The sequence below is a fragment of the Manis pentadactyla genome, chromosome 9, assembly GCF_030020395.1.
Source record: "Manis pentadactyla isolate mManPen7 chromosome 9, mManPen7.hap1, whole genome shotgun sequence".
Classification (NCBI taxonomy): domain Eukaryota; kingdom Metazoa; phylum Chordata; class Mammalia; order Pholidota; family Manidae; genus Manis; species Manis pentadactyla.
In genome coordinates, this window is record NC_080027.1 from 7,277,629 (window position 1) to 7,347,349 (window position 69,721).

The following is a 69,721-nucleotide window of genomic DNA, read 5'->3' on the forward strand; positions in this document are numbered from 1 at the left end:
GCCCCAGCCTACATCATGAGCTGCAGAGAGATGGCCAGGCCTGATCCAGCAGAGTCCAGGGCAGGGGGACCGGGGCAGGGGGAGGGGGTCTCAGGGGCCTGAGCAGCACCCATGGGAAGGCAAGTCAGATCCATGCCGGACCACAGCAGGAGAGGAGGCCCAGGGCAGGGTGCTGTGGCTGCACGGGCAGCGTTAGACACTGCTGGGCTGCCAGGCTGAGCCTGTCCTGCCTGGGGCCCCCTGGAAGCCTTGCTCGCCGCCTGCACATCTCTGGTCTACATTGGTGGGGGCTGATGCCATACTGCGAGGCCAGTCCCGGCCGCTGGTGCCGCAGTGTGGCCTGCGAGGGCACCGAGTCCACACACGGCCAGCCTCTGTAGCACACAGGGCTCTGTCATCCCAGGAATGTCTTTGATCAGGAGTTTATGCAGAGGGGGAAGCAATCCCAGGGACTCTAATCCGTTCCCACAGTCCCCCTGCCTGCTGGCCCCAGCCTGAGCCACACTGCAGGCCAAGCAGACAATAGCCAGCGGACAGTGGGCGGGCAGCGCCGGGGCTGCGGGCCTGGAGGCCCATATCCGGGGGCACTGCCACCAGCACTCACTGGGGCACACGAGGAGTATGGGGGGAGAAATACATAGCTCTCTGCCGTAGGGGCTTCTGTGAGCCCTGCGCCTGTCAAAGAAAGCAGCACCCATTAATCCTTCCATTCATAGCGAACGGCCCTCTCCTCAAGGGCTGGTGGTCTACCGAGGAGGACCACCCCCGGTCTAGACCCTAGGCCCTCCAAGCATGTCAGGGCCACTGTCCTTCCCCTCCTTCAATCACAGGGTAACAGCTCAAGGTCACCAAGCGCATACCAGGCGCCAGGCGTTGTGCTAGGTGCCAGCTGTAGTTTCACCCTAAATCTTGCAACGACCTCATGGGGTTGGTAACAGGCAAGGGGCACACTGGTGAGCAGGCACCCCAGAACTGACATCCTCAGGCGTGATCACCCCCAAGAGAGCCAGCAGACTCTTCCACGGAGGTCCAAAGGGAGGGTCCGAGGCTTTGCTGGCCACGCGGGCTCCACCCAACTCCAGAACTGCACTGCCCAACAGCAGCAGCCACGTCTGCATGTCCCACTCGCCCAGTGGGCAGTAGACGGGACGTGGGCTAAGTGTGGTGGTTCCCCAGCCCCTGTGGTAGATGAGGAACTCAGGGCCCAAAGAGGTGAAATGCCTGGGCCAAGACTACACAGCCGGGAACTATCAAGCCAGGCCCGGGGGTGGCCGCGTGTCTCTCAGCCTGCCCTCCTGTCAGCTTGGCTGCTGGCAAGGAAAGGCGTGGTCTTGAGAAATAGATGTGCAAAAAATACACAAAGCCTCCATCCGGTGACTTCCACCCAAGACAGGCCAGTGTCTGCACTTGGGGCCCTGCCTTGCCAGGACGCCCAGGGTGAGGTCAGGCCACCCACGTCCAAGGCTTTAAGGCAGCCATCCCTATAGTCAGGGCAGCAACTTGGCTGGCTGGCCTGGAGAAGGGCAGCCAGGCACACGGGCAGTGGACATCTGCGGTGATCATGATCTTTGTTCAAAAGGAAAGCACACACGCACACACACAGCATATGTTTTGCAATAAAAGACCCAGGGGCTGGATCTCAGCTCTGCAGCTTGCAGCTGTGTGGCTTCACTACACGAGCCCCAATCTTCTCTGTAAAACATGGACAGTCGTGTCCAGGAGAACAGAACCGGGAGGAACAGGGTGTCTCCCCACCCAGTACCCTTAGTACTGTGGCACTGCCCAGAACAGAACCGGGTGTGTATGAGGTACACATAGTTCTTCGAAAGTATCATCACCTACCCCGGTCAGGATAACCACCCTCACCAACCCACACACTGCCAGGTGAGGACAGAGGCCCCCCAGTGCCAGCGGCGGTCCTCCGGGTGGGGGCCACGGCCGTACCTCCTTCCTCCTTGGTCTTCACACCAGCACCAGTGCTCCCTCCCAGTGCTGACAGCCCCCTGAGACCACCCCTCTCAGGTCTGGCTTGTGTGGAGTGACCCCATCCCCAGCTCCAGGACAGGTACTAATGGGCTCAGACCAACAGCACTCCCACCCCCACCTGGGGGTGGAGGGTCAAAGACGGCAGGGTCAGGGGTGAATGAGGAATCTAACAGTGCCAATGAAATGCACACAGACACCCTCCCGGGCCTCTGGAATGGGCTGCTCCCCTGCTCTTCAGGACTCGCAGGGACACGGGGCTGAGCACGGGGCCAGGCCTACGGGGGAGCAGGCAGAAGCTGCAGCTCTCCGGCCGAGCTGTGGATCAAGCCTCTCCTGAAGTGAGGGCCCCTTCTGTCCTAGAGCCACTCACTTCCCTTTACTGTTGAAGTCAGTTTGGTATGGGCTTCCTGTCATTTGGTTTTCAAAGATTCTTGACTGTAACAGTGTCTGAGTGTTTTCTGTCTTTCCTAGGTTTCATGTGCATCTCCAATGTAAACAGTGGGGGCTGAGCCCTGCAGGGTGGGCCTTGCTGGCAAACCCTCTCAGCCCCTGTACAGAGCCAGGGCAGCAGCCTTCTGGGGCCGGAGACCAGCGGAGTCCTGTGCCGTGACAGCAGCATCCTTCTGGGCTGTCGGTCCTACCTCACGGGATTAGCGGACACTTCAAGGTCATGAGGAAGGTAAAGGTGGCCACCAGAAGCCCTGCAGTAAATAAGACGTTTCATCCTTTCTTCCCAATCTTTGGTGGAGAAAACCAGTGGGGTGCATGTGAAATAAACAGAAAGGAAGGTGAGGCCTTCCTTTGGGACAGCGGCCGGGCTTCCCTTTGGCCTCCCTGGGGCCTCTGGGTGTAGCTCCAAAGTGGTGAGCTTGGATGGAGGACTCATCAATCTGCTTGTTCCCAATCACCAACGTTCCAGAATAAAAGGAAGCAACTGCAGCCTTCATGTGGAGTGGCTTTCTACTCCCCCAAGTGCTGAGTGAAGTCTTTCCCAGCAGCCATCACATTGGCTGCTATGGGCTGAACTGTGTCAAAATTCATATACTGAGGCCCTGAACCCCAGGACCTCAGAATGTGACTACATTTGGTGATGGGGTCTTTAAAGAGGCAATTAAGGTAAAATGACTGGCATCCTTATCAGAGAGCTCAGGACAGAGACATGCACAGAGGGACAGCCACGTGAGGCCAAAGGTAGAAGATGGCCACCTACTGCCAAGGAGACAGGCCGCAAGTGGGAACAGCCCCCCACACAGCTGGATCTCAGGCATCCAGCCCCCAGGACTGGGAGAGAGTAAATGCACGGTCTGAGGCCCCCCATCTATGGCACCTGTCACACAGCACGAGTTCATCAGTGAAGCGCCATGAAACGTGGGGAGCTTCCAACAGGAAGAAGGGAGCAGGCCGAAGCCCTGGGAAAATGATGAACCCACCAGGAAGGGACAGACTCTGACCCAGAGAGCTCCGACCCAGAGGCCAGCCTGCACAAAGGTTCACATCCTGGTGAACTAGGTGGATGGAATGGGATTGTATGGGGTAGGGGACAGCAAGTAGTCAACAATGGCCCTGAACAGCCAGGGCATCCGTCAGCTGAAGGAAGTGAAACCCGTGAGCAAAGCCACTCTGGGGTTGGTCAGTTCAGCCGCCGGAGGGGGTCACCAGGGCCAGGATCCTGCTCAGCTCTGCCTGCCCAGGCAGGGCTTCTTCCACAGCCAGGTTGCAAGTTGCCTGTAGTAATTCCAGGCATCACATCCCCATGAAACAACTTCTAGAAGAGGTGTCGTCTCCTGTCTCTTCCCAGAAGCCCCCAGGACATGTCTACTACCATCTAATCAGCCGGAAAAGGAACTACGCTTATCCCTGGACCAATCGCTGCCAGTGGCATCTCTGGGGACAGGGAGGGGTGACTGTTAGGTGGGCTGTCTGTGCTGCAACCAAGGAGGTCTGTCTGGGGCAACGAAGGGTTCCTGGAAACCGGGTCTGGTCCTCCAAGAAGGAGCAAGGCAGGTACAGGCCAAGTCCACTGGGGCGGCCCAGCCCTGCCTGACGAGGGGCTGCGGCTGCCTGCTGCTCACGCTGACACCTGGTGCATCATGGGAGAGACAGGCACTGAGGCGGAGCAGGCAGTGAGTCACTCTGGAGCAGAAACACAAGGGCAGCTGCTGACAGGCAGTCTCCCGAACATCGTGGCACCCCTCTCTCACAGTGACCATTTCTACACGTGTTAATGGAACACGTGGGTGGAGACGCATCCCGTGCTGCCCCATGCTGACAGGACGCAGCCTGCCTCTGCACCTAGATCCCAAATACCCTGGAGAAAGGAACGAATTGGTTGGCTGTGGCATTATAAATAGTCCCAGAAAGACCTGCTTTAAAACATGCTGTTTATTTTTTTGTCCAGTTGTTAAGATAATACATTATCAAAACAGGTAACTTAGAAAACACAAAATCCCCCAAGAAAAACAACACAAGTCCCTGCCCACCACCCAGGATAATGCTGCTGGCCTCTGCGGCTCTAGGGAGCAGCTGGGACAAAGGCACTGTGAGAGGCGGCGCACCCAGAACTCAGGTGGGGCGGCAGGTGCACAACACACACAGCAAACCCTGTGAGCAGTGCCCAGGCCCCAGCCGGAGTCCTGCCCTCCAACAAACAAAACCCGTTCCTCCCTCCCTCAGCATTTCTGAAAGGCACCAAATGAGGGGGGCATGCGCCCACCACCTGCCCGGCCGACTGCCCGATGGCTTGCAAACTGCCAGCCCGGGCACTACAGCACTTCTTGGAATGATTTTTAAAATGCACTCATGGAGCGGATTCCCGGTCACCCCTTTGCTGATCTCACTGTGGGCTGTTCCCTCTGCCAGGCGTGGCTGGGGACAGTCAGTGTGCCAAGAGGGACGTGAGCACCCCGAGGACGTGTTCCTGAGGGTGTGGACACATGCAGTCACGTATGACATGGCAGAGAAGCACCAACAGCCACGGACAGAACAACTGCCCCACTAAGCTGTGCCTCGCCGGGGAGATGTGGTGCCTTCGAAATGCAGCGGGAGACAAATCACGTTAGAGGGGAGAAAGCAGGCTCCTCACGGTCAAGCTCCAAAAGGTTCCACATATAAAATGTAGCCTATCATTCTGTCTTTAGCTAAAAGTGTTTCCCCTGGGCCACTGCTCCCCGCAGATGCTGCGATGCCCCACCCCCAGCTGGAGTCAGTGCCAAGCGCACGTCCAGGCTCCCTCGGCGCGCGGCAGCCTCTCCCTCTCAGCCAGATGCCCGCATCACTGGCCACAGCACACTGTCCCAGGCTCCACAGGTGGGGCTGGGCCCTCTGCACCGGAAGGCAGGAACCCCAGGTCTGCGGTGTGAGCACATGTCCCAGAGCAGGCAGCACCTGACAGTGACGAGACGCACGGGGGCCAGAGTCCTGTGTGCGGCCAGGTGCCCTGGCCTGGGCAGCCCCCAAGGTGCCTCATAGGTACAGTGGGACCTTACATGCTGATATAAGACACAGGAAGCACGCCGCACACCCCGGCACATCTGAAGGGCCGATAAATGCCACAGTACCTGCACTCCTCCCGGTAAGTGAGCTCATTAACCCCGTCGCTTCATTTTTCAAAATGCTGTGCCTCTGCGGGCTGTGCCCAGGCTCAGGGTAAGCCTGTCCAAAGCCAACCCTGGTCTGGAACCAGCCGGGCCTGCCCAGCTGGAGGGGACCAGAGCAAGCGGCCTTGCGCGGGCTCTGCCAGGGCCCCAGGCTGCAGAGCAGACAGTCCGACAAAGGACAGGCCCGTGGGGGCCCCGTGGGAGCACTGGGGCGATGAGGGCAGACCCCAGGGGAAGGAAGCCCTTTCACCGGCCGCACGGGAGCCGTCCCCTCACAACAATGAATACCCCATCACTGTTTTGCCTTTAATCATGCTTTTAAACACTTAACATATGGACATCTGTTCCTTGATGTCTCGTCTTTGTTCATCTGTCATCCTCAAAATGAAAGTCCAGAACCTTCCGCACTAATTCTAAAGTCCGGCTGAACATTTAGTAATGAACAAAGCTGAAAACACAAAAGAAAAAAGACGGTTTTTAAAAATCTCATGTATTTTCACTCACAAATCAGAACATGACTCCATCTCCAGCCACAGCTTTCTCGACACCGCCGACCCTCAAAGTCCTGACACCTGCTCTCTAGGCTTTCCTCAGCTCATGCACCAAGACACAGAACTGATTCGCCTCTCCTGCCTGCTCACAAGGCACTTGCAGCCCCAGGCCATTGTGCCGTGAGCCCCCAGGGCCTACACCCCGGCTCCGGTGGAGAAAGCAGGCCTGCCAAAAAGCAGCAGAGGACAAACCTGTTTGAATTTTCCTCTGATCTTGTCTAAGTCTTCATGAAGTTTATCATAAGTAGGGTCATCATAAGGAAATTTCTGAATCATCCCAATCAACGATTCTAAGACCTTCATCTTTTTGCTGTAAAGCACAGAAATAAAGACTTTTAGTCCTATGTACACAACAGGCTCAGCTTATGAAACAACCATGCCGATCACTTACTTAATAGCAACGGGCATGCTAAGCATGTCTGGGTTCAGAAGCTGGATGACTCACTTTCTCATTACACTAAATAATATTTATTTACCTAGCAACGTGCTCATGCCCACACCCAACGCCTCGCCATCAGGTGTACGGTGCTTCGATTTGCCCGGGTCCCAGCCAGACTGCAGGGGGTGAGGCAGCCCGTTACAAGGACACCGAGCACCGCTTCTCTTGGTCAGACACGGAAACAGATGCAACTAGACACAAGAGATGGTGCTGGGGCACAAGCGAGCCTGTGCTGGACCGGGGGGTCTCCAAGGGCCTAGAAACTCACGCTCACAGCCTGTGGGGGTTCAGTGGCAGGTAAACCAGCAAGCCCCCTCCCTCCAGAGGGCAGAAATACGCGTATGGTCTTTGAGCTCAGTCCTCTTTCCCAGGAAGACAGAGCACTGCTGGCAGGATGGCCCTGGGAAAAGCAGCCTTGGGTACGGCCACTCCCAGGTACTTGTCACTTGGCTCCTCTGAGCCGCGGGCTCTCCCTGTGACCTGGGGAGAGCACAGCAACCTCACAAGCTTCTAGGAGGATTGATAATCTACATAAAGCCCAGGATCTAGTACAAAGTAGGTACTCGATAAATGTTCATCTCCTCACTTCCACTGGACCCCGGAGGCCTGGGCTTTCCTGGGGAGGGGGACAACTCATATATGTGCACATCTGGGTAAATACAAAGATCCCGACAAGTGCCCTCCCCTAGACCACATATAGTACACATTTAATTAGTGGGAATTTTAAAGAACTTATCCTTAGGATGAATCAACAGCCATGCAAAGCGGCCAAGACCTACCTGTTAATATTTGTTGTTTTTAGGAACACATGTGAGTTAAGTGTGCCAACGGCAAGTCAGTTTACAAGAACTATGACGGCTACCCCTCTGAGAAAATACAAAACTGTCAAAGGTCACAGCAACTTAATTAAAGCAACAAAGGATTCGGTTTCCAGGGAGATGGAAGGCAGATACCAACATGTGGGAAATAGCTGGGTTCTAACGTAAGAATACCACCTATTTTCAACTCTGCAAGTAACAACTCATTCTTCTCTGGTCAGTGAAGCTACTCCAAGCACACCCAGCCCAGCACACTGTCAAGGCCAGTGCCTGTGAGGAGGGTGTGAACGGTTCAGAGCTGATGTTAACACAAGTGCCGACGCCGGAGCCCCGGAGCTCAGGCCTGGTCAAGTGACGGCCGGCATAAGGCTTCAGCAAGCTGCCAAGCGGGGAACACCAGCACGGCAGTGCTCCTCAAAAAGCTACCGTCCCCTGCCGCAAGGCCCCCACTTCAGGCGGGGGGGGTGCTCTCTGCCGTGTCTCTGGTGTGAAAAGCCCTTATGTACAAACTGCCTTTGCAGGCGGTAGGTGCTGCTTTCTTTACACCTTATTTGGGACACAAAGAAGCAGGGAACCCTCATCAGCCTTCTATCTTCTTTTAAAAACTATGCTGACATAAAATCCCAAACTTGTAAGCCACTACTGTAAGATACAGAACTTTGGGCTGTGTTCCACAGAGACCCTCAGGCACTGCCAGAGGGGTGGGGGTGGCAGCCAGCCCCAGGCCAACCAGCTGCTCCTCCTCCGAGACACACGGGTCACATGCTTTAAGAAGCTAAGAAAGTCCTGCCTGGGGCCCGGGCTGGCAGCCCGGGGTGCAGGCGGCCCACCCCAAGCTCAGCGCTCCTCCATGAGCCAGCAGACTGCGGGGCTGGGGAGAAGGGGGCTGACTACACTCCAGGAGCGGCCTCCCTCATCCTTAGACTGGAGCAGAGAGCCAAGCTCGGCTTCGACTGCCCCCAGTGGCCCCAGAGGCTGCCAAACACTATTCCAACCAGATCCCCAGTTACCCTGCCGCCCCCACAGTCCTCAGGAGTCCCCCCACGGTGCCCCTTGGCTAGCGTGTGAATCTGGTCAGCTCCCAGTGACTCATGTAAACAGAGTAGCCCAGTGACACAGACAAGTCAGACGATGCAGTCAGATCACCCATACACGGCTGCAAGCACCCTTCTTCTATTAAAATATGGAGGTTCAAATTCTAGAAATTCAAAATATATCAAACAGACAATGACTCACACAGACTGGGGGGTGCCACCTTCCCTCATTTGTCACCCACTGTCTTTGCAGCTCTTCCAGGCTAGGCAAAGCCACCAGGCAACAGAATGACACAGAGCCACCAGCCAAAGCTGAGTTCAGGCTCCCAGAGGTGGCAGGACGGCAGACCAGGTGTGCCTTTCTCTTAAGGGCTCATTTCCAGCTTGGGAATGAAGACAGAGGTGACAGGGCAGAGGCTTCAGTAGGCAGCACACAGTAAGAGCAGGTTTGAAAAGCTACAAATACAAATAATAGCTAACATCTACTTTAGTGCTTCCGAATACCAGACATAAATTGGCTAAATTAAATACATTTTCTCATTAACAGACCTAGTTAGCTACATTAAAAAACTGGTAACAACTGCAGTCACCATTTCTGAGCCATTCCAAGACTACCGTATACTGTTCATGAGCAGCTCAGGGGAAAGATGAACAAGAACAGGTATCTGGCAGGGCATCTAAAGGCCACTTAGGGTGCTAAGGCCTCTAGAGGACAGGCAGGGGATGGGGGAGCTCTCGAGAAGTAATAACCGGTGCTCATTAATACCAAACCCAAGCAGGCACTGTTAACTGTTTCCTGTACATCGCGTAACAACATTCAAGTGTGGCCTGGGCATTTTCTCAATTTTACCTATGAAAACACTGAGACATTAATGGCACAAGGTCCACAGGCAGCTATGGAATCAGCACCCCTGGTCCACACACAGAGAAAGAAAAAAGCCTCAGACATTACCTGTCTTTCTCCGTGGCACGGCTGTGCAGGAGACATCGCCACGCAAAAGCAAAGCCTCGGTAGCACCCGATCTGTGAATTTACCGAACAAATTAAGAGTGAAATTAATAAGCAACTAGTCATACTTGATCTAATTCTCAAACTCTCAAGACAAAAAAAGGTGGGGGCAGCAGGGCCGCTCACGCTGCTGCTCTGGGGGTGCCTGGTGGGCACCAGCCAGCAGGGGTCAGCTCAGGTCAAGAGTGGAAGGCAGACACCAACATGTGGGATACCAAGGTGGTCTGACTGACACCTCCCTAGTGCCCATGCCCTTGTGCAGTCGGCTCTGACTTTATCAGGGCGGCCTGGGTAGCAGCAGAATGCTGAGGAGGAGGCAGCTCATGACATCTGAACTTAGGCACTACAGACGACATCACTTCTGCCCTGCTGTCTCGAGTCACTCGCTCACAGCCCCAGGAAAGTCCACAAGGCAAGAGCAACACTGGGTGGGCACACCGTCTTAGACAAGGCTCATCTAGCCCTGGTCAAGCCTCAAATGACTGCGGCCCCGGCTGACATCTTGACTCCGACGTCATGAGGCCCAGAGCAACAGCCACACAGCTCAACTGCCCCTAGACTCCTGACCTCAGAATCTGCACGATTCATGCCCATAGGTTTTATGGCAATTTGTTTTACAGCAACACATTATCTAGTAGCATCATGACTGCCTCAAACTCTGCCATTCAGGGCCAGTTATTCTTGAGGGCCAATCTAGGACAAAGGGCACAAGAGAATGAAAATTACGGATTTTATGGAATTTTAATGCAAATGTAAAGGGAGTATTTTCCCATGATACAAGGCACCCATTCTTCTTAAGACATGAGGAGCATGGTGGCACCCTGATGTACACTGAGGTGACCAAGGACTCATTTTCTCATTCCAGCCTACACAATGCCATCATCTCTATTGCAACATTCTCTGCCCGTTCTGGTCTAAGAATATTTCTCCACCCACCTTCTACTAGTCTATTGCCAGTTTAAGAAGCCTGAAATTATGGCTCAATCATACTGATCGTCAAAATAAACTAAACACTATAAATGAAAAGGAAGGACTCATTTCTAACCAGGAGTGCCCGCTTACCTCGGATCCAATTTTAGCTCCATGGAATGTGCCGTACTGTCTTCCTTCAATGATCCCCAAACTGCTGCCTTCTTCATAGCCTTCCTGATAGCCTTCCCCATGAAACCTGAGACAGAGGAGAAGCAAACTGGATCAAACAAAACCAACAGTATTTTTCCTGGAAAAACTCTACTCTCCTATATTACCCAGACCCAGCAGGACAAGGTACCGTGTTAGTAGAAAAAGTACAGAATTTAAGTCGGAAAACCTAGGTGCCAATCCCAGCTCTTCCCCTTCCTACGTCTCTCCTCTGGCAAGTGGCTGTCCTCCTGAAGCCTAGTTTACCTCTTCTACAATGAGGAGGCGGAGATAAATTAGTGATTCGCAAACATGGTAGAATACCAGAAATACACAGGAACTATTTAAAGTTGCCAATTCAAGAGCCTTGCCCCCTGATGTCCAGCACATCTAGAGTTCGGTCCAGAAATGTACTTTTCAAAACCTCCTAGGTTGACTCTAGTCTTTGCAACCAGGTTAGCAAGCCCAAGTTCTGTGAGGCTGTAAGCCCTAATAATACGTCAATTACCTCAAAAACTGCAATATATGCAGGGCTCCCCATCACATCTCAATGAAACAGCAGAGAGAGATGCTGTCAGATCACCACAACATGTACCATGAATGCAGTGCCTGGAGGATAATAACGGCTCTGACGTTTTTGAGGGCTCAGCGGTGGAACTGGCACCATCTTAACCCCAGGCACCAAAGAGGAAAGGAGTCTGTGGGCACCCCCAGGGAGGCAGTGCATCGCCCCTATTTACGGGTTGTGGGACCCTGGGGAGTAACCCTGCCCCCTCATCTGCAAAACAGGGTGAGTGACAGGACCTACTTCACAAGTAGGGCTGAAGCAGATATTGGGGATACAACACAGCTCAGCCCTGGATTCACGGTAAGCTCTAAATAAACGTCAGCGATTGATTGTTAAATGGTCACTTTCTCAAATGACATCCGTTGGGTCTCTGAGCAAATCACAGCGCCGCACTGTCCCGGCGCGACGCGCTCCCAGGGGCTCGGGAGGGGGAGGGACGGCGCCGCACACATTTATCAGCAGGCCTGTGAATGCCGCCGTCTGTCCCACCGCCAAGGAACACGACCAGATGGCAAAGGTCTGTCCCGGCCGCGGACGGGGCTCCCGGGAGGCCGGCGGCCACCACGCCGAGCATCTGCTCGGGGCGGCCCGAGCGGGGCGGCGGGCCTGAGGGCGGGGGGTACGGGGCGCCCGCCCGGGGTGCAGATCTCCGCCCCACACGTGCCGCTGCCTTCGGGGCCACCAGCCGACCCCCGACGCCCTCGCCCGGCGCGACGCCAGACCCGAGCTGCCCCCGGGGCCCGCCCCGCCACCCACCTCTCATCCGCCATCAGGATGGCGTCGAACATGTCCTGCCCTCCGGCCATGGCAGCAGCCGGCCCGCACCTGCCCTCGGGGCTGGGACGCCGCCAGCCCGCGCGGCCGGGGCACCGCAGCGCCGCTTCCGAGGAGACCGGGTCCGCTTCCGGAGGAGCCGCGCGGGGCAGGCCGGGTAAGGACGGCGCGCGTAAGACCCAGCAGGCGCCGCGCGGGGCTGGTGCGCGTGCGCGGCGGCGGCGGGCGCCCCCTCTCCGCTGGCTCCGGGTCGGTGCCCCGGGACCGTGCCCCTGGCCGCGGAGTGCGGCTGCACCCCGTACAGAACCAGGCAGCTGGAGCCCAACCGCCACAGCCAGCTCGGGAAGAACCGGGAAGAAACTGGAGCCTCCGCGGCCCCGGGACAGCAGCCTGTGCCCGCGGCCTTCGGGGGGAAGGCCGAGAGGGGCGATCCCGGGTGCAGACAGGACCCCGAGAAGGGGGCCTCTGCCCGCGGCCCCCAGGACGCCGGCCCCTTTCAGAGCCGGTCTCAGACACCCCCAGGTCCCCCGAGCCGTGACCGAGCGGGGCAGGTGGCGGTGAAGCAGCCCGGGGGTTCGGAGGGTCGCTGGGAAGGCGGTGACAGGGGTGGGCGTCCGCTCTTGAAACTTACGAGTTACTTGAAAACAACTAAAAGTAAATGTCTCCGTGTATGGTTTTTTTTGCTGCTTTTGTCTTAAAAGCACACGCAGAGACTGCAGAATCAGTACAGAAGAGTTTGTAATTCAGAACAACCTGCGTCCCCACGCCCCCAGCCTTTCTATTAAATAGCTCCTGTTTTGGTCCTCCCACGTGTCATTTTCATGAGGGGCACTTTAGCAACACGATTTTTAAATGTACTGAAAACATTCAGTGACAACAGAACATAAGACGTGAAGTATTTCAGAAGCATTCCCATTAAAAATTAAGAGGAAAACAAGAATGCCTTTATCACGTGCCCGTTGAACATTCTTCGGGAGGGCCTAACCAAGTCACTAAACCGGAGGAGGAGCAGGAGTCACCAAAAAGACACGCCATCATTTGTCGTTGTGATGACTCATCTACAAACCCCAGAATATGCATTTAAGACACTCAGAATTTCTAATAGAGTTCAGCAAATAGCTACATATGTGGCAAATAGAAAAAATAAAAACGTTCGCTTTCTGTTACACTAACAATAATTCACAGTAGCCTGAGTAGGGATAATTGGAGAAATCCACTTTAGGACAGTCACAATAAATTCCTTAGAAATAACAAGATTTGAGCAAGACCTACATGAAAACAGTTACATCACCACCACCAGCCTGGATGAAAACAAATGCAGTATCAGAATTCATGTGATGGGGGGAAATGTGCCAAATATCTGAATGAAGGTCATCTGGATCCATAAGTTGAATGACTCAGACGTTTTTGAAAAAGAGAGTGACATGGAGAACTGGCTATACCAGATCTGAAAAGATAAAAGTCTCCAATAAAATATTGTAGCATGTTGGTTCAAGAATAGACAAATGAATGAATGAAATAGAGTAAATTGGCCCGGAAGGGGACTCTAGTAAACCTTTTCGCACGATAAAAAGAAGTACCACAAATAAATGGGAAAGAGAATATTAGCCATTATAATGGAAAAATATTAGAAAAGGTCTTAGAAAAGTCAAGTTCCATTTACATCTCACACCATTATCAATATAGTCGCAGATGAACTAAAGGCAAGTTTAAAAAAGAACACTTAAAAATCTAGATGAAACATTCAGGTAAGTAGGGAGATACATTTGCAGCACATGAAAAGCCATGGAGGAAATCACAAAGGGAAAACCAATATATTTTACTATGTGAAAATGCAAACTTGTGCATGCCAAAAGTAATAAACAAAAGTCAAAGAACAATCTGGGGATGTATTATATATACAAGGAGATGCATTTTTTTATCTTTCAAAATAGTAAAAAAAAAAATTTCTTCTTAGAATGAAAAGATACTATCATCACCTATGAATACATAAATTACCACTACCTTTTGGTCAGGCAGTTTAGAAAGACAGGAAGAGTGTTTTAAGTGTTTTTACCATTTGACCTAGTAATTTCACTTCTAGAACTTCAATCTCAAGGAAATAGTCAGAGAAAGGTGGCAGTGTTTTGTAGAATGATGTTCAGTGCAGTAAAAGCCAGAAAGAGGAAGCCACTTAGAATGACAAAATGATGGTGTGATGGCACCCATCTCATACCATAGTCACACTAAAGACTCTGAGGCAACAATCAGAAATAATATTTGAAACAAAAGTAATATGGAAAGTGCTTGTGATGTTTCAGGAAAAAGAAAAAAAACTATACTCCAATTCCAATTACATTAAATGAGTAACACTTCTCAAAAGAATGAAAATAAGTACACCAAAATGTTATTGGTAACTATATCTAGATTTTAGAATTATAGTAGTTTTTACATTTCCTCTTTAATATTTTTTCTGAGTATTCCATGTTTTCAGAATCTACATGAGTTACTTTTATAAGCATAAAAAAGCCAATAAAAATATTTTTGAAAGATGAAATTAAATAGGCTTGGTAATGTTCTTTAAATATATTTTCATCTTTAAGGTTTTTTTTCTTCATGAGCAAATGAAATAACAAGACATTTGAAATGTAGATAAAGGGGCAAAACAAACAACAAACCAATACCCACTTTCCCACCACCCTGGCCACTGATTAATTTTTTCTTATTTTGTTATATTTTTTCCTTTGAATTTTCACATGAAAATAATCTTCATATATGTACAATTTCATATCTTTTTCTACCCACTTCACATTATATTACAAGCATGCCCCAATAAGGAAATGGTTCTCTTATTATTACATATAAGCATATACCTTATCAGCTGAAAGAAAATAAAGTAAGCTATATCTTTTGGCATAGGAAAACAGATATGTAGGGAGAAAAGAAAGAGACGAGTTACAAGATAAAACCTGATGATATAATCAATCCACAAGAATCCACCATATTAATAAATAAAATACACTTTAAGAAGTAGAAATAGTTCCCATATACTTGTTCAAGTTCAAAGGAAACCAAGTTGCTATATCTGAAGTGAAAACAAAATTCATCAAAGTTTATTGAAAAGTGTTCACTTATCAGAATTTGGTTTTTAAAAATGTTCATATGTCTGCAGCAAAACACTTGGCAGCCTCCAAAACTAAGCAAACTATTTCCACGGGGAAACCAAACCTGATAGACCCAAAGTTGTTAACCTGGAAATACATCCATTTTATTAGGACAAAAAGGGTAAGTTAACAGCAAAATGTGTCATTTGTTCCTATCATGGTTAAAGAAGAAAACCACAAGCATGTTTACTGGCTGTGATCGATATTTAGAAATTATCTGGAGGATAGGGGTCCTAGCCTGCTGCAGATCAACTCTATCCACGTCCTATAGAGTCACCGTGCTCATCTCCGGTGATGGACTGATGAGACTATGAGTGATCTATCTATATTTTGTCCTTGATGTGTATTTGTGTTTGATTTTTATTTTTTAAATCATGAAGCAAAGATGCCTTAATAATCACAAAAGGAAAAAAAAAGGAAGCGATTTTAAAAAGGAAGTTATTAAATAACAATTCACAGGAAATAAGCCTTCCTCTTGTTTTATAGTCGTCCTAAATAAGTGAAAACACAATTGAGAAAGGAAGTTATTTTTCGGGCTTCAAATCCCGTTGACCCCTTGGGGCAGGGGCTGGAGAATCCAAGGGTTCAGCCTCGTGCAGCCTTCCTGGCTGATTGCCCTCTGCTCCTTCCTCAAAGGAGGTGCCCTGGGAGCCTGCGTGGAAGGGCTCCTTTCTACCTTCAGCCTCTGAGTCTGCGAATCCCCAGCAGCCACAGGGCAGGAGTCCTAGGGTGGGGTGGGGTCCAGTGCTGTGACTGGTGACCAACAGCCGAGCTCCTCTGGGCGTCTACGCCTTACAGAAAGGCCCTGGCGAGCAGGGGTCAGCCTCCGTCCTGCAGCAGGACCCCTGGCTGAATGGCATAGGCCTGGCACCTGGGGCAAGCCAAAGAACCCCAGCTCCTCAGCTCCGAACCGAGTCTTCTTTCTGCTCTGCCCTGGGATCCGCAGGCAGGAGAAAGGATGCCTATTTCCTTTCTTGCAAGGACAGTCCGGGCAGTAGGTCCCCACCAGCATTCCTTACACCCGGCTAATCTCAGGGCAGCCACATGCTATAGAGAAGCAGAAGATCTGAGGAAAATAGCACAAAGATCGGACAACAGTGCTTCCACTGGGCGCGGCTGGACGCCCGTGAGGAGACTTACTCTTCGCCCCGGACCTTTCAGCTCTCCGGCCAGCCAGGCGAGGCGGTAGTGCGGTGACCAGCCCACCCTGGCTGGCTGCTCGGGGGTTTGACCCAGCAAGGGCCGTTTCCCACGGACACAGAGTCCGGTACAAGCCCAGCAGTTGTTTCTCCAAACTGAGATCCTCACAGTAAATGAAGGTTTAAAAGAAAATAGGAGCTTTTGCGTATCACCAGATGCCAAGACCACAGAGCTTACTTTGCAGAATCAGTACAGAGAAGATGCTCAGTAAGTGGCTGTTGAGTGAATAAGTGAAAGAACACAGGCGGCAAGGGGCTGAAGAGGCCTCACCTGGGCCTTGGGAGGGAGGGCCAAGGCCACCATGACTACACTGGCCGTCATCTTTGACCACAGCCTGGGAGGTCATCTCACAGCGAGGATGACCAGGAAAGGGTTTCATTCCAGAGCTCAGAGCGCTTTTACCAAAACTGGACCCAGCCCCTCAGCGCCGGGTGTACTTCCGTGTGTGCGCTGCTGGGGACGCAGAGGTCCAGAACAAGCAGGCTGACCCAGGCCTGGCGTGGCTTCCCACTGTGGTGTGCGCAGAGCAGGCAGTCCTGTCCCGACGGCATAGTGGGTGAGGGCAGAGCCCAGCTCTGCTCTCTCCCCGCATACAGTCCCTGGGGGTGGGTGGGTAGGACTCACGGACACCCACTACAGAGGCTCTAGACGGCCCTCCACGTGGTTGACACCCCTTCCTTCCTTTGGAGGCACCTCTGCTCTGGGCTTCAGTGTCTGCCCTCCCTGGGCTATGGCCGCCTCTGGCCCTCCGATCCCTCCCAGGCTCTTCCCTGCCTGCATCCCCCATTGCTCCCCAGCCCGGGGGAGCTCCCCGCCGGGTGGAGGAGAAATTCCTGCTTTACATTTCCTCCCCTGTCCAGCTGGAGGCTGACACCCAAAGGCAAGGCTCCCTGACCCCTGGACCTGAGGGTGGGCACGCCTTCACAGTGTTCATTCCCTTCCGTTCTGGCGCACCAGCTCTTTCCGCACCTGAAAGTGGGCTCTGCAACTGGGTACTGGTGGGCATGGCCTCCTGGGGCTTTCGTGTGCTTATCTGTAACATGGGAGGAATACTGGAACCCACCTGGCAGAGCCGATGAGAGGATGAGTACCTGGCACACGGGACACATAATAAATATACTAATAAATGTTACAAATTAATAAACTCCCAATCAAGTCTTCATGTCAGATCGCAGAAAGGATGGAGCTTCCGTTTCCTTTGCACCTTCCCGGGGTCCAGCGCCAGAGGGTTCCGTTTGCTTCGTTGAGAGCATGGGGCCGGTGCCGGGAGAGCGCGCGGCCTTGGGAACGCGGTGGAGGCGCCGCTCAGGAGCCGGACCCACGCGGGGGCCTTTCGCGCACCCGCCACGCGGGGGCGCCATTGCGCTTCGGGCCACTCCGCAGCCTGGCTCGGGCATCCCCTTCCCGCTCTCCTTTCAGGGTGCCAGCACATTCTTCTCCCTTCTCCATTTCCCCACCCGGGCCATAATAATGGTGATAAGAACGCACTGTGAGTCAGACCCTTTCCTCGGGTTATCGTGTGTTAATTCTTAACACGAGTTGGACATGGATATTTTCAGTATTACAAGGTGGGTGGAGGGTGGCCGCCGAGGCTTGGGGGGCGAGTGGCCTCTAACGGACAAGTGTTAGAGCTGGTCCCCAGGGGGTCACCCCGGGCTGCAGACCTAGACCTCCCGGTGACACCTGCCCGGAGGGCCCTGGCCCACCGCCCCTGCTGGCTTAGAGCCCTCAGAGGTAGAGGTCAGGGCCGCAGCCCCAAGCCCAGGGAGCCTGGAGCCCCCAGAAGCTGAAAGTGGCAGGAAGGACGCTCCCCTGGAGCGTCTGGAGGGAGCAGGGCCCTGCCCACCTGGATTTTGGACTTCTGGCCTCCAGACCTGGGAGAAAATGAATGCCTGTGTGAGGCCTCCGGGTTTCTGATCATGTGTCAGGGTGGCCCTAGGAAACGAACCCAGCAGCCTGGAAAATGCCTGCTGATGTGCACAAAGCCGTGTCCAAGGAGTGTGCAGAGCTGGCGGGATGGCACCTCGAGCCTGTGATAGGCCAGGCTGCTGAGCACTTGCCCACCTGCCCTGGCGGGGTCCTGTGCAGAGTGAGGCGCAGCCGGCGCACCCAGGGCAGGCTGGGTTGAGGTAAGGGAGCAGGACCGGTGCAGGCGAGGACCGAAGAGCCTGCAGGGGGTGGTCACGGTGGAGTAGCCCTGAGAAGACCAGAGAAGGACGGAAGGTGGTGGGGAGAGGAGCAGGCGGAGGCGTGCCGGGGTCTGTGAGGAGACACACACATCCGGATGGGGCGGGGGAGATGGGCTTCACCTCTGGCCACAGAATTCGCCTTGGCAAAGGGAACGGCTCATGCACTGGTGGTGTGGGGTGATTAACACCCTTTGAAAGGGTGTGACCTAGACACCAAGGATGCCCCACTTTACAGGTGGGAAGGTGGAGGCTCTGAAAGGACCGGGGCTGCTGTGTCAGAGCTACCCCAGAAAGGGCCCCATAGCTGTCCATGAGACCCAACGCCGTGGAGACTGCACCCCAGCCACTCGGCCTGGTGGGCTCGTGCGTCTCCACTCTGGGCGCTGGAAGCCCGGGGTGGGCTTTCTCCTGAGGCCCCTCTCTTGGGCTGGCAGCTGGGTCTCCTCCGCACTCCTCGGTGGCCTTTTCTTCGTGTGCCCATCCCTGGTGTCTTTCCCTCTTCTGTAAGGACACTGTCAGGCTGGACTAGGGCCCACCCCAATTACCTCATTCGCCCTACTGGCCTCTGTAAACTGACCCCCTCTCCAAATAACAGTTACATTCTGAGCTGCTGGGTGTCAGGGCTTCAACATACGAACTTGGGGGACACAATTCAGCCGGCAGACCATTCTACACCAGGCATGGTGCACACATAATTCCACTCCCTTCTCCTAATAGTCCTGCAGTACAGACGTCAATCTCACCCTCTGTGTGAGGATGCAGGCTCAGAGAGGTGAGGTGACTTACTCAAGGGGAGACAGCAGGTTAACAGGGCCATTCATTCCCTGATCAGCCTGACCCCACAGCCCTTCCATCACACAGTTTCTGGGCTGTGCAACTTCGGATGAGTACCTTCCCCTCTCTGGTCCTGCACTCACTCCCTCATCTATAAGATGAGGAGCAGAGGATGCTGTGTCAGAGTGCGTCATTCACACTGCCCACGCAGGTCTCAAATTAACATTGTCACAGTGTGGGGGCATTGAAGAATGACGTGGCATCTTGATGGGTAAATGGTGGGGAGGCCAACTCTGGGGGCCTTGGGAGTGTCATCCGTCAGAGGATGTTTTAGAGTGGGGGACCCCTTGCTGTGGGTGTGGGAGGCACCTCCAGAAAGGCCTTGGTAGATGTTAACCATGATCTTAGGGCCGACACAGCGTTGGGTGACTCCTGCTGAATGCATGAACTGGGCACTTGTCCACGTGGGCCGGGCATTGTACCATGTTCTGTCCTTTGCCTCTCCCCACCCTCACCCATTTTACAGGTGAGGACATCGAGGCTCAGATAAGTTGATGATTTGCTCCAGAATGAACAGCTAGTAGTGGGGATCTGGTGAGCTCCATGCAATCTTTACACTCGCCATGCCACATCTGTGGCTTGGACGGCTTGAAGACCAAACGTGGTTTTTTTATGTGGTTAGAGAACAGCTGAGTTGCAAAAAACAGGGAAGAGGTCCTGTGTCTCCTCTGCCCAGCTTCCCTGATGGTTAGTTACATCTTAAGTAACTAGTGCCACATCAAACCAGGGAATTGATGTCGTATGTGCGTGTAGTTGTCATTGTTTCACATGTGTAGATTTTACCTAACTGCCAGGGCAGCCAAGAACCAACCCACTGAGGAGGACCCCCCTGCTACCCCTTACCCCCTCCTCCCCAACCCCTGGCGGCCACTAATTAGCATCATGCCTTTTAATGCACAATCTTTTGGCTAACTTCACATGCCCACTGCACTTGAGATGTAGGTCCACACTCCTGGCCATCCATTGGCATCCTTCTTTCCCGCCTCTTCCTTGCTAACAGAGCCCCCATTTGGTCAGGGTGCCAATGTACCTCACCCAGCACTCGCTTTCTCAGCCTGTCTTTGGCTGGGGTGGCCTGGTGACCAATTCGGGCTCATAGGAAGCAACCAGAATCTGCTGGAAAGCTCTGCAGCTTTATTTCTCTGGAAAGGCCAGTGTGGCAATGATTCCTTCTCCCTGGCTTGAGCACACACAGTGGAAGGTGTAGCAGCCACGCTGATGAGGCCATGTGTCTGGAGACACCATGAGAACAGAGAACACCGTCCCAGCACAAACTCGCCATCTCTGGGGTCGTTACTGGATGAAAAGAAACTGTGCATGTCTGGGCCGGTGGTTCTCAATCAGGTGGCAATTTCACCTCCCCAGGACATACTGGAGCCGTTTTCATTGCCACAAGGAGGGGGGCATGACCAGCATCTCGTGGGTAGAGGCCAGGGCAGCTGCCATTACCCTAGAATGCCCAGGACACCTGCCCCCAACAATTACGTGGCCCCAAATGTCAATACACTGAGTGTCCGTGAGACACACCGGGAGTCAGGCCACAGCCAGTTAGGGTGTTTTCTGCAACTGGAAGCACTCCCAGCAGTGGCTGCCCTGACCACTCACACTCCTGGCAGGGGTGGGGTGAGGATGCCGGGCAGGAAGCACAGCCGAGCCAGCGTCCACCTCCAGCGGTTGACCTAAATCTATCACTAAATCTATTATTTTAACCCACCTGAGTCTCAGCTTGGAGGGTGGGGACCACAGTCCGGGAGCTGCTGGTAGGAAGCGGGGAGTGCTGAGTACCAAGGGTCTCCCCCACCAACCCTCCCTCGTCCTCAAACAGGGGGGTTGGACAATGGAACACAACTTGCTTTAATGTAGAATACAAAACTCATGTACATACATAAATACAATTTGGGGTATAAATAAAGTTAAGAAAATAAAAAGATACATATCAAACAAAATAAATTACTCATAAATACCACGTTGGAAGCTAAGTGCTGGGAAAAGACCCCATCTCCCCGGCTGTTTTCACAAGTTACCGGCAAACTGGGGGCTTTCAAATCTCCCCTTTTCTGGCTTTGAAGGAAATGTGTGCTTCCCTGCGGAGGTGGTCCCAACGCACAGGGGGACTTTGTGACAGGGGAGATGGAAGCAGACTCAGAAGACGGCATCTGCTCTTTTGCGGTCAATATCCACAGCGCTTAAGGGGGGGAAGCCAGGCCCCCAACATGAGGTGGGAGAACTAGGAGGGGGGCAGACCTCTGGGGTTCCACCTCCAAGGGCCCTCGTGAAATCCACACCACCCGAGCAGATCGGAAACCGAAGTCCCCACGGTGCGGAAGGGCTGCTAGGATTGGAGCTGTTCACGTCTGGTCCCTCTAGCAGGTGGCCATGGGGGCAGTGCGGCTGCTCACCTGAGGGAAGCCGTTCTGAGCCCGGCAAGGGCTAGAGGGAGCCAGTGAGCTGCCCGACCTGCCCAGGGCATACTGTCAAGTAATCCGGCCAGCAGGAGCAGAATCAGGCCCAGCAGGGCATTCTCAATCCCTCCCCAGGCTGCAGGGGCCTGCTGGGCTGGGCTGCGAGGGAGTACGGATGGGGTCCCCTGGAGTTGTGACTGTGGATTAAAGCTCACATGCAGTCGAGTTGAATCTATGTGAGGTTTCGCAAAGCCGATCACCTGTACGTGAGTTTTAAATGCCTGCTTTTCTTCTGGCTGCTCCTGCTGAGGGCGGGAGAGGAAACCACAGAGAATTTTGGCTTGGCACAAGAACTTTCCCAAAGGTGGTGCGTTCCCCACTGGTGGGGGTACTCAAGCAGAACAGGGCCACACTGCAACGTATCCGGCAGTGGCACAGGTGCGGGAGCGGGACCTGGGGTAGGTAGCCGTCAAGCAGGTGGATGGAGGGCTCGCAATCGTAGCATCACACAAGTCTATCTGTTAGGAACTGGCGCAGCCAATGTAAAACTTCGTGTATGTACTAAACGTTTCTTCCTAAAGCTAAAGAGAACACGAACCCAGGATTGTACTTGGAGAAGCCCAGTCAGAGCTCACTCTGCCAGCACCACAGGCCAGGAGGCCTGGCCTCCAGGGGCCGTGGGGACACCGGAGCCTCAGTTATTTCTGAAAGCTGGGACTCTTCACCAGTCCCAGGTTGGTGGCAATCCCAAAAGGGTCCATGCTGTCTGTTTCCAAGGGCGAAGAGAACATGTCAGGCTCCGAGGGGTCCTGCACGTCTGCAGGCTCCTCTGGGCTCCTGGGAAGCATGGGCAGGAAGTGGGACAGGGGCAGAAAGCCCCTGGCCTTGTACAGCTGCCTCTGCTTGGCGCTGCTCAGAGAGACGGGGAGATGGTGCTTCTTGGACTGGTACACATTGTAGCCATCAGGGCGGATCTCCTCCTCAAAGGCACAGTCCTCGGCCGAGTACTGAGGCTGGGGAGAAGAGAGGCAATGTGAGCAGCAGCCGGTGCCCCCCAAGGGGGTGACACCACCAGGGGTAGAGGAGGGCCTTCGTGCCACATACTGCCATTTCCGTCCAAGCTATTACGTCCCATCCACGCTATTACGTGTGTGTATATGTATAAAGGTTATAAAGGATGTTCTGAAGTATGGAGGTATGAAGTACATTTATATACATATTTATACATACCTAAGTGTCTGCCATATAATTGTATACATAAAATATAAAGCATGTATACATTAATATACACAATGAATTTCACATTACATAACTATAAGATTAAATGTGTTAAATGACATTAAATATATGCACACTATATATACTTTATGTTATACATTTAAACATGTACTTTGTCTATTTTACAACCTTTAACACATGCTTTAGGCATATTATTTCATATGTGCACTTGATGTATGTATGCAATACACTCATACATTTTACATAGATCCTTTCTATCTTTCATTAAACCACATCACTTTTTAATTAAGTCCCATTCTGAGCTATAATATCCACTAAATCATGGATGTGATATGGGTATGTGCTCTTCTCACCCTTTATGTTAAATATATGTTTAAACTATTGACATGAAGAAGCCCCTGTACTCTACTGGCATTTTGGGGAACACTGCTAAACTATGTTATCCATTCAGGATCAGTCTTTTAATCAATAATTAACACGTAATCCCATCTGAGGTCCAGATTCAAACTTCTATAGAGCTGAGACCCAAATAACTGTGAGCATTCCGAGGCTTTTGTCTGGGGCCCTGGTAAGAACCATCAGCCCCCTCCGGGCTTCATTCAATTGCTGAGAACTATCCAGGCAGCCTGCCAGGGCTATCAAGATAAAGGCAGCGCCTGCCCCCAGGCCCAGGACAGAGCCTGCACCCAGCGGGTGGCCGGAAATGCAAGCATTAGGACCAAAACCATCCTTGGCTCCAGAACTTTGGAAATTGAGGTGCCAGTGAGCAACTCCGCTCCCAAACTGGGGAGTACCATTACCCCAGTGACAGAGAGGACAGCCCCAGACAGGGAGCCCGGAGTGCCAGGCAGTAAACAACCCCAGGAGGCACCCGATCCTTTCGGCCCAAGCCTACAAAGGTCACTGAACTGCAGGTGGGTGAGCACTGTACTGATAAGGCCCAGATAAGGCCGAGCCTAACGAAGCAACACCCCCACCCCTTGCTCCGGAGCTGGGGGAGAGCCGCCAGACAGCAGGGAGAAATGCAAATTGATAAGCAAGGGGAGTAAAACCCAATGGTGCCACTACTTTACTGTGCTGGCTCTTTGGAAGAAATTAGCATCTCATTTTCACCTCCATACAGGCAATGAAATGATTTTGATTTTCTAGGACAATGTGGAATTTGTTTTAAAAAGCAAGCCATGCCCACCAGATCAAGATTTGGAACAGGATTTTTGGTGAAGAGACACCCCACCCCACTACCCCAGTTTGGATTAGAATGGGGATTAGACCCACCCTCCCTTGACGCCCCTCTGCCCCTCCCATTAGCGCCCCCAGCGCCAGAAGTGTCACTATTGCAAAAGTTGCAACTGTGGGTTTGAAGTGGCTCTGGGTGTCAGCTTCCAGCAAGCGACCACCTCCTTTCTTGCCTCCAGTCTTGTCCTTTCAGCCCGCAGAGCTGAAGCAGGCACTCGGGATAAATGTAATAAATGGGTGTCGGAGCCACAAACAATTCTGAGTCACTATAAAGATTCGCGCTGCGGGGCAGACCCGGCATCTGCAATTTTCTGCGGGGTGGGAGCTTCCGGTGAGGCCGGGCCTGCCCCTGCCCCCCCTCGCCCGTCGGAGCCCCTGGCCCAGCGGGGCTGCATTGAGGCCCTGCCTCGGGCCGGGACCTCACACACACTGCTCGGGGAGCCCGGGGGCGCGGGAGGGGCTCTCAGTCTTTGAACTCTCAGTCTTTGTTCCTGGCCACCAGAGACCCAGTATCCCCACACTTCCTGCCCTGCGACCCGTGGTTACCTGGGCCTTCCCGCCGGCCCCCAGCACCCCGCCACCCCAAAGCATTTGCCACTCAGGTGAGTCTGACGCGGGGACCTGCACGCCTCTGGAATACGACTCTAACGCGCCTGCAATCCCTATACGCTTTTTTTAGTAGATAAAAATTAATAAAAAAAAACATCTCCAATTCCAAACGTGATCCTTTTCCCGAGACTTATTTGAAGACTGGCTTTTTAAAAAAAGATCCCAGTTGTAGATACACAACGTTTTTTCTCTCTCTCTCTCCTTTTACTGAATACCGCAGGCAGGGAAACGGAGGCGAGGACCACACACGCGCAGGCCGAGGCTGGGAAGGCCCGAGGTGGGTTTTCCTGTTTAATATCAAAGAAAGCCGAGCCCTGGGCCTCCTCTGAGCCGGCGTTGGCTCAATTGGAAATGCAGGGCGCCCCCCCCCACCACCACCTCATTCACCGGCTACTGGCCGGGCCCATAGACTCCGGAGACAGAAGTCGGGCATTAGCTTAATCCGGCCTTTGCCGTCTTGCCTCGGAGCTCCGCGCAGGCCCGCGCCGGGGAAGCGAGGAAACCCAGGATTAGATTCAGCGCGCCCCACTCCCCTGCAGGCCCCCACCCCAGGACGGAAGGCCCCGCGCCCCAGCGCGCCCTGTCGGGTGCAGGCACCTACCAGCCCTTGCATCCTGCCGTCGGCGCCCATGCAGAGATACCGGACGCTGCGCACACCCTTGATGGCCACGGTCCGCAGAGCGACTGCCCTGATCTCCACTAAACCTTGGCGCGAGGGAAGCAAAAAGCTGCAGATAGGACCCGCAGAGCCCACAACACGTGGGTGCGGTCGGTGCGGCGGCCCTTTCCCCATCTCCACCACCCCGCCTTCCAGCTCCCCACGCTGTCTGGGGGCCCGGGGAGGTTGTGGAACGCCCAGGTACCAAGACCTGGGATTCTCGGGGAAAAAGGTCGGCTGGAGCCGAAGGGAGAAACGGGGAGGATATGTAACGCATGGGTGCGGTAGGTACATGCACTCGTGCCCCCCTCACCCAGCTTCTCGCGCTGTCAGGGGGGCCCGGGGAGGGAGAACGCGGAGGTGCAAAAACCTAGGGCTCCCGAGAGTGGGGAGCGCGTGGGAGCCGAAGGAGGTAAGGCGAAGAGGCACTGGGGCGAGTGGGGGGTGCGGCAGGCACTCACTGTGCGCGCTCTGGCCCCGCGCGCAGTCCACGGCGCCGTCGGCGCGAATGCGCAGGAAGCAGCTGCAGAGGCCGTGGGGTCCGCCGGTGTACAGGTGCCGCAGGCGGATGGGCTCTCCCCAGCCGTAGTGCACGTGCGGCCCCGCGTCCGAGAAAGCTAGGGGGCGCCCGGCTGCAGCCAGCCAGAGGCCGGCCAGGACCAGGACACGGGCCCCAGCGCACCGGCTCGGCGCGCTCCTCATGGCACCTTCCTGGGGCTCGGGGCGCGGCGTGGGAGGCTGGGCGACAGCGGGACGCGCGGTGGGGCTTTGCGCGCCGAAGCCGGGTGCCCGCGGCCTAGTAACCAGCCGGGCGCTCTCGGAGCCCGGGCGCTCGGCGCTCCTGCTCCGACGGCGCGGCGGTTCGCGGCCGGCGACCTTATATAGCACGTCTTGGCGGCCCAGCGGGTGGGTGCCCGCGACTCCCGAGCGTTTCTTATCGGGATTGCATCAGCCCTCCGCCCCCCGCACGCACCCGCTCACACCCCGCCTCCCGCCCCCGCCCCTCCCCGGGCCCCGCCGGGTGACCCCGCCCTGGCGGCCGGCATCTGGGGGAGGAGGCGGCCCCGCTTCGCGAGAGGGTTCAGGGGAGCTCCTCCCCGCGGCGCGGTGGCGGGGCAGGCGGCCAGGGCGCTCATTGCCGGACGTGTTTGATTTTATAGAGGAGACCCCGGCCCCTGCCCCCAAGGCCACCGACTCCCTTGCGAAATGCGCTCTTCGCTGGGCACCAGCAGGCGCGAAGGCAGGAGCCCGAGGACTAGAGAGATGGGGGCGCACTGAGCTTTGCACCCCCACTCCCTGACCGGAGAAGCCTCGCTTCGGCTTTGGGGTCTTCTCCCTAAAAGCCCACATCCACCCCGTCTCGCGACGGTCCCAACCCTCCCATCTCCAGGCGCAAAGCCGTCCATTAGAGGTTCCCCCTGCGGCTCGGACCCGCTCACGTTCTCCCGGCTTTCTGTTCTCGCGAGCCCAGCCCCCGCCCCTCTTCACCCCAGTAAACTGCCCCCCGACAAGGGCCGAAGGCGGTCGCCGCGCTCGGAGAAACAATGGGGCGGTGCGCGCGGCGAGCGCTAGGTGGCGCTGGAGGCCGGCGGCTGCCCGAGGCGCCTCGCGTCTGAGCTGCGGCGAGCGCTGCCTGCGACCGGCCGCCGGAGGGCCCCAACCCAGGTGGGGCTGCAAGCTGCAGGGGGAAACCCCGACTGCCCGGCTCAGGTCCGGCGGGCGGCACCCTCTGTTCATGAGGCGCCTCTTGTCGTCGACCCGGTCCTTGGGTCCCCGAGCCGGGGCTCCCCGGCTGCCGGGCGGAGGGGCAGAGCTTGCTGGGCCCGGGACCGTTCCAGGCGGGGAAACTGGGGCCGCTCAGTGACCTCTGCAAACCAGAGACCTTCTCTAAGGACCTTCCCCAGAAGGGAAGCACCCGGGGATGCCCTGGAGCGAAGAGGGGGGCCTCCTAGGGGCTTCGGCTCAGCATCATTTCCCATTATTCCTCAGCCCCCAAACTCCGATTTTGGGGCCCAGTAGGCTGGTTTGGGGGAAGAGCCACACTGCCTCGGCTGGGAGGCACCCGCGGGAAGAACACCCCGCCAGGCCTGATGAATTTCAATGAGCAGAGGCCACGCTCATCCCCCCGCCTGTGACTGGCGTTAATGACGGAGCGTACAGAAAATGTCACCAGGAAAAGTCTTTACAAAAAGACATCATCTCGAGGCTTTATAGACCAGGGACCCCCACGTTGGCGTGTCTTGGTTTAGAAAGCCTTGGCTTCTGTTAAATCTAATTACTTCCCCCCTGTGGCTTTAAATCGACGGCGGCTCCTATTAAACTTAATTACCTTCTACTACAGCTTTTATTTTAAAGATCCTCGATAAATGGGGGCACTTCGGAGGGTGTTAGAGGCTTCACTGTGGGACGTGCCCCAAATGGGGTGGGGGAAGGGGGATGGCAGCTCCTGGCTCCACCCCGGCCCCTGCTGCCCCTCCTAGGGCCACAGTGCCATCAGGGTGAAGCAGGGTGAACCGCCTCTGTGCCCGCTCCATGCTCTAAGCAGGTTACGGGTGATTTTTACTTAATTCCTCACAAGGACTCACATGGTATTCTGTCTGCCCCATTGAATAGATAGGAAATGGGGGCCCCAGAAAAGTGGCACACACCTGTAAGGGGGGATCTGGAGTTGGAACCCAGGCCATCAGGCTCGTGAATCCAGGCCATGCTGTGTCTCGGGGAGGCTATGTGGCCTCCTAGCCGGGAATCGGGCTCCGAGGTCAGACCCCGGCAGCCTGGCCATACGCAGCTTCTCCCCGGCCAGGTCATGAGCCTGCCGAGCCTGTGGCCTCGTGCCTGATCTCAGTGATGTCCTGGGGTCATATGGAAGAGCGGGCATCACGTGCCCGGGATGTAGTTCATGAAGAATGACATCCATCCATGAGGTTGGCTGTGCCCCAGGCATTTCAGTCACAGCAGTGCTCTGTGTTTAGGTGATTAATCTGAGCTACATATGAGAAAACGGGCTCCCAGAGTTGGACGGCCAGTCGGCAAGGGTTGGCGCCCAAGTGCCCCCCCTCACCTGAGCGCAGTCGATGGGGGAAGCTGAGGGGCCTAGGAAAGTGGCACTGGCCAGCAGGGGGCGATGCAGCCAAGTGTCTGGCCCTCCGGGTGAGACCTGTCGCCCTCCGAGCAGGCGCGGACATCCTCCCAAGCCTTTCGGTGCAGCGCCCATGTGCTGGGTGGGCTGGTGTGGTTTTCCAGGCTGCCTGTGATGTCGGAGTGGCTGGTCCCCCGCGAGATTTCATTCACCCAGTGAGGTGGGCAGTGCAAGCAGGATCTAAATCACCCCACTGCCCTCCTCAGTCCAGCAGGGCCCCAGGTGTCTCAGGCCCAGATGGCCAGAAGGGCTTGGTTTGGTGGCTTCACTCCAGATTTGATGTTAGCTGGGGTCATTTTTAATTGCCCTAAACCTCCTCTGTCCAGAGTTCGTCCAGGTTGCTCGTTCGGACGGTGGCAAGTGAGATTTTCATTGTTTCCAAACCCATGGAAATCTTGCTCAGCCTCACTTCCACTCTTTGCATTATGGAAAAAAATATCTTTTTTTCCAGAAATTTACATGCTAATGTTTAATGTGCCTTCCTAAGTACAGCTTAAGCTTCCTGGTGTCAGGGAAAACCTTCATCAGAAAAAAAGAACTGCCATTTCAAGCTTTGGGCAGAAAGGATTGCGAAGACTTGGATGAGGGGCAAGCCACACAGCCGGTTCCTGGACCAGCTGAGACTGGAACTCGGGCACCTGAGTCTCAGCTAGAATCTGCTAGAACGTGCATCATTTCCCCATAGTGCTCTGCTTCCCCCAAACCCATGTTCTCCCATTGGGATCATTATTCTAATAAGAGGGCATGCCAGACATTGGCAGAGGGCCTGGTCAGAGCAGAAAAGGGGAGCCTCTCTGAGTCTCAGGTTCCTGAGTTATAAATGAGCAAAAGGAATGCTTTTAGCCTCCCCAAGGTTAACGTGAGAAGCAGATGGGGTATCTCTTGACGGAGAGATCAGATGTACGTAGAGATACCGCCTGGCGTATGTGGGTCTGCAATAGACGGGGTACCTGTTTTTATTTACTTAAAGGCTACTCTCTGGATGTCTTGACCACAGTTACTATTTAGTTTAAAATATAATGGCCACTCTAGAAAAAGGCAAATCTCTTCAAACTGATGGGTGGTTCCCTAGGCAGGAGATGGGGGTGGGCATCACCTGGAAAGGGCCTCGGGAAAGCTCTGGGGTGAGGTGAGCGTCCTTTTCTCCCTTGCCGCGGGTGGTCGACCACAGGCAATGGCACTTGTCAGAAATGGCAGAATGGAACCCTTAGCTTCAGGATGCGTCTTACTTTAAGTTACAGCTAAATCAAGTGGATTTGAACATTTTCATTACAAAGTAGAACTTGTTCATGATTGAAATTTTGGACAATACGGAAATTTTTAAACCTGGGATATCATGACTGCATTATGAGCTGCTATTTCTGTGTTGGTGAATTTCTTCCTCAGACTTTAAAAAAGTTTCTAGGTATCTTTCAAATAAAACAGCATTTGAATTGTATGTGCGCCTCCCCACCTCTGATTACTATAGACATTTTCCGTGGCATTCAGTGTCCTCCAGCACCCATTCACTGGCAGGTCGGAGTGGGGTAGCGCGGATGTGAAATGTCCCCTGTTGATGGATGTTGAGATCATCTCCCGTTTCCCCTCCACGTAACACAGGGAAGGACATCCATGGGTGCTCATCTCACACCTGTCCGCTCTCAGAAGGGGAGTGACCTAGCCACACAGTCTCTTCCTAGGTAGGTCCTGTGCACGTCCCAACACCAGATCCGAGGGGATGTGGCAGCTTCCTCCTGGCTTTTGGGGAACTACCCTGCCCTGTGCATGCCAAGGGAGATGCAGCTATCTCCAGACCTCCTGGGGCAAGTCGGAGACTCTAAGTCACAGTCACCAAACGGTCACCCACATAGCACAGGAGCTATGATTGCAAGCCTCCCTTCCTGCCAGTTCAGGACCCTCGACCCCTCACCGTGCTGGCCCAGCTCCCTGTCAGGCGGCGCCTCTGTGACAGGAGCTGGCAATTTTTCACGAGATAGATGAATTTGGGCCGAGGGGGCTGTGAGCTGATTTCGGTATGTTAATTCTATTTTCCCGTTGCCCTCCATCACCAAACCAGAAGTGTGTCCCCAAGGAAGGATTCTGACCTGTCGATGTAGCCGTATCATACGTGAACACCCAGCGCTGCGAATGCCAACACTGTCAGAGAACACAAGGCAGCAGATGAGAAAATGTTAATGCAAGTAGCGATGTCGCTGAGAGGCCCACAACTCAAATACTGAAATTGGAAAGTTCTGGAACCCCTGGGCTGGCAATGCCGACCGCATCCCCTTCACAAACTTGCCCTAATGGTCAGAGTCCCGAGCCTCCAGCTGGTTATTCTTCAAACCTGGTCCACAAAGAGGTGTTTTTTTCCCTACAAAACAATAGCACACTGTCACAGTGCATTTCCTTTTCTGCCCTCAGTGGTGGTAGGAAATGGCTTTGCCTCCTCAATGCCAGACCCTGCTGGTCACCATGGGGAGGGGAGGGGGACCCTGACACTCAGCTCTTACTCTGTGCTGAGAGGTGTGCTAGGCACTTTATTTATCACACTTACGTTTCAAAAGTACCCGTTTTAAAGATAGGGAAAGTGAGCTCAAAACTACACCTTGCCCAGAGTCACAAAGCTAATAAACAGCAGAGTTTGGATTTGAACCCAATTCTGTATGAATTCAAGTCACAACACTCTGAAGCACTACACGATATTTTTTTTTAAAAGAGAGAAGGAAATATCAAAATAGACTCTTCCAGAAAATGAGGAGGACCGCCCAAATTCAGAGGCTGGCCTAGGCCGGGACCTTGATGCTGTGTTCTCAGCCCCACGCCGGCCCGGGGAAGGCTCTCAGGGCCGCCGCCGGAGCCCCCGCATTGCCTCCAGCAAGCCTGCAGAGAGTACTCCTCAAGTGCGCCTCGCCCCACCACACGGGCCTGCTCTTCCCAGGCGCCGCACCGCTCTGCCGCCTGTTGCTGCCCACCCCAGACACGTCTCCGCAGCATCGATAAGGGTGCAGCCATGCCTTTGGCACCTCGCACCACATGGTGGCCCCCAAATACCGCACGCTCTGTAACAGGAGGTGTTACGTGCCTGTGAGCTCATGGATCCATTTGTCCATCTAGGCTTCCCTTGCTCACTCTGTCTGTCCGTCCTACCACCCTTCCCTGGCTTCTACCACTGTCTGGATCGTCCATGGCTCTGCCAGCCCTTTCTGAGCACTTCCGAGGTGCCAGGCCTTGTGGATGGGACCCACTTCCTGTGCTGTGGTGCCCCGGCGGCAGGGCTCCCAGGCCAGAGGGGTGTGCTTGGGGTGCCCGCGGCACCAGCAGGTCGCAGCTGACATTCCTGTGGCAGGGTGGTTGGGCCAGGGTGGGCAGCATGAACCAGAACTTTCTCCAGAAGTCTGTGCAGAATACTCCTCCCGGGCACTGCCACACTGGCATCACATTTCAGGGAGCACTTCTGGTCGGTGTCATGCACACTCTCATTTTCCCTGTGACCCTGGAATGCTGGAATTCCTCTTGGAGAAAGGTTGGTGGGAGAGACCCTCTAGTGCTGGAGGCAAGACAGCGACTGCCACCCTAAGACCTCACCCCTGGGGAATGGTCTGCAGTTAACAAGGCCATCATGGCTCAGAACTCATGCCACACGGACAGCCAGCTGTTGACCCATTTGACAGGTGAGAGATCCAGGCCCAAAGCCAGACTGGCAGGAAGGACCACCGATGGGTGAGGGAGCCGTGAGTAGGCTCCGAGACAGGAGCCCAGCAAGGCCCCGGGCTGCTGGGGGCTCAGGGACAACACTTGTCCCACCTCACTCTGCTGCCCTGGTCCCCCGACCCCCTCGGGCCTGGGTGGGCACCATCAGGCAGGACAGATATCCCTGGGGCTAAGCTTTTACCGTCATTGGCTTCTTACTCCAAGCTGTTTGAAAGGGGTAGACTCAGAATTTTAGGGCTGGATGGGACCTTCAGGGCAACTTCTTGAAGCCCCTTATCCCCAGATGAACAAAGAACCAGAGAGCAGAAAGGATAAGCCCACAGACGTCCAGCCTGTGGGCAGCAGAGAGGGGGCCGAAGCCCGTGCTATTAGGACATCCTCTCCCTCCCGACACACGCACAGAGTGCAGGGTGATGTCTGATTTGTAATGAAGTATTCTTAAAAACAGATTTTAAAAACAAAATCTCAAGGTTCGTTATTAAAAACACCTGACTACACAGACTGGCCATCACCTGGACTGGGGGCAGGGGGACTGGGGAAGGCAAAGTGTTCCCTTTTAGGGGGCTGAAAATGCTCTGAAATGTGATCAAAGTAGTGGTTGGGAATGCACTAAATGCCACACTGAATTTTACACTTTAAAATGGTTGATTTTTATGATATCTGCATTTTGCCTCAATTAAAAAAAAGTATGTAAGAGAAAGTCAGCCACTCTAGAGGACCCTGCGGACCCTGGGGAAATCTGAATGCGGACTTTCACTGGTCACCAGTCTGAGGTGGTGAAGTCTGCTGGGCTCCTCCTTGCACCGTGGTTGTGCAGAGAGTGTCCCTGAGCTGAGGAGACACATGCCGAAGTGTTTAGAAATAAAAGTGTCATGCCCTCAGCTAACTTGCAGACGGTTCAGAAAAGTACATGTGTGTGTGAGAGAGCGAGAACATGTGTGTGGCAGAATGTCGGTGACCTAGGTGAGGGGGGGACAGGAGGTGGTCCTTATGCTATCCTTGAATCTTCCTCAGAGGTTTGGAAAATGAAAGGGTTGAGGGAAGAACCCAGCCTACATGCCTGGTACCGGCGTGTGGCACGGAGCCCGCGGCTGGGATGGGGCTTGTCCACAGCCTGCACGCTGGCCTCCCAGCTCAGGCAGAGGCCCTGAATGCATTGCCATCCTTTCATCAGCCCCATTTCTGGAGCAGGAAGTCAAAGCTTGGAGGCCACACAGCCGGCCCCTGGTGTGCAGCGCAGCAGGGAGCAGGGGGCGGAGAAGAAGTCGGCTATTTTGGGTCTTCGGGGCGTGTCTCTTGGATAAATGGGAATCGTGTTGCAACCCTAAGGTCACAGGCAAAGGACATATTTTCCGAGGCAGCCATTTCCTGGGGAATGACCCCCGAGTCCCATCATTCCCTCTGGAACTGCCCCCACCTCCCGTCCCCCGCCCCCCATGCATGTTGATAGTGACTCAATCTCTTCACAATTGGCAGCTTCCTTTCTGTCATAATTAATGCCTTTTTTTTTAAATGGGAAATGATCGTTACAAATGTGGTGGTTGTGTCTTGTTCCATATCAGGAATCAGGACGCCCTTTGAGGTGGTCACTCTCACATCCCGCCTGAGATGCGAACCTGTCCCGGGTCCCAGGGAGCAGCCTTTTTAGGAACAGAGATCTTTGGAAGCCCGGCTGCTACCCGATATTCCAGGATGATGGTCCCACCCGGCGTTCTGTGCTGTCTTTTCACTGACCATGGTCACCATTCAGCTGAATGCCTGCCCTGGGCCCGACGCTGGGTGTGGGCATGCCCGCATGTGTGTGCACGTGTGTGTGATGAGCGCACGCCTGTGCATGAGGGTGTGTGTGTGAGATCTGTGAGTCCTGCAGCAGCAGCCTTAAGGGTGCCGTCTCCACCTTACAGACGAGTATCTATGCAATCTGCGATATTCCCCTCTGCCTAGTGTCTGTGTCTGCGAGCTCCACGGCAGGGGGCATGGAGGTCCTGGTCGCTACCACCCTCCCAGGGCCCAGCATGGCCCTGGCATGTGACTGGCATCATAGTATTTGTTAATTGAAAGAGGAGAGAGAGAGGGAGACAGAGGAAGGTGGTGTCTTGGGCCTCATAGGCATCTACCCTGCCTCCCGGCAGGTCAGCAGGGACCAGAGGTATTTCTGTTTTGAGGCATTTCAACAGATGCTCCGGGCTCAGTTCCGGCTAGGGTTTCTGGCTGCACATGCCACAGATGGAGGGGATTGGAGAGTCCTCCTGAAGGCCCCCACTGTGTGCCCTGGGACAATTGCTTGACCCAGCTTTCCCACACACCTAGGAAATAGGACGAGACAGGCTGCAGAGGGTGGTGTGGGAAGGGTGGAGGCTCGGGGATCCTGAGGCAGCCAGGACAGCAGGGGCTGGGAAGCAGGCCAGGGCACCTCGGAAGGCTGGTCCTGGTAGCCCCAGCCCAGACAGCTTGCAGCCCTCAGGCTGTGACAAGAAGGGGCCTCTTCCCAAAGCCCTGTATGCGGTTGCTGTGGACCCAGATGCTGCCACTCGGCGTCCAGGCTGGCTGTCCTTTGCTAGGGGCACATGCCCTCCGTCCACGGACGGCCCATCAGCTCACATCACCCGACCCCCTCGTGTCTGGTCTGGCTCCTATTTCCTGTCTGTAGGACATAGCGTCTGTGCGCTGCCTGACCCATTCTCCATGCAGGGACAGTCGGCCAGCCGGCCCCACCAGCAGAGGTGAGGGGGCTTCTCCGCTCCCTTGGCCCCCACGTCCCCTCTGTCCTTAACAGAACGCCTGCCCCATCCTTGCCCTTCCCCTCGAATATCCACCGTGGACCCTGTTCAAGTCCTGATGCCACCCATGTTCACCCAGGCCTTTAAACCCCTGAGATCTCATGTTGGGTTTTCTGGGTCTGCCCAGCCACAACGTTCGGCACATTCCCCAAGCAACTCGTGACCCCAGGAGGCCAGGAAGCAGCTCTGTGGATGGGCTGGTTCCCCCAAGCAGAGCCCACTCTCTAAAGCCAATGGCGCGGTCGGAAATGGGCTCAGAGCTCTGTCCAGCCCTTGGTTAATACCGACTGGCTAGCCTGCCCTGCCCAATTCCCTGAGGGCATTGGTGATGGGGGTGGGGGGCCCCTGCAAAGTCCCTGGCCCGGTGGAGATGGGGAGGTGGCAGAAGCCTGGTCTCTTAGAGGAGGAACTTACTCTTCCAACCTCAGAGTCCGATTCCCATGACAGTTTGTTTTAAGGGCTTCTTCTAGAAGCATCCTTACAAGAGAGTCATGGTGCCTATTCCCCTTGAACTCAGGGCCGGTGACACCAAATGTACTTACGCAACATCCCTGGTGAAGCCTGGCAGGGCTCCAGCTCTCCACCCCGTTCTGATGGGGTCTGTGGCTCGGGGGTGGCACCTCCTGCAGCCCCCAAAGGGGCTCAGAGACCACCTCCCCCACCAGACATCACTACCGCTGCCCCCACCCTGTCACATGAGACATTTTCCAAGGGGTAGCAACGTGGCACTGGGGCCTCTTAGACTCTACCTCCAGCCCCACAGTCGGCACCTGGGAGAAGTAACCGCCCCTTACAGGGCACCTGGTGTGTGCTAGGTGAACCTCACCGCTTGACCTCAAGTCCTTGCAACTGCCCAGAGGGCACGGCTCTCCCTGCCCTGGGCCGCACAGCCTGTGGGCAGCAGACGGGGCCTGAAGCAGGACCGCTGGACTCTGAGTTGGTGTCCAGGGGCCGCTGCCGCAGCGACCCCTCACTGGGCGGCATAAGCGCCCAAAGTCAGTTCTTTCAAGGTCCAGGGCCCAGAAGCGCCGGGACAGGGTGCTGCCCGGGCTGGTGTCTTCCTTCTGGAGACCCAAGGGAGGCTTTGTACCTTCCAGCTGCTGCCCCCGGCAGCCCGGGGCTTGTGGCCACCTGCCCCCAGCCTTGCCTGGTCTCCATGTGGTTCCGATCTTCCCCCTTCCCTGCTCCAAATCTCCCTCTGCCTGTCTCTCCTGAGGACCCATCACTGGGTTTGGGGCCCCCCTGGATAGCCCAGTGTGCTCTCACCTCAAAATGCTCAGCTTAACCACATCTGCAAAGGCGCTTTTCCCAAGCAAGGTCCCATCCACCGGTCCTGGGACATTCAGTGCATCCCCAGCCAGTGCTCACCCCACCCCAGCACCCCAGCACTCAGCAGGACAGCTCCCCCTTTGTCCTGGGAGAGGAGCAGGCTGGCTGGCCCCAGATTGTCCCCCGGCTGAGACAGGGACACAGCTGTGCGTGGGTGGGGCGGTGGGTACCAGGAGTCCTCTGCACAGAGGCCGCTGGAAGGAGCTAGCAGGCCCGGGTGGTCATGGGGAGAGGGCCAGGGATGCTTTTTCGTGTTGGACCACTAAGCCCCCCCCAACCCCAGGCATCCCAGGGGCCAGCGGGACTCATGGCCTAGTTTCCCCCCACCCTCCCCGGATGCCCTCCTGCCGTGGCCCTGGCACACTGCGTCACATCGCCGTCGGGCAGAACCCCACATTCGGAACCTGAGTCTGGGCTTCCTGCAGCAGTGGGGGTGCGGGGAGAGAAGCAATGCGCCTGATGGAGGTTGGAGAGGCTGAGTGCTCGGGGCTGAGGAGCTGGTCAGATGTGTAAGGCGGCACCCAAACCCTTGGCCGCCAACTGAAATCGTCACCAACTAAAAATGACAGGTAAGTGAAAAAAGCAGGGCACTCAACTCAACATACAGTAAAATGCTGATTTTGTGAAAGGGAAAAGGGGGGGAAAAAGAGCAAAAACACACATAGAAGTGCTTAAAAAGAAGCAAGAGAATTCACCTAATTTATTTCTTATTTTTACACGTCTCTGTTTTTTCTTATATTTTCTACGCTGGGAATGGGTCGCTTTTATAAGCACAACAGAGAAGGTATTAAATCAGCTGAGGATATTTTTTAGACGCTAACTCGGGGTCAGCAGACAAAGGATCCCTGTGGCGCGCTTGAGTGCCTCCAATCAGTCACCGAAAGGCCACATCAACAGTGAGTGACCACATGCGGGGATGTCCGTGCAGCTTCAGTGGTCAAAGGTGTGCACACAGCGCTGTCTTCCATGTCCCCAAGTGTCACCTTCCTCCCAAACAAACCCCCGGGCTCCTGCACAATGGCCTTCTGCTCGGGCTCTTCCAGCCGGAAAACCTTGCCAACATTTCCTTAGAAGGTCAGTGGGAGCTGCCCTCTGGGGATGGAATCCGGGCTCTCTCGCCTGGCCGCCTGGGCTGTGACCTCCTCAGGAGCCAGGCTTTCTGGGCCACTTTGTGCTACTGAAGGAGGCTTTTAACTTTTTCAAACGCTTTCGCAGCTCACAATGGTGCCTTCTCCAAAGGGCTCCATGAAATTCTCGGAAACCCGTCAAACCCGGCGAGTCCTGTGAGCACTTTGATTTACAGGACAGATGTTTGCCAGCTGACACTTGGAGGGACTGAGGGAGGCGGGGTAGAATTAAATAAGAATAGGGGTGTCAGCTCCCAAAAGGTGGTATATCTCTGCTCTAATTCCTTGACGCCCAGTATGGTTCAGAGGTTGGGGCTGTTAATGGGCAGGGAACAAATTGGGGGTTGCCACCTGTGGTTCTTCCAAGGGGAGGGAGGGGAACCCCCTTTCTTACTGGGAGGCTGGCAAAGCCTGTGTGCTCCTGGGTCTGACATTGACCTGTTTTGCGAGGCTCCCTGGCCTCTGAGCCTCAGTTTCCTCATCTGGGAAATGAGGTTGCTCTGAAGAGTACATGAGATGGTGCCCGGAGCCATGCTGCACAGTGTGTGCACACAGTAGGTGCTGCTATTTCCTAGGTGTATCGCCCAGCAACCTGACCATTGGAAGGCTGACCACTGGAAGCTCTGAAGGCTTCTTTCATGATGCGGATACTTCTAGGAAGGGTGGACTGGAAAGACACCCAGGCCACCTGAGGCTTTGTTTATCAGCTTCCTGGTCGCTGTGAGTCGGAGACACTGGCACAAGGCTGCTGTGTACAATAGTACAAAATACACATTGCACAATTCCCACAGATGGCAGGGGGATGCAATTTGGCAGCCGTGCCTAGATAACTGGGGCTCAGCCAAGGGGCTGAGAATTCATGCCAGAATACCTGACGTCTAGCCCACACAATTTCTGTGGTTGTCTGTTTATCGACTTCAGGCTCTTCCTCTCCTCCCCCATATGCAGGGACCTTGCCCACCTGAATACTGCTACCCCAGCACCTAGTGCCTCACTCAGCGCATTGTAGCTGCTCAGTAAATGGCATGAATGAAGTCAGGGGTGTGGTGGGCAATGAAGTTGGAGAATGAGAAACTTTGCATAGGTCCAGGCTCCCGTCGTTGGGAGGAGCAGAGGGTAGGCAGCCCAGTTCCCCCACCTGTGGTGGAGGGAAAGCATGCAGGGAGGGTCAGAGAAGCCCAGGCATGCTGTCAGGGGCGACCCAGTGTCTGGCTGTCCGCAAGCCGGAGCAAAGTGTAAGGTGAGTCTTGCTTTCCGGAACCTCCCTGGGTCTGGGTTCTGAGCGGCCGGCCCCAGAAGGCTCTGAGGTGGGCTCTGCTCGTCTTCTCGTTCCTTTTTTTTTTGTCTAATTCTCACTTTTCTCTAAAGACCATGTACTACTCTTATAATGATTTAAAAAAAGAACAGGTTGGGAAGGAGGGAAATCTCACATAAGTGTTTAAAAATGCATACCTGGGCAAATTTGTCATCCTCTTGTTTTTTATAGTGACAAGCTGAAGCTGACCTCCATGTCCAGCCCCTGGGGATGGTCTGGTACCCAAAGCCCAGGCGGCCATGCCAGTCAGCAGCAAGGCGGGTCGCAGAAGCTCCTGGCATTTCATAAAACCAGGCTTCCAAACAGCACCTGCATGCGAGCCTGTTCTGATCATAAGACGAACACGCCCTGGGTGTTGTGATTAGGTGGTAGGGACGGACGGGTCCAAATGAAACGTGCCCACTCTGCACGGTTGTGTTGCGAACAGATGTTGGCTGCATGTGTTTCCTTTCAGAAGTGCTCTCTGCACACATAGCATTTCTGGGGAGCCTTTTGGTTACGTCTGTTTGGGCGCATACTGACCCTACTTTTACTTTTCAAGGCTCTACACATAGATGCAGAGCAAAAAGCTGCTCAAAAAACCAGTTGGCATCAAATGGTAAAGCTGAAGCCCTTCAACCCACAACCCCACTGCCAGGCGTGATTTCCGTGAAGACCCACTTAGTCTGAGCAGCTACATTCCAACCGCCAAAATCTGAAACAGCCCAAATGCCTTTGTTCCAGGGGATGGACAGGTGAGCAGCGCTGCCACACTGTGGAATAGTACGCAGCAGAGGAAAATGAACTACACGTTCCCACAGCCCTAGGAATACATCTCAGGAACGTGATGAACAGAGAAAAGACAAGACAATAAATGACATCCTTTCAGAGGCATGTCCAGGTTAAAGTGGAGAAGTCCTTATTGCAGAAGTCAGGGCAGTGTTAATGCCAGGGGAGGGGGCTGGGCTGGGGGGCACACAGGAGGCAGGGTTCTGGGCACCCAGCTGGTCTCTCTTGCCTGGCTGCTGGTTTCTGTGGGTCTTTGCTTTAAAACGATGAGTGAAACCCTTCGGTCGTTTGTGCCCCTTTCGGTATGTATTCTGCCTCCCACAGTGGAAGAAAGCAAAAGGCTTCAAGGGGAAACCCCAGGAGCGGTGTTTGTCTCCAGAAGGTGAGATTCTGGGTCGTTTCCACCTTCGTGTTAATAAAATCATAACCATTCACTGAACGCTTGACATCTGCCATCCAATTTAATCCTCACAACAATTTTGAAAAGTAGCTTTATTGCCCGCTTTTCACACCCGAAGAGGCCGAAGCACAGACAAGTCGCTCTGTTACCGGTGAGGTGGGATTCACGCTTCTGTCCTCCCAGGAGCCATGTGCTGCAGAGACGGCTGCAGGTGACTTCTGTCGGCACCGCCAGAAGAGCTGTGCAGGAGAGGGGGTGTCTGTGCCGGGCTGAGCCTGGGGGTCCGGTGGCAAGACCCGGGCTTCCCTGCCTGCCCCTGACCTGGGTGCCAAATGGTGGGGCCACCAGGGCTTTGGGGCCCTGAGGGGCTGCTCCCTTCCTTGGTGCTACAAGCAGGTTGTAAAGCACTTTGGGGGCCAATTGGCACCAGGGCAGGGAATTGCTCCCTTGAGGTGGTTCGTGACCCCATAAATTGCCCCAGGTGGGATGCAGCTGGGAGGCCCCCGCCCCGGGAACAATACCGGCCAGTTCACTGGGGCTGTGATCCTTCCGAGGTGCAGCATTCCACAGGGCTATGGCCGGGCTCCAGGGAGAGACCCTGGGGCGAAGGTGGAGGGGACTGGACCACAGGGGAATGGGAGGGTGGGTGGGGTGCCCTGAGGGCTGCAGGACGCAGAGAGAGGGTGTGCAGCCCGGGAGCCTCGTGGAGGGAGGCGCTTCCTGGGTGCTGAAGCTGAGGCCCCTTAGGTGGAGGGATATGATCTCAGGGCACACACGTCAGAGGAGCCACATTAAGCACCTATGCCTTCCAGGTGATAAGCCAACTGGGAGCCGTGGTGCTGGGCACGGGCCTTGTGGACGTTTTACATGCTGAGGTAACCAAGCAGGTACCAGCTAACACCTGCCCAGCCTGCCTGTTGCATGTACAGAAATATCCAGCACAGTCCCAGCTCGGCGGGAAGTGACAGCACCCCAGTCCGTGCTGTGGCATGCCTACTGTGTGCCAGGTCCTGATGCTTAAAGAATGGAGGGGGGCTTGCAAGCTCATTTCTGAGGGGGAACTTGAGGCTCTGAAAACAAGCCTGGCCCACTAGAGGCTGTGTCCTTGCTGTGGCTGAGCGGTGCTCAGGACCCGCGGCCCCCTTTTCCTGCCACGGCAGGTGGCCCTCACTAGCCTATGAGGAATCTTTGTGCAAGTAAGAAGAGGTCCTCACCCTGGGCAGGTGCACCCCTGTGCCTGGCATGCAGCCTGAGGAGGGCATCAGCCAGGAGGAATCCTTGCAGGGCGTCCCACACACAGGTGCACGAGGCAACCTTCCCGCCTCATGCACAGTCATGCAGTCATGCATGTGCACATGAGTGCACTTCTCCACGCAGCCCGCTCAGCACTCTCATCAGATTCTCAAAGGGGTCTGTGGCCTCATAAAGGGAAGACCACTGGATGACGGGGCACAGGCAGGTCCCTGAGCCGGTTCAGCTCAGCCAGGCTCTCCAGCCCCTGGCGCAGGGCTGGCTTCTGGTTTGGGGAGACACAGCGGCTGCCCCTGCCCGGAGCTGGAGTCTCTCTTCTGCGTCTGGAGGGAGAACGCACGCCCTCATGTCGTTTGCCCCTCGGAGCAACTCCACAGAACAGCAGACTTTGGGTCGCCCTTATTTGAAATGAGGAGACTGATGTTGGGAGGCTTGCAGACCTGCCCACATGGAATCCGGCAGTGACGGCACCTGCCTCCTGCCCGCTGAGCCCACCTCCGTGACAGGGCACACCATGGCTCCAGCAGGGCTCGGGTCCACATGGTTTCTGTACCCAGGAGCCCTTTCACAGAGGACAGAAAGGATGCAACGTCCGGCAGAATGCTGGCTGCAGCCGCAAGTCCTGCAAGCTGCAGCCACAGAGGCCCCCGTCCCCACACACTCACTCCCTCACCAATTGTACTGAGGCCCTTGGGCCTGAGTTGCCAGGGTCAGGTTTAGGAGCTGAAGGTCAGAGGTTGCCCCAGCACCCATGCCAGGCCAGGGCTGACCTTTATGTGACCAAATCGAAGGACCCAGAGGAGCTCCAGACCCTTGGCTGCCATCCAAAATGCTGCTTGGGGTTGATCCTAATCGCCTCTAATTTCAGGGCCGAATGGCCAATTAAGGAACCGTTTCAGAGTCAGAGAAGCAGAAGATGAACTGAGGAGACAGATGGAGCCGCTGCAGCCTCCGGAGCTGGCCGCGGGGTTCAGGCCGGGAGGGAGGGCGGAGCCTCTGACTCTGGCAGCAAGGGAGCCCGGGGACCTGTTGTCCCCCCACCTGAGGCTGTGGAGGGCTGGCTGTGGGCGCAAGGCCCACCAAGGTCCGATGGCGCCTTTCCCTGGGCTCACTGTGTGCCAGGTGCCAGGGACGTGCTCACATGTCCTCACTGCATGCTGACAGGCACAGCAAACATGCTGGGGGCTCGCCAGGAGGGAAGCAAAGCCCTGTCTGCAGGGGGCTTCAGTCCTCGTGTGTGTGTGTGTGTGTGTGTGTGTGTGTGTGTGAGGCTGAAGGGCTGTGTATGTGAGTGTGATCACGTGCAGGTGTGGAGAGTGGTGTGTGTGTGAGTGCTGATTGTGCAAGAGCATGTAAGTGTGTCTTTGAGAATAAGTGTGTGCACAAGAGTGTGAGTGGATCAGTGTAGGAGTGAGTGTGTGAGTAGTGTGAGGGTGTGTGACTGCATTGTGCAAAGTCATGTGTGCATGCACAAGTGTGTTCAAGTGAGTGTGTGCACACCTGTGCAGGCGCAGTGGTGGGCCCAGAAGAAACAAACAACAAATACGCAAACAAGGGGTCGGTCAGAGGGCACCCCTCCAGCTTAGCTGCCTCAAACAGTTGGATTGTTGCTGGAAATCCTGTGTCTGGGCACCAGGGACACAGTGCTATTTCACAAAGAAAACCAAGCCCTCAGAGAAGGACCTGCTGCCCGGCCACCCCCACCTCCCGCCCCTGAAGCTGGCCCTCCCGGGGGGCGTCCTCCCTGCCCCTGCCCCTGACCCAGGGACGCAGCCCAGCGCCTGCCCCTCCTGCACACCCGAGCTCTCCTCTCCTCTCTCCCGTCTCTCCCATTCACAGGCGTGGTCTCAGGTCCCCATGTTAGGTACCAACCATCCTCCCCTGTGGACCCACCCAGCCAGGCCAGCACCTTCCTAGGACCCTGACCCTGTCCCCGCTTGATGGACACCCCACCCACCTCTGGAGCCACCGCGTGTGTCCACCTGGGCCCCTCCCTGTGGACTCCCTCCCCTGCCAGGGGCTTTCCCAGGGCTGACCCTCCAGGACCCACCCTGACAGAAAAGCCTCCTGCCCAAGAAGGAAGTGGCCTCACTGACGGGGGGGCACCGAGGCCTGGAGGGAGGCCGGCTGGAGAGCGGCCACAGGGACTAGGCGCCCAGGCCCAGACGCCCGCCCCCTGGCCTCCTGTGCACGAAGTTGCCCTGGGGAGCCCAGCAGGCCCCGTGGAGATGGAGGAGAGGTGGGGGGATGGGAAAGAGGCTCCTAGAGGCTCTGCAGCCCAGGAAGCGGTGGCTCAGAGAGGTCGGGTCACCTGCCCAAGGCCAGGCTGCAGAAGGGCAGCGTGCAGACCGGGAGTCGCCTGCCCAGCTGGGGGACTGTCCCTGGAGAGCCTTAGGGTAAAGCTGGGGAGGGATGATGGTGGCTGCCCAGTCCTCCTCACTGTGTCCTGGTCCCCGGGCCTCCCTCACGGGGGCCTTGCTCCCGGTGGGACCCCCAGCCTCCTTACCACCCACGGAGGCAGGGGTGGGGTCAAACGTTCCAGGCCTTGGGTTCCCCCAGCATCAGCCAAGCGTGGAGGAGAGACCCCTGCTTGAGAATGGAAGCTTCTGGGCACCCACCAGGTGCCATGGCCTGTGCCACCCACATCCTACGGATGCGGGCTGGGAGGGCCCCCCTTGCAGGCGTCAGGGCCCTGGGGGCAGAAGCTACATGGGACTGGCCCCACCCCAGGGCCAGGATTTGCACATGGTGGGCATCACCGGGTGCTTCCTGAGTGACCAAATGGGGGAATGAGTGGACAGGGCGTAGGGCTTGGTAGAGGAAGGGGCAGACAAGTCCCTGCTGTGCCACCCTGTAGCTGTTCACTTTCTTTAGGGTGACCAGTCGTCCGTGGGAGCTGAGAGGTCCCCAGGACATGGGGCTGCCACTGATAAGACCAGGACAGCAGGTCACTCCATTGTGACAGCCAGGGGGCCTCTGTGCTCTGGTGGAAGCCCCTCTGCCCAGGGGGGTGACTATGAATCCCCTGGAAAACCGGACGTCTTCAGAGACAGGGGCACCCTCAATACATCTCTGCTGTAGAGCGGATCCCTGAACCGGTGCTTACCCACAGCTCGGCCAGGAAACGCCCCCCCACCCCCACCCCAAACCCATGCACGGCCCACCTCCACACCCCTGGGCCCCAGCTGAAGGCCTTGGTCTTCCATTACTGAGTGTGACAGGTCTCCCCCTGCCCACCCTGCTGACAGGAGTTGCAAGGTAAACACATCCCAAGAGCAGCCTCCTGCCCTGGCTGTTGGACGGGGGAAGGAGGCCCCGGGTCCACCCACACCTCTGCCTGTGATCAGTCCACGCTCCAAGAACTCGGGGGGCCAGCCAGGATCCCCCATCCCTGCCTGCTCCCCGAGCTGTCAGCGGCTTTGAGCCCTTGGGGTCTTACCAGTTGTTCGGTGATTCAAAGTGATTTGTTTGGACGGAAAGTAATTTGTTTTCCAGGCTAATTTGATTATCTCCTGGGGTGGGGTGGGGGCTTGCTACCTGCCCCCACCCCGGGACACTCACCATTACCATCAATTACCATAAAGACCCTCTTCAAAGGGTAAAACCCTCCCCCCAGGCAGGCCCATTAGGGCAGGGCTGAGCCCCTGGGGGCGGCAATAAACTTTCTGCTGTGAAGTGGTGGCTGAAGTGTCAGACACCAGGGCTGGGAGCGGGACCGGCTGGTCTCCCGGCTTATCAGGTGAGACGCCTGCTAATTGGGAAGCCCGGCTCTCTGCTGGGCTTCCTTGCAGCTCCAGCAGCCTCCACCGCCAGACCCCAGTGGGCAGGTGCCTGGGCACTGCCCCCCGATATTAGGCCCCAAAGTGGACAGGCCCTTAGAAACAGTCTCCGGGGTCTCCTCAACAACCTACAAGGCAGGGGTCATTTGTTCCCATTTCACAGATAAGGAAACAGAAGGTCAGAGAGGTAGGGGACCTGCCCGGGTCACCCAGCGAGGAAGTGGAAGGTGGCGGGTTTGAGAGCTGGCCCGAACTCATCGCAGAACACGCGGGCGTGAATCCCCTGGCGCGGGACCCCCAGTTCCAGCCTCAGAGCATTCGTGGGCACCTACCCAGAGTGACCAGGCCCAGGCTCACCGGCCAGATCCGACAGCACCTCGCACACACGTCTGGGCTCCCGAGGGGGTGTGGGAGGAGCAGATTCAAGAGGGATCTCTGGGCAGCTGGGCCTCTGCCAACTAGACATCTTGGAAGTGGCCGGGATGCCCAGCAGGGTGGCCACATTGGGCAGGGTGGGGTCTGAGCTGGGAGGAGCCGTGACTCTCCCCACTCTTCCCAGAGGCCAGTGGATTCTTGGGGACATTCTGCAGAAGCTTGAAGCCCTGGCCTTAGGCACCCATTTAATTCTGTACAAATATAAAAAATCCATTCGGAAAAGGAAAAGAAAGGAAAGCCGGGCCCCTCTCTCCCCCGGAGTCCGCCCTCCGCTGCAGCAACTGTTTGGGTGGGGCCCGGAGAAGAATAAGGACCTTTCACGGGCACAGGGGCGGGCTGCAAACACAGGAAGGAATGCAGAAGACCGTGACCTTTGGCAGGAGCAATTCTCCCTTCTCAGCCCTCTCCAGGCTCCGCTGGCGTTCCTGGGGCTTTTCTAGGGGTTTCCTCGGAACCACTTCCTTTTCCTCCAGTTGGAATGTCTGGGAAGGAAAGTCTCTTCTGGGGACCCCCTGGCTGGGTGCACACCAGGGGCCCTCCCCAGTCTCCCTCCCTGAAGATGAAATCCAGTGGCAGCCTCTTGCTCTGGGATGTGGGTGTTCTCGTGGCAGATGAGGACCTGGTCCCGCTGCCCCCTGGCTGCCCCTGGTCAGAGTGGGTGCTCCCTGGGGTGGAGGTGCACAGAGGTACTTGGCAGTGGGACAGGGAGCCACACACACTGAGTGGCCATGTCTGAAGCAGGATAAACTCAGTTTCTTTGGTTTGTTGACCGAAGTTTTGGGGTATCTATGGGTTAACTGGTTCAGTGATCTGCTACAAGATGAACCACCCCAAAGCTCAGGGGTTAAAGCAGCACCCCCTTCTTTGTTCACTGTTCTGCGGGCCAGGCAGGGCTCAGGACGGCTCGCTGCCATTCCTCGTGGTGGGCTGCGCCCCATGGGGCCTCCCTCTGGGAGCTCCGTGGGGGTCAGAGTGTCCAGGTGGTTTGCCCACCCGGCAGGTGCCTCTGTGGCTGGCTGCACAGGCTGGGGGCTGCCTGGGTGCCTCTCCCTTGCTGCACAGTCCTTTCAGCAGAGTAGGTGGGCCTCTTGACACAGCGCTCAGGGCCCCATGAGAAGGACAGTGGATGCCAGAGACCCTTGAAGGCCCAGGCCTACAATGGGCCCAGCGTCACTTCCACCGCATTCTGTTGGTCTCAGCAAATTCCAGGTCAGCCCAGATTCAAGGGAGGGGGAAATAGACCCCCCCTCACGATGAGAGGGGCCCCAAATACTTTGGGGCTGGGGACTTATTTCCAAGAATTCTCTGTGTGGCTGATGGCTCTGATGGCTGATACTGTGGTGGGCCTTCTGCCTTGCCCACAGACACCCTCCCCACTGCCTCCCACTCCCGGGCACCGGGGGGGCCCCGAGGGCATGCTGCCCCACTGCATGGTCCTGTACATCAAGTGGGGAGTTAGCATGAGACGTGCATGGAGGGGCCCACTACTTTCAGTTCTTGGGTCCCTCGTTTGGGTCACAAAGGCCAAAAGTAAGTGGGGCTTAGGAGAATGTTTATTAAGAAGAAAATGTCCCCTCACCTTGGCTGTAAGAGCAGGGGCCAGGGAGGACAGCTGGGGGCTGGGGCCCTATTCAAGCATCTCCCGTCTTTGGAAAGATCCCTGCCTCAGGCTCCGCACTGATTATGCTACTGTTTTGGTTCTGGCTTTTAAGTTTCCCAAATAATTGGGCCTTAAGTCAGATGTTTGTTTCTGTCTCGTGGGCTGGTGTGAGGCTGGGTGGTGACTCAGCCTGGGGACCACACGGAAGCCAGGCCCCTTGTGCTTTGCCGCCCCATCCCCACACGTCCCCAGCTGTGCATCACAAGGCAGCCACACAGCCACACTTTAAGCAGCAGGATACACGAATGGAAGGAAGGTCACAGCAAGGACGTTTCCTTCTCTTTACGGGTTCGATGTGGCCCACTGGTCAAAACTCAGTCACGTGGCCGTCTGGCTGTGGGGGAGGCTGGGAGACCTTGTCTCCACCCTGGGCGGCCACGTCAGCTCAAAGCTGGGGATTCTGCTCCTTTACAATAGAGATGTCAACCTTACCACCTGACCAAGACTATGACCTCTTCTCGGGATAATATTTTCAAATGTTTCAAGTAAAATACATAGGCTGAAAATGGCAGCCAATTATACTAAAATGCAGTTATCCATATATACTTAAAAACTCTTGTGATTTAGTAAAATCCAAGTTCCTGTATTGATACATTAGATGGCAAGATCTTGCGGTAGATCTAATCACCACCATCATTCCGACGTGAGGATAACTGACATTCCAAGATTGCACAACAGCAGGAGGACATGACCATGCCTGCGATTTCTGTGATGAGGGTCAGCGGCATTGTCTAGACATTGTGGCTGGCCCACATTCATGACTGAAGAAACTGGCAAATTTCATTAAGGTCAGTGAAAATAAGTATGTCTTCTTTTTCTCTTCACAGTTCACGAGCCCCATGAATTCCACCTACAGGCTCCCACAGGGAGACCAGGTCCTGGGCGATGACTCACGGTCTCCTCAAAGGGCCCCTTCGCCGAGGGAGGTCTCAGCCGGTGACCCAGCAGCCCTTCCCACCCCTGGATCTCAGTGCCCACTGGTCCTGCAGGGCCCAGGCACACCCCGGCAGATCTTCACGTGTGCGACTGAACTGGTGTCCTGGGCTGCCGTAGTGCAGGGCCGCAAACGGGTGGCTCACAACAACAGGAATGCATCCCTGCAGGTTCTGGAGGTCTGAAGCCTAAGATCAGGGCAACCGCAGGGCCACGTGCTCTCTCAGGCTTTAGGGGAGGGGACACCCTTGCTTTTCCGGCTTCCGGTGGTTGCCCGCCATCCTGGGCTTCCCTCGGCTTATGGGAGCCTCACCCTGGTCTCTGTCTCTGTCTTCACATGGCCTCCCCACCTGTGCGTCTCTGCATCTCTGTTTCGTCGTGTAAGGACACCAGTTGTTGGATTAGAGCCCATCCTAATCCCGTGTGTCCTCATTGTAACTTCCTAATGACGTCTGCAAAGAACCTGTTTCCAAATCGGGTCAAATTCACGGGTACAGGATTAGGACTTGAGCATGTCTTTTGGGGGCCACAGTTCAATCCACAGCACAATTCAAGACTTGGACAACTACAGAGGACCGGGGTAGTGGGGTGTCTAAAGAGATGTCTCCTCTTGCAAGGGAGAAGCCGAGGCTGAGCAGGGAAAGGACTGACCCAAGCTCATGGAACTAGTCAGCAGCAGGGTCTCAGCCACCTCACGGAGCTGCAAGCTCTGGCGGAACAAAACCCCTGTCTGTCTCACTGCCCTGTCCCAGCACTTGGTGCGTGCTGAAGCATGTTTGGTGCTCGGTACTAATATTTATTCAATGAATGAATCAATAGAAATCAGGTCCCTGACACGAAGCCAGCATTCTTTTCATTGTCCCATGGCTGTTGGCCTCATGTAAAACCTGGTATGTATTGATTACTATAATGCCAGTTTCTGTAGCAAACTCCCAAATTTCAGTGGTTTAGCATTCTAAAAGGTTATTTTGTGCTCACTTGACAGTCTAACATGGCTGTGCTAATGCAGGGCATGCCACGTGACAACCCAGGGATCCGGGTTCCTTCAGCTCTGGGCCCCAGCATCTCCTAGAGAGGGGTCAGCGAACTCTTCCTGTAAAGGGGTGGATAGTAAATAGTTTTGGCTAAATGACCCATGCTGTCTCTATCCAAACGCTCAGGCCTGCACCGCAGAAGGAATACAGCCAGAGACACCCCATAGACAAATGGGCGTGGCCAGATGCGACCCATGGCAGGCACGGCAGGGGCTGGTCCACAGGCCACAGTCTGCCGAGCCCATCCTGGGGCCTCAGAGAGCTTCTCTCTCAGCTGGAAGGCAGGAAAGGAAGGTGGAGAAGGTCCCCCTGCTTCTTAATCACTGAGGCTCTTCCACTTACATTCCACTGGCAAGGAGTGGACTTAGGGGAGGCTGGGAAATACGCCCCTGGGACGACAGTGGCTCACCGGCTACAGCTGTACCCTGAGGGCGATGGAGCGTCAGGGAAGCCTGGGTCATGCTGCAGTAACAAACATCCCCAAATCTCAATAGCTTGAAACAAATTTTATGTACCTTTCAAGGCCTGTGTCTACCTATCCTGGGCTACAAGGTAGGGGTCGGCTCACTGTCCTTCCTCAGGGACCCAAGCGGACAGATGGTCCACCTCTTCACGCACTCCCATGACCACAGGGCCAGGGGCGCTGTGAACCCCTTGCTGGTTCTTAAAGCTTCTGCCCAGAGTGGGCGTCTCATTGCCCAGAGCAAGTCACATGGCCACACCTGGGTTCAAGTGTCACCTTGTTCTCAGGATGAGAGAAGCCAGCATGTGTGAATAGCCGGCATGACCATGGCAGGAGCTGAATCCTGGGGCCGGTGGGCTGCCTGTGACGGCCAAGCAGCTAGGCTCATGCCAGGAGGAAGGGCCCAGTCTCACTGGGCCTTGTCGTCAGAGGTCTTGCCCCTAAGTGACTGGGGTCCCAACCCAGGAAGAGCCAGCACAGAGGAGGTGCTGGTTGCTAAAGGCCCAGATATGGACAGCGGGAGGCCCTTCTGTGCGACAACTTCATCCTGGAAAGAAGGTGGACCTGAGGGGGGACACTGGGCAGAGACATGATCGATTCAAGAAGACACACTGGCCCGGTGGCCGACATGGAGGGTAAATTAGTTAGAAACCCTTTCAGTCCCAGATGAAGGAGAACAACCCAAACTGTTTAAGGAAAAGATGGAAGGAGGAATCTATTGACACATGCAACTAAGAAGTAGTCCCCAGCTGCTCTCCCCATTTCCAGATGCGGCTCAGAGAGCCTCATCACCTGTTCGAGGACACACAGCACATGTGGCCAAGCTGCTTCAGCCCAGGCTCGCGTTCTCGGCCGCTGCCCCCTGCCTCCCTGGGAGGTTATTAGGCCAAGAACAGGCAAGAGGCGGGACTTGCCCACCTTACTGTTAGCCCCTCTAGAGGACCTTAAAAACATATATCCTTAAGGCCTCTTAGAGGCAGTGGATGGAAGTCTAAACTGCCACCACTGATTTGGAAAAATAATTTGGCCTTATCTGGTGCGGGTGAGGGTGTGTGTAGCCTCTCACCTGCCAACTCAATGCCTAGGAAATTTCCCAGACAATCTGTGCACCAGAGAGTGTTGCTGGAACTGCAGCAGCGACAGCAGGACGGTGGCGAGGTGGCCTGTGCCACACTCACAAGCTGGATCGTTACACGCAGCAAAAAGATGAACTTCCGGTGCCGGCAGGGATGGATCTCACACGCACGTCCCGCGGAGTGAGAAAAGCAAGTCCCCAAATTCCGAGTAGTGGTTACCTCGGGGGGAGAGACGGCACACGGCGCACCCAACTGTGGGCCGTGTTTTACTTGCTCAGTGTGTGGTGGGCACCTGGGCATTTGCTCTTTGCAAGTTCTCACACCTGCAGATGTATCATAGGCAATGTGCCATGTACATGGGAATGTTCACAGTGGAGCAGATTCCGGTTGCATTTGTGCACAGACTCGTGGGTAAACGTCATGGGCACACCGGTACCTACACACAGCATCATGTGCACGTGTGTGTGTGTGTGTGCGCACCACACACCATGCATGCGCACTCACAGGGGTGCTCGGGGGGCTGCTGTGGGCCCCCGGTGAGTGTCCGGGCCCTGATTTCTCCGGCCTTCAGCCTTGCCTGTGGCCCCTGGCTGCCCTGGGCTCCCAGGCCCTGAGCCTGCTGCACCTCTGCTCTATTCGCTGGGCTTCCAGGAGAAAGCGTGAGGCCTATGGTTGGGCGCTGACTTGGGCTCTGGGGTCCAGCTCCACCTGCAAAAATGAACTTTGTGACCCCACAGAACTGGGAGGAAAATGCTAGCCCTGCGCGTCCACCTGAGGGAGACACAGTGACACATGGAGAGGATTTAGGTACAGGAACTGCTGGGCATGTGGCCACATTGGCCTCCCAGCATGCAGGAGGCTGGATCTAAAGGCCCGTCTGGAAGAGGAAGCCGCCTGATAGTGCAGGTTTCCGCCTTCCGGGGTCCCCAGGAGCACCTGGTCTTCTTAGACACTGTGGCACCCACTTCCCATGATCCCTCCTCCTGGGATCTGTGCTGTGTACAGTCCCCTCCCACACAGTCCCTGTAGCGTGGTTGCTCTCTGTGACCAGGAGAATGTGGCAAAAGTGACAGAGTATGACTTCCAAGGCACTGCTTCCACCTTGGTGTCTCTTGATCAGTCACCCCAGGGGAAGCCGGCTGCTGTGCTGGGAGGTCCCCCAAGCCCCCGGGGAAGGTCCACGTGTCAGGGCACTGAGGCCTCACGCCAACAGCCGTGGGAGCGAGGCACCTTCCCAGGCCCAGGCCAGCCTCCAGATGGGACCGCAGCCCCAGGCGACTGCTTGACTCCAGTATCGACAGACCCTGAGCCAGAGATGTCCAGCTCAGCGTTCCCCGCGCTCCTGGTGCTGAGCTGCAGTGTGAGATGACAGACGTCCACCGTGCTTTCCACCTCTTCAGTTTTGGGGTAATTTACTGTGCAACACTAGGTAACAAACACAGACACCTTTTCCATTTGCTGAAAACCAACTTTGTGCACAATGTTTTACATCCAGATCTGGTTTCATCATCACAGAAATCCCAAAGGTGATGTAATGGTTCTCATTTCATAGAGGAAGAGACTGAGGTTCAGAGAGGAACCCTAACTTCTCAACGTCCCATGGCCAGGCCGGGGTACAGATCTGTCAACTCCCAATCCTCTTTCCCTTCTCTGTGCTCCCTCCTTCTCCACGTTCATGGGAGGAAGAGGGTGCTGCCCAGCCACAGAGGTCACTGCTGATGTCAGGCCTGGGTTTCTTTTGAGACATTTCAGTTGCACAGAGAATTCTCTAGAGTAACAACAGCTACAAGGATAATAACGTGCACTTCTTATTTGTTTCCCAGGGTTGCTGTAACAAACTACTGCAAACCTGGAATCTTAAAAAGACAGAAATGCGTTCTCTCATAGTCTGGAGGGCAGAGTCTGAAGTCAAGGGGTGGGCAGGGCTCTGCTCCCTCCAGAGGCTCTAAGGAGGGTCCTTCCTGCCCCTTTCAGCTTCAGGGGCCTCCAGGTGTCCCTGGGCTTACAGCTGCATCCCTGCCGGTTCTGCCTGCATCTTCACATGGTCTCTCCATGTGTCTGGAGTTCTCCTCTTTCGTCTCTTGTAAGGACAGTGGTCATTGGATTTAGGACCCCCCAGTCCAGGGTGATCTCATCTGAATCCGTGTTTGAATTACATCTGCAAAGATCCTTATTCCAAATAAGGTCACATTCTGAAGTTCTGGGTGGACATGCATTTCGGGGGACATTACTCAACCCATTATATATTTGTTTGGGGTGGGTTTTTTTGTTTATAAAATGCCAGTACTTCCCAGCAAACTTGCAAGATTGGTTCTATTATTATTTGCAGCTGACGGTTTGACAAGCGAGGCTCAGAGAGGCTCAGGGACTGGCCCCAGGTCTCCCAGCCGACAGGCAGTAGAGTTGGGCTTCTTGCCCCAGGAGTGCAGCCCCGCCACCATGCAGGCGAGTCCGGGCCGCCTGTGCGCTCCTGGCTCGCCTTGTGGCCAGACAGACAGGGTCCTGGCCTTCCCGGAGCCGCAAGAGCTCTTGCTGCAGGTGGCTGCCTGTGGGCCCCTCCAGGGGGGCTCCAAGACTATCAGAACCTGGTATGATCGGGAGCTCCCCACCCGCATTCCCTAATGGCCCTTTAAAGGCGAGTTGGGACCTAATGATTATGAGGAAGTTCAGCTGGCTTCCCCTTTGAACTACACAAAGGCTGCTCAGGTACTGGGCGTTTGGAAGGGGCAGTCCTTCTGGGGAACATCTGGCAGGCTGTGCCACTGGCACTGCCAACATGTTGGGCACAGCTGACCCTCAAAGGCTGCCCAGGCCAGACACTGGGGCCAGGTTCTGCTTTGGTCTTTTGGGTCTCTGACCAGCCCCAAGCCCCAGGAAGCTCATTCATGCCTTTCTTTGACGGATGGGGGGACAAGGAGGGTCTTCCTTTTTATTTTTCCGAGCCAGGCTTCAGAGAATACCAACACCAAAGAATCAGTGTTGTCCCACCGGTTCAGGATGAGCGCCGAGCCAAGCAGGTCAAAAAAAAGACCAGAGATCCACCCTGATCAAAGCCCAGCTGTGGTAGTTAGAGTACTTTTTGGGGATCAGCAATCCCCCATGCATTTTCTAATCCCCATACATTCACAAATGCTCACCAAGCACCTACTATGTTCCAGGTGATAGGTAACAACAAGTGCAAAGGCCCCGGGGTAGAAGGAGCTTGGAACCTTAGAAGGCCAGGGCAGTGGGGCTGGAGGCTGGGGAGGAAGCGGGAGCAAGGGCTGCAGGGGGTCAGAGAACACAGCAGGGGCCGAGTTCCACGGGGTGTGTGGGTCTCACTCTCCTTGTGGGGCAGCCCCGGAATTTTGGGGCAGGGGAGCAACTTGGATTTTTAACGGCAATACCTGCAGAGTGTCTGGTTTCATAGATGGCCTTCCTGGGGAGCACCATCAACAGACCGCTCCTTGCAGGGCTGGTGTCTGACTCTCGTCTGAAGCCCCAGCACCCAGACCAGGCCAGACCCATAGTAGGGCCTCATCACATGTCAGATACCAAATTAAAATCAAGTCCATTGCAAGGAGATAGAGGGTGTTCTCTGAGGCTGTTTGGGGAACAGGACAGAGCTGGCTTGGAGAAGACTTGGCTCGTCCCCAGAAGAAGCCCCAGGCCTGGCATCCCCTCAGCCCAGGCAGGTAGAGCAGCGCCACACTGTTGCCAAGGTGATCAGAACTCTGCAGGGCGTTTGGAGGGAATGGGGACCGGCACACAGGCCTGGAGCACACCTGCCAACCTCTCCTCCCTTCCTGCATCCTACCTGCATGCTTCCTGCCTCAATCAGCCTCCTGGGCTTCCCAGACCCTCACATGGGGCCTGAGCAGGCACTCAGAGCCAACACTTCAGTCCAACAGAGGCACATGTGAATGAATGAGGGGGCAGGTGCTTCACCGCTGCCCACAGACGAAGGCTGTTGGTGTGCGCCAGCCTGGAATACCATCCTGGAATGCTCTGTCCAAATCCCTGCTCGGCTTCAGGCGCCCCTGGGTAGGAAGGGACAGCAGCTGGGAGATGGTCAGGCCACCTGGACTCAGGGGGAACCTCCCTGACTGCCCTGTCCACCCTCACTGCCCACAGGACCGGAAACAGCAGCAGCACACCCAGCCTTTTGCCCATCTTGCCCTATCCCAGGGCATGATAGCAGGACTTTGGAGAAATCTTGGCACTTTCTTCCTTTTCTGTCTCTGAAACACTTTGTGATTACAAAAGTTTGCCATGGACATTTTAGAAATAGAATGAATGTGCTGACACACACACACACAGATCCCTTCCAGGTTCCCATCCCAGGGAGATGCTGGGAGCACCCTTCTGGAACACCTTGTGTGCACAAGCCTGTATCATCACATTTTTCAGACATTTTTCTCTTGCAAACCATGCCCACCCGCTTTCACTTAATATCTTGGGGCCACCTTTCCACCTCATTTTTAATGTCACAGAAGAGTAAACTCAGTGTTATCCAGCCCCTCTGGGGGTGCTGAAGTCGTTTCCTTTTTGGAGTGTGATAACGTTTATTATTATGGAAAATATATGTAACATAAGGTTTATCATTTTAACCATTTTCAAGTGCACAATTCAGTGACATTCAGTGCATTTACAGAGTTGTGCCATTGGCACCTCTATCTAGTTCCAGAACATTCTCTTCACCCCAAGGGAGTCGATGCCCCTGTACCTAACAGCAGTCACTCCCCACACCCCCTTGACCAGAGCTTGGCAGCCACCAGTCTGCTTCCTTTCTATATGGACGGTCTCGTTCTGGACGTTTCATGTAGATGGTGTCCTACCATGTGTGGCCTTTTGTGTCTGGCGTCTTTCACTTGGCAGAATGTTTTCAGGGTTCATCTGTGTGGTAGCATGTGTCAGGGAACCATTCCCTTTTCATGATTGAATAATATTCCACTGTAGGGACAGGCCGCATTTTGTTAATCCATTCATTGTTTGTGCATTTAGGTTGTTTCTCTGTTTCAATTACTGTGAGTCACGCTGCCATGAACACTTGCATGTGGTGGTCATATGCTTTCAGTTCTTTGGAGCACACGCTCAGGAGTGGAACTGCTGGGGCACAGGCCAGCTCTGTGATGCACTTACCCAGGGCCACCGAAGGGTTCCCCACAGCGGTGCAGTGTTCTGCATCCCCACCAGCACGGGTGCCACGATTTTGGTGTGTGGCCCTGCTCATCCGCCCAAGGCTGAAGGCCTGGAGCCTGGGCTGGGGGCTTAGGGGAACATGTGCTTTTCTCAGTTTGCCCCACAGTGCCAAAATGCTCCCCAGAAAGGCTGTTCTAGTCCCCACTAGGCTCCCTCTGGGTGACAAGCACCTTGAGCTGACACGGCCAGCCCTGGCCAGCCCAGATACATCTTGCCCCTCTCAGGGACCTCAAGTCAGCCTCTGGGGTGTGGGCTTAGAGTCAGCACAGCTCTGGGGAGACCTTGTGGGCCAGGTGGCATGGGCCCAAAGGCTGCCTCTGGGAGGCTGGCTGCAGCAGCGTCCTCCAGGGCTGGGGGCACAGGGAAGGTCCTCTGTGCACAGGTTCATCCTGGGCAAGCCCTGGTCTTACCCAGAACTGCTTTCTTTGTGAATTGCTGGGAAGGGTCTCTAGCCCTCTGGGTGGTGGTTGGAGAGGGGGGATCAGAGCCAAGTGTCACTGGGGCTGAATGTGAGTCATTTTAGCGGGCATTTCCCAAGGGCTGGGAGCAAGGGGCAAAGAGGTAAAGGGGAGTTTGGTGCATTCCAGGCAGAGGAAATAGGCAGCTTTTGAGTGGAAAAATGTGTTGAGAACACTGGGGCTTCACCTCGTGACGGGGGCTCAGCAGGCAGAGTGAGGGGACTCAGCCCAAGTGTCCAAGCTTGGTGGGCTCCAGGGACACAGCTTCTGAGGACCCCAGGGGCCAGGCCCCCCGCCCCTGGCAGGGGCCCCTGAGCACCCGTGAGCCAGGCTGTGGGGGAACACCAGAGGTCACCATCTGTGCACGGGTGAGAAGGCTCCCCCGAGGTGGGCCTGCGAGGGGGAACAGGGCTTAAGAGAGGAGAGAAGAGGGACACCCAGGCAGAGGAGCAATGCCGAGGCCCCAGGGTGTGGGGACAGAGAAGGCCAGGCTCAGGGGGTGCTGCAGGCGGTGGCCCGCGTGCCGGAGCCTCGAGTGCTGGTCTAAGGCGGGCCCCGCCAGGACCTGCCACGGAGCGTGTGCCCTCGCTTTGCCCTGAGGGCAGCCTGCCGTGGAAGGAGGCGGTGGCCCCGGGGCCTGCCGCTGAGGGCCCAGCAGGGGCCCAGCCTGCCTCTGAGCAGGCCTGGTGGGTGCGGGTGGCCTGGTGACCTGGGCCCCTCCTTCCTCTTGCATGGATCCCGCCCCTCCCGGGACCGACACTGTCATTGCCGACGCTTCGTACTCTGTGGTGCCTCCATCTGCAGCCTTCAGAGGCCTGCAGGCGTGGCTTCACTAGGGCCCAGCAGCCCAGCCTCCTAAGTGCGGCATTGCTGCAGGGTGGCATCCGGAACAGAGGGATTAAGTGATGTGTCCAGGAGTGCACAGTGGGGCCAGGCAGACCCTCTCTGGGGGCAGGGGTGCTCCCGGCCTCTGCCAGCTGCCTCCTCTCTCTGTCGAGGCCCGTCCTGCTGGGCCCAGGCACTCGGCTGATGGCCTGCATCCCGGAAATCCATGCCCGCCCCTGCTTGCCAGCAGCCAGCCCACGAGCGAGCTGGGCCGGAGACCTTTCTGGGATGAGGTGGCAGAAGGCGAGGGTGGGTCTTTGGGCCTGGAATCTGCTCCCGCAGCGCTGCTGCCAGCTCTGCCCGCTGGGCCCGCTGGGGTGGGGGGCCGGGCCAAGACGCCTGGGTGGGGAGGGGGTGAGACGGCCCCGTGCTGCCGGGAAATTCCTCGCATTCCCTCTCTGGGCCTGTGAGCTCATGAGCAAGTGTGGTGGGTGCATTTTATAAAGTGGAAAATAAGTCATTCATCGGAAAGGAGAAAAACACGTTTCCAATGTGAAGGCTCAGTAGTCATCAAAGTCAAGGACAGGGAGGTGGCCTAGCTGCCCCAAGAGCTGGGACGGCACAGTTTGTGAAGGACGGGCTCCCCGCTCTGCTCACCCCCTTCCGCCTCCCCAGCTCCCCTCTGGTCCTGGGGCCACCCTGCCGTATGGGTGGCGGCGTGCACCTCCCAGCTGCTGCTGCTTGTCCTGTGACGACCTGCTCTCTGCCCAATAAAGAGAGGGACCTTCCCACGGGGCGAGTCACATGGGGCTCCTGCCCTGCTCAGAACCACCCAGTGGGTCCCACCTCGCTCCAGGAGAGAGCCTGCGTCTGCCCGGGCCCTCCAAGCCCCACCTGCCCCTCCCTTGCCCGCCTTACAGCCACTGGCCTCCCTGTTCTCCCAGCCTGGCCTCCCGCCTGGCACGCCCTCCCCAAGTCTACCTGCTGGCTTCTGCCCTCACATCAATGTTCAGAGGCCACTTCCCTTCTCAGCAAAGCCTTTCCTGACCACTCAAACTAAAACGTGAGCTTCCCCCGTGCTACGGCGAGCGCTAAAACAGCCTGTGCACAGCCCCTTGCCAGGACCACCAGGAGCAGGACCCCAATGTGCAGGCTGGACCCAAAGCCCGGACCGGGCCCAGCCCTCTTGGTCTGGAGGGTCACAGCCCCTCTATAAACCTGCCCTGGGGAAGGGGTGTGAAGAGTCCCTGAGGCCCAGAAAGAAGAGCCGGGAAGTAGAGCTGCCGGATCAGTGAGTAAAAGCAGGATGCGCACTTACATCTGAATTTCAGATAAATATCAAACAATTTGTTAGTATAAGTATATCCCAAACGCAGCAAATCATGCAATCTTTGGGACATACTCATACTAAAATGTTATTTGTTATTTGAGACTCAAGTTTTACTGGGCATCTTGCACTGTCTCTTAGCCCCAGAGGGGCCAGTGCAAGAGCCTTCTGGGGAGGCTCCCCCCCGGAGGGCGGGTCTCAGCGGCACCGCCAGGCGAGCACCGAGCCAGGCTTGTTCTGGTGAGCACGGTCCCTCCGGCCTGAGAGTGAGCACCCCACCATGGGGAGCCCCAGGGAACGAGGCAAGGCCCCCTGGGCTGCGCAGCAGCCTGGGGCCCTGGATCCTAAGCTTTCTAGGGGCAGAAAGTACAGTAGAAGCAACCAGGTCTCATATTTTAAGTGAGGAAACAGGCCCAGCAAGGTGGGCTGATTCTCTGTGCTCTGCACAGACCTACTGCCCGGAGCGAGTGTGGACTAGGGTCTAGGGTGACAGGGACCAGAGGTGGGGCAGCGGGGGACCCAGTGGCCCTGCCGCCACGCCGGCTGCTGAGAGGCCCCTCACCTCCCTGGCTCTGTGTGTCTGCATGGCCTGGGCTCCTGGGCCCTGAGCAGCCTCAAGCCTCCTGCCCCTCGCCCCCTCCGACCCTCACTTGTCAAAGGCCCAGCCACTGGGGACCCGGTGTTTGCACATGAATAGGTGGAGATTTCCTGAAGCCAACTTGCCCGCAAAAATGCACATTTCTCACCAAAAGGTTCCAAGTGGGGCACCACAGACTCCAGCCAGCAGCCAGGCTGTTCCTGCCCCCAGGTGTGGAAAGCTGGGCCCTGCTGGGGGTCTGCCTGGCTCCACCCACTAGAACAGACACCCCAGGAGTCTGTGGGCAGCCAGGACCCTGAGGTCCCCAAACATCCCCAAACATCCCCAGGGCCCTCACAGCAGATGAGAGGGAATGTGGCACCTGGAGGCACGGCTCCAGACCAGAGTGCCAGCCCATCTAAAGGGCTGCGGGTGAACTGCAGGCGCAGAAACCCATGCCTCTCGTCTGTGCTCACTCCTTCACGCAACAAGTACTGCCCATGCCCTGCCCCATGTGCAGCGCCTCTTCCCTGTGCTGGGGATGCTGCAGCAAGGGACACAGATGAGACGGGCAGGGACCTGCTCCCATGGGCCCAGAGTCTGGGAGACAAGCAATAAATGTGACCTTGAGGGTTTGGGTTGTAATAGGAGCTGGAGGCACAAAGGCAGGGGCTGTGCGGGGAGCTTTGGCCAGGGACCCAGGAGGCAGCTTTCAGAGGTAGAGGGGCCCACCCACCTGTGAAGGTCTGGCAAGAGCTGTCTAGGCTGAGTGAGCAAGCGCAAAGGCCCTGGGGTTGGTTGGTCTGATGTGTTGTGGGCACAGGACAGGGGACAGGGTGGAAGGTGATGTTGGGAGGTGGCAGGGACCTCGTGGGCTGGGCGATGGGACTGATGGGTCTTGCTCCTGCCCTTGCAGACCAGCTTTTAGGGACCTGTTTTCCTCCAGCGTCCGCCTCTGCTGTAACAGCGCCCAATGCCCGTGCCTGGGCTTGCTCCTCTGTCCCCTGGGTCTGCGCCTGGGCAGTGGGGGCCCAGCCAGGCCAGCCCTCTCCCTCTTCTACCCAGAGCCCGGGACGGTGGTGCACAGCCCAGCCAGGCTGGCTGAGGGAGGCCTGGGCTCGTTCCTCCCCATCTGTGATGACTGAGTGGTAGCCCCAAAAAGATGTGTCCGTGTGCTCACCCCTGGACCTGCGAATGGGGCCTTAGTGGGGAAAAGGGTCTCTGCAGATGGATCAAGAGAAGGCTCTTGAGACGTCATCATCTTGGACTCAGAGTGGACCCCAAATCCAGGGCCAGGTGTCCTTGGGAGAGGGAAGAAGGGGCGACAGAAACCGAGGCCCAGGACCATGGACACAGAGGTTGGGGTCTGCAGCCACCAGCCTGGGACACCGGAGCCCCCAGGACCCTGAAGGAGGCAGGAGGACCCTCCCTGGAGCCTCAGGAGGCAGCACGGCCAGGCCCGCACGGGGATTTCTGACTCTGGCCTCCAGAGCTGGGGGGTGGGGGGGATGAACTGCGTTGTTTTCAGCTGCCCTGGGATGGGTCCTCACCACCCTGTGACGGCTTTGACTTGGTCGGTGGGGGTAAGGCCCAAAACCCCGCCCGTCCTCGTCTTTCCAGCCTGGCCGACCTTCAGCTTCTCCCTGGGGAGAAGGGCTTGTGGAGAGCCTACGGTCAAAGAGATCTGGGGGCCGGACATGTCCCCCACCAGCCAGGCAACCTGGGTCAGGTAGCCAATGTTACCTTGAATTGGATTTCCTCCCCTGTGAAACGAGGTGAGCGCAGCACCCACCTTACAGGAGACCCGAGGGCAGGGTCTCAGCAGCGCAGGAGCCTGGCAGAGTGGGGGGCCACAGCGGGGCCAGACTCCTCTCATCCTGCAGCCCCCCAGGAGGGTGGCTGGGGGTGTTTGAGCCATTAACATAGTAGCTCTGAAGTACAAATCGGGCGGCCCTGGAGCTGGTTTCAAAGAGTCAGGGGCCCTGGCAGGCTCTGGGGTTTTGTCCAGACCCTGTTTGCTCCTGTCCTGAAATCCACACCCTCCTGGGCTGGTGTCAAGGAGCTGGGAAGAGGAAGGTGCCTCCCGGGGAAGTGTGAGTGTGTTTGGCGGGCACAGACCGACAGGGAGAGAGGCCTCTCCCCGCGCAGGCTCATCAGGGAGCCCGTGGCCAGTCCCGGGCCTGGGCTCCTGCCCACTGGACTCAGTCGCGTCTCATCCCGGGGCCTGCCAAGCAGGCCGATGATAACCACCCACTCAGCAGCTGGCAGGGTGTGGGGAGAGGGGCAGCGAACCTGGGCAGGCAGGTGTGGGCCTCCTGATGAACAGCCAGACCCCAGGTGCGGCACGTTCCAGGTCTGCTAATGTCACATTTGCTCGCCATCCCATCGACCACAGCAGGTCACAGAGCCAAGCCCAGACTCAAGGAGAAAGGGCTTCCGCCCCTCCTGGGACAACCCCAAAGCCACCCTCCAAGGGGCTGTGCTACCGGACGGGAGGAATCGGTGGCTATTTTAGCAATCTTCCAGAGCCATTTTTTTTAATTTGCAAGGGGTAGAAATTTAAAAATTCACCTTAGTGGTGTTCATTTAATATCTTATTACATTATCATTTTCTTGGTGTGTGGGGGGGGGGATTTATTAAGCTTTCTTTGTAGCCAGATATGTGATCTGTCTGTGAGAACATTCTGTGGCCCTGAGGACCGTGTGCACGGCCTCCTTTTGAGCACAGCGCTTTCTCCCCCCACTGGTGACTCACATGCACATTCTTTACGTCTTCGCTGATTTTACTGGTTCGACATCAGTGTCCCCCACGTGTGGACCACATGTACCTGGTGGTTTAGGAGATGGCCATGGGTGATCTGAAGCCACAGCGTTAGGTCACACCAGACTGTACGGGGTGCACTGGCCCTTTTCCAGTCTCCTGAATCCTTCTGATTGGAAATGGGGACGTCCCAGGGCCTGTGTGCCTCTCACACTACTTGAGGGCCTGCCAGTCCACACTTCTTAACTTAAAGAGGCTCAGGAGCACGCCTGGCTGATGCTCTGGGGGAACCAGTTCTGTCAAGAATTTAATCGCAATTTTGCATAATCTGATCTACCCATATGTCGCTCCTTATTGATGTCAAGGGATAGCAGGTTTCTAGGTATGGAAGGAATATAGAGTTTCCCTTAAATAAAAAATGGTTTGATTGAAAGAAAAAGATTAATAACAGAATGGGTTATGCAGAAGTGGCAAACATTAGTCTGAGTGATTATTTACACTAATCAGGTTTCTTTGGCTTCAAAGATCTGTCCTTAACCACACGTAACAAGTTCCAGGGCAACAGTGCAATTATCACCCGGTGTTCAGATCCCATGGATGCATCAGTTATTCATTCAACAAACACATGTTGAGGGCCCCCCCAACCTCCCTCTGGGGTATAGCAGTGACCCAGGAAAGGCAGGCCTGACCCCCTGAGTTCACAGCTAAGAGTAAATATGCAAAAACAAACAAATATAGTAATTTCACACAACGCAGTTGCCACAAGGGGAGAGTAACTCTGAGGGTGGCTTATGCATTCAGTGTGGTGCCCAGGCTGGAGCTGGAAGCAGAACAATGAAAAGAGCGTCAGCCACTGGAGGCCTAGCCGGGGCGGAATGCAAAGGCCCAGGGGCAGGATGGAAAGATGGCCAGGGAGGCTGGGCAGAGGCCTCAGATGGGGGAGACAATCAGGCTTTGGGGATACCCTTACTGTCTTATTGGGAAAGGATCCGTGCACCCCATACCATCCAGTGTGGCAGTGAGTCTCATGGTGTTTCTGGGTGATCCTGCACATCTCAGACACAACCATCACCCTTTAAAAAAAAAGCCGTCTTCTGAACGTTTAAAAACTCATTTTTTAAATTGTTTCATGTGCTTTAATTGCATGTCTTCAAGAAACGTCCTTTTATTTTTGGGTCCATTTCCATCCCATGCTGGGTGGAGTCTTTCTCCCCCAGCAACTGAGGCCCCTTGGGCAAGCTGTCATTTTCCTTGGCCTGCTCAGGAACGTGTCTCCCCTCAGCCCTTCTCTGCTCAGGCTCCACAGCGGGGGGCCCAGCCTGAGGAGAAGGGAAGGGCGCCCACCGTTCCAGGGAGAGAGGCTTTCGGCAAGGGGCCCGGGCAGCTCTATGCCAGTTCCTGGGGCCCAGAACATCCTGCTATGTAGTCCCCTCCCGGTCCTCGGGGCTCAGAAGGGACTGTTTGCCTTCCAGGAGACCCGCTGAGGATTTATGCCAGCCCGCGACACTGGCATTCCTTGGTACATGGGGAAAGCTCGGATTCTGCCAGATGCCTGCAAGAGACAAGCAAGCCCTCCTCTCCACCCCGGGCCCCTGCTCCCCTCCCAGCACCAAGGAATCAGAAGGCCCAGCTGGCCTGCCCGCCCTGGTCGGCCCGCCATCCCAGAGAGCAGGTGGGCTGCAGAGAGCTGGGGTGCCCTCCTCCCTGTCTCTGTCGCCGCTGCTCCCATTATCTCCTGCTGTGCGACCAATTCCCCCAAAACCCTGTGCACAAGGCAACAGCCACTTTCTTGGGCTGATCAATTCTGTTGTAAGACGCCTGGACAGGACACCCAGGATGGCTGGTCTCTGTTCTCTGGAGCCTCAGTTTAGAAGCCAAGCAGCCAGGGCTGGAACCATCTAGAGGCTTCTTTGTATATCTGGTGCTGGGCTGGGATGGTTTGAATTCCAGACTCAGCAATACTGTTGCTGGACAGCAAGGACGCACGGCGTCTTCATGCAGCGGGCGCCCTCCCAACACAGCAGCCTCGGGTGGCTGGGGTTCTGATGCGGTCACCCAGGGCTGCAAGCACACATGCTCCAGAGAACAGGACAGAAGCGAAGGCACGTAGTGACACTTCTGCTGGTGGGAGTGGTCAGGAGCCCACTCTGAAAGGGAGGGGAGCCGTGGGGAGGACAGTCAAAGAAGCCACTTCTCACCCACCTTGGAAGCTCGTCTGTCGTGCCACCCAGGGTGCGGGCATCTGCACGGAGAGAGGTGCAGGGGGCAGGTCCCTGCGGAGGGGGCATGCTGGGGCATGGCACCATGTGCCTGGAGTCCCCAGGGTTTTTGCCTTTTCTGTGTGTTCATGGGATGTTCTCCAAGTGCCGAGCACCACACTTGCCCCCAGCAGGACTGGTGATTTTAGGTGGGACGTGGGTGGCCTTAAATCACATGGATCTCGCAGTGAGAGAGAGAGAGAGACCCTTTCAGCCATCCTCATTAAGAGGAGAGAGTTTCTGTTTGGTGAAAGTCGGTCTTTACCACATTTCTAACACTTGCAAATCTCCCTTAAAAAAAAGAGGGCTCAGGGCCTTTGGCAGGTGGCCTGAAGTTCTTAGCACCACTTTGTGTTCATTTTCCCAGGTGACCTATGGACAGCAAGCGACAATGATTTTCCATTTAAAAACAAAATTATTTAAGTCACAAAGGGGTGGGTGAAAACAAAAATATCAGGTAAACAGAAGCACAGAGCCCAGGATGCAGCGATGTCTGGGAGTCATGCTTGGTGGCCCCTGAACACCTGAGGGCGGGAAGCTCTGTCCAAGGACTCTCGACCCTCCTGCAACCTGTGATGTCACTGATGTTACTATCACCTCGGCCCGCCCTTGAAGGAACAGAACGCGGGGTTTCAATCTCATTCGTAAGACTCACAGCGGTGCAAGCCAGCGCCTGGAGTCCTGCCCGCCTCCCACCCCAGGCTCTCCCCCACCAGCTGTACCACCTGCCTTGCTGCTGGTCCACAAGCCCCCAAGCTGGGGGACCCAGGCGCTGACAATACAGGGGGACATTTCAGGACCAACCGGGGGAAGCACCAGACCTGGCAACTGCTTAAGACCAGTCCAGGGGGCCCAATATGACTCCAGAGGCACAAGTCCTCAAGCTCCTCAAGTCATCTGGTCAACCCTACGTGTGTGTGTGTGTGTGTGTGTGTGTGTGTGTGTGTGTGTGTGTGTGTAAGGGAAGTAGAGGTCGCAGAGCACCCTCAAGGGGAAAAACGAGGAGTGAGGCTGGCATGGCTCCTAGTCTGGGTTTGGGGCATCCCAGAAGGATGGCATGTCAGCCCCAGCTAGTCCCAGGTGCCACAAGTGGGGAAGGCCCACCTGCCCCCAGGTGCACAGGGCACAGGCCTCCTGAGTGAAGCTGGGCAGGACGGGGCACAGGTTGGCCGAGGAAGTGAAACGTGGCACGTCACTTTGGACGTGGCCTCAGGAAAGGAGTCCTTGAGGTTTGCCCAGGAGCACCAAGGGGTCACCCGTGTGGCAGATAAGACCAGGAAGGAGCAGCAAGTGCCCATCGCAGCTCACCCCAGTGGGCACCCTCACCCTGTCCCCACCCCAGGGAAACCCAGTCCACCTCTAAATGCAAAAGATCAGGGAGTAAGAAAGACTTGGGGCTATCTGCTATTTTAAACAATAAGAGCCCCCTTATCTAACACTACACAAAAATGAACTTAGAAGAATCGAAGACTTAAATGGAAGACCTAAAACTGTGAAACTCTTAGGAAAAAGCATAGGGCCAAAGTTTCATGACCTTGTCACTATGGTCTTGGGTCTGACACTGAGGGCACAGAGGGCAGAAGAAGAAATAGACAAACCATACCTCGTGAAAATTAAAAATTTTTATGCATCCAAGATGATGTAAAAGGGCAACCCACAGAATGGAGGAAAATGTTTGCAAATCATATATCTAATAAGGGATTAATATCCAGCATGCATAGAGAACTCCTAAAACTCAGCAACAGCCTGATTCTAAAATGGGCAAAGGACTTGGACAGACATTTCTCTCAGGGGGACAAACAGCTAATCAGCACATGAACGGATGCTCAGAATCAGTGATCTAGGTTACGTGCAATTCAAAACCACGGTGAGAGACCACCTCAAACCTATTAGAATGGCTGCTATTTAAAAAAAAATAGTAAGTGTTGGTGAGGATGTGGGGAAATTGAAAGCACTGTGCAGTGTTGGTGGGAATGTGAAAGGGTGCAGTCTCCATGGAAAACAGCATGGCAGCTTCTCAAAGAATAATAAATAGAATGACCATATGATCCAGCCATCCCACTGCTGGGCATAGACCCAAAAGAATTGAAATCAGGGTCGAGAAGAGATATTTGTACACCATGTTCACAGCAGCATTATTCACAATAGCCAAACGATGGAAGCAGCCCAAGTGTCCATTGACCTTTGAATGGCTAAACAAAATATGGCGTGTACACACAATGGAATATTATTCAGTCTTAAAGAGGAGGAGAGTTCTGACACACGCTGTAACACGGATGAACCTTGAAGATGCCAAGTGAAATGAGCCAGTCAGCAAAGGACAAATCCTGTATGATCCCATCCATAGGAGGACCTGGAGTGGTCAGATCTGTAGAGACAGAAGGAAGGAGGGTGGCCAGGGGCCCGGGGAGGGGAGGGGGTTAGTGTTTAATGGGGACACTGTCTCATTTTTGCAAGCTGAATAGCTGTGCAGATGGTGGGGCTGAGGGCACCACATTAGAAAGGTATTTAAAGTCACTGAGCTGGCACACTTAGAAATGGCTGAGATGGTAGATTTATGTTTTATTTTACTACAGTGAAGAGCGGGGGGGTGGGTGCAGGGGGCGAGGAGCGAGTGGGGAAGTGGGTCCTGGGCAGGGTCTTAATGAGCTGGTGCAGGGCAAGGGAGGCCTCTCCTGCTGGGCGCCTGTGTGCCCAGCCTCCAGCTGAAACTGCCTCCAGGCCTCCTAGCCCACAGGGGCCCACGGGAGACCTGACTCCAGGTGGGGAGCAGGCACACTGAGCTGGCACATGGGGCGATGCCGGGAAAGGCCCCTCAGTGCAGCTGTGGGGGGCATGTGCCCGTGGATCCCAGGGTTCTACAAATGGTGAGCAAAACCTGGCCCTGCCCCTGCCCTCCAAGAAGCCAGGCTCAGGGAGAGAGGGCAACAGACAGCTACAGAATGTCAGTAGATGAGTAACCGTGGAAGGGAGGGGAAGCGCTACCAGGGGCGGTGCTGGTGGCCCGTCCAGTGCCCGTCCCCGGGGCCTCGATCCCCAGCTGCTGGCTCCTGGCCCACTGCTCCCCACCTTCCCCGGGAAGGAGCCACCTTCCCTCAAGGTGCCTGGGGGGATTCACTGTCCCCGGGGGGAAGCCTGCAGGCCGTGGCTAAGTGACCAGCACGCAAGCAAGACCCCGTGCTTTCAGGTGGGATGCCTCCAGGGTGCCCAGGGGGACCAGGGTGCCAGCTGAGTATATGTGCCTTTGGGCCCTGAGAGAATGCCAGTGTGACAGGAGCAGGGGCAAGCTCCAGGGAATGGCGTGGGGGACAGGTAAGGCAGACCTAGCGAGGGCAAACAGGGCCTCCGCAGCAGACCACAGGTGGCAGAAAGTTCTGTGCTATTCTCTCTCCTGGAATCTGGGCTGGGCTGCATGGCAAGTGTCACAGGTGATGTTCTGGAACTTTCCAGGCCAGGCCCTAAGAAGCCCGGGCCTCTCCAAGTTCTCTCCCTTGGAGTTCTAAGTTGCCATGTAAGAATTATGGCTCTCCCCAGATGAGCCATCTGACAGCTGAGTCTTTGACGCTGTGAAAAGCAGAGCCACCTGCCGGGTCCTGTACAAATGTGTGAGGTTTAAGAAAATAGTTGTTTTAAGTCACTGGTTTGGGGATAGCTTGTTATGCAGCAGTAAGGGAGAAATGCCCCTCAGGCCGTGCCCAGGGCTGCGATCTTGACCCTAACAAGGGAAAGGGGAGACTGGGGAGACTTACAGCAAGGGGCAGGATGAAAGGTTCGAGAAGGCCCCTGGAGGATGGGGAGCCCAGTGAGGGCACCCCTTCCGGTCCCCATTATTTTTTAAAGAAACATTTAAGATTTGAATTATAGATCATGGACAATTAGAAACTATTCGCAGTGAGGAAAGACTCAGCCCAGGGGCCCTGGACGGGCACAGTTTGGAGCAGACGAGGATAAGCCGGCCAGGGCGGCCGGGCCGGAGGCCGGATTCCAGAGTCTCCCGGGATGGTGCCTTCAGAAGGCAGGCAGGTCCCAGCCCCCCGAGGAGGGGACCCACTGCCCCCACTGGAGGGCCTCCGCTCTGCACGACGGTGACCCCTGGTACCTGGCCAGAGATGGGCCACCTGGCTAGGAGATGAGAGCATTGGGACCTTAAGGCTGCGACTCATCTCCCAGGAGAGAACCAGCGACACAGGTGGAGGTCCTGCTCGCGGTGCCAAGTCCCGCGCCTCCCCAGTTCCCAGGCCTAGTGCCAGGGCCACAGCAGGGTCCCCGGATGCTGGAGGAGACGTCCCCGGCTGGTCCAAGGTCACGTGGGTGGCGGGCCTCTGCTCTGTCACTCAGGAGGGCAGGTAGGAAAGGCAGGAGGCAGAGGAGGCAGCCTGGGGGAAGGCAGGGTGGGGAACCCCAGGGACCCCCCCTCGTGCCTGACCAGCACCCCTCCAGCCCAAATCCCGCAGCCCTTCCTCGGCCGTCTGTCCTCAGCCCCGTCTGAAGTGTCCCCACCCCGCTTGGCCCCGAGGGCTCCGAGAGCTTCACCTCAGCCTCTCTGACCTCGCCTCCCCCCTGCTCCCAAGACTCCAGCCACAGCGGCCTGCTTGAGGCCCCTCCCAAGTACCAGACCTGCCCTGGCTCGGCGCCTTTGCACTGGCTGTTCCCTCTGCCAGGAATGCTTTCCCCTGCAGAGCTTCCTCCCTCAGCACCTCTGAGTCTCCCCTCACAGGTCACCTCCCTGGGGAGGGCGGGTCACTTGCCTCCCCACCTTGCACTCTCTCGTAGTGTCAGCACCGCCCGCCTGCCAGGTGCTTTAGTGTCACCATCCTCATCACATAAGGACCCCCCAACCCCGTCCCCAGCCTCACTTGGTGTCCTGAGCTCTTAGAACTGTGCCTGGCAAGGAGTAGGCAGGCAGCAAATGCGTGTTGGGTGAATGGGTGGCTCTTCAGTCCCCCTTTGGGCCCATCATGCGTCTGTCTCGAGGCTGGAAGGCCCATCGGTTCAGCAGACAGGCTTTGCCAGCAATGCCAGGTGCTCACGCCAGGAGCTGGATGAGGTCTTCCGTGTTTGGCCATGACAGATGTGGACGGAGACCTTGTGGAGGCCGCAGGGACAGCAAGAGGGCCAGGGCTGGCATCCGTCGGGGTTTCACTCCTGCCCCCAGCACCCCCGTGAACGTTAGTAGCTACCTTCTTGATAGTAGTAGCTCTGGGGCGGCAGTAACAGCCCGCCAACAAGGGCCCCCTCTCTCCAGCTCCGGGCAGAGTCCCGGACCAGGGTACGGCCGGTTGGTTCCTTGGGAGGCTGAGGGAGCACCTGCCAGGCTCCTCCCCAGCTGCTGGCCGTTCACGTGTTCTTTGCCGTCCCTTGGCCTGTAGATTCCAGCACCCGAGTCTGCCCACTTCCCATAGCCTTGTCCCTGTGCCCACCCCCTCCAGACCTTCCTTAAAGATCCTGTTTCCAATAAAGTCACACATTAGGTGCTGAGGGTTAGGGACTCCTAACATAACATACTTTTTTGGGGACATGCAATTTAACCCAGAACCCTGACCGTATGTTTGTCATTCCTAGATCACGGGTGTCACAAGGCAAGGATGGGTGTGGCACATCTCCAAGAGCAAAACAGGTGCAGTTAGGGACCCTGCAGCCCTGATGGTCTCTTTGGGTCTTTTGGTCAAGATGGGGGTGGGGAGGGAAAGCCCATATTCTAGGCACATTAGGTCAGCACTTAATTTTGTTGCAATCCCTAAACACATTC

General features: G+C 55.8%; 2 protein-coding genes across 2 annotated transcripts; both read right to left on the reverse strand.

Moving 5' to 3' along the window:
• Nucleotides 1-5,874: 5,874 nt before the first annotated feature.
• On the reverse strand, nucleotides 5,875-12,058 carry LTO1 (LTO1 maturation factor of ABCE1). The gene is made up of 5 exons (XM_036875918.2): nucleotides 11,876-12,058; nucleotides 10,495-10,600; nucleotides 9,377-9,447; nucleotides 6,326-6,443; nucleotides 5,875-6,030 (listed from the first exon to the last, which is right to left on the reverse strand). Exons 1-5 carry the CDS (start codon nucleotides 11,923-11,925, stop codon nucleotides 5,962-5,964), a joined length of 414 nt encoding a protein of 137 aa, XP_036731813.1. The 5' UTR covers nucleotides 11,926-12,058; the 3' UTR covers nucleotides 5,875-5,961.
• A 9,105-nt stretch (nucleotides 12,059-21,163) lies between these two features.
• Nucleotides 21,164-26,271, reverse strand: FGF19 (fibroblast growth factor 19). Its single transcript, XM_036875758.2, has 3 exons — nucleotides 25,865-26,271; nucleotides 25,347-25,450; nucleotides 21,164-22,674 (listed from the first exon to the last, which is right to left on the reverse strand). Exons 1-3 carry the CDS (start codon nucleotides 26,103-26,105, stop codon nucleotides 22,360-22,362), a joined length of 660 nt encoding a protein of 219 aa, XP_036731653.2. The 5' UTR covers nucleotides 26,106-26,271; the 3' UTR covers nucleotides 21,164-22,359.
• Between the last annotated feature and the right edge of the window lie 43,450 nt (nucleotides 26,272-69,721).

Coding starts and splice junctions, on each gene's coding strand:
- FGF19 (XM_036875758.2), bottom strand. CDS start 26,105: ATGAGGAGCGCGCCGAGCCGGTGCGCTGGGGCCCGTGTCCTGGTCCTG. Junction 25,451..25,864: donor GCGGGGCCAGAGCGCGCACA/GTGAGTGCCTGC, acceptor CCTCGCGCCAAG/GTTTAGTGGAGATCAGGGCA. Junction 22,675..25,346: donor ACGGCAGGATGCAAGGGCTG/GTAGGTGCCTGC, acceptor TCTTCTCCCCAG/CCTCAGTACTCGGCCGAGGA.
- LTO1 (XM_036875918.2), bottom strand. CDS start 11,925: ATGGCCGGAGGGCAGGACATGTTCGACGCCATCCTGATGGCGGATGAG. Junction 9,448..10,494: donor GAGCTAAAATTGGATCCGAG/GTAAGCGGGCAC, acceptor GTAAATTCACAG/ATCGGGTGCTACCGAGGCTT. Junction 6,031..6,325: donor TCAGAGGAAAATTCAAACAG/GTTTGTCCTCTG, acceptor TTGTGTTTTCAG/CTTTGTTCATTACTAAATGT.